Genomic DNA, 65,288 nt, shown 5'->3' on the forward strand with positions numbered 1-65,288 from the left:
TAAGATAATAAGTTGAATGAAGAACCAACTCTTGGTGCATGTTTCTCTTCTCCCAAAGTGGCTCTTAATCTTTATTTTCGTCACTCTTCTTTGACCATAAAATAAAGTGATTATTTTGGGTTTTCTTAGGCTTGTATTAGGCTCAAAGTGGACTGGACTTTATAGACATCATCCCCAATACATTCTTTGTCCTCTTTGCTCCAAATATCTTCAAATATCAATTGATCAACTCCAACAAGCTGTTTGGTCCTTGCCCTTATCATTGGTCCAACGGGCACAAGCATAGCATCCTCAAGAACAAGCTCAGCTTCCATTTGATCATCCTCATTGCTTCCCATTATCGTATCATGCCCTTCCTCTTCAAAAGGATTTATCCTCAAATCTGGACTATCTGCAACAAATGGAACCAAATCAGAAACATTAAAAATAGAACTCACTTTGTACTTACTTTAACAATCAAGCTTGTAAGCATTGTTACTAATTTTTGTCAAGACTTTGAATGGACCATCGACCCTTGGCATTAGTTTAGACTCTCTTTCAACTGGAAAAAGTTTATTTCTCAAGTGTATCCACACTAGATCTCCCACTTCAAACACCAGTTGACGTCCTCGAATCTAGCACCAAGACCAACAGTCAAGGATCTCCCGTGCAACCCACACCATGGCCCGCACATTCTCCGACTAACTATGAGGACTCAATCTGGACAATAACCTGCGTCTCTGATATTCTTCGCTCACAACTCATGCATCTCTCCCGCTCTCAGGTCTCAACCTTTGAGTCTTACCGGCTCGCTATTGGGCCTCCGCGCTCAAGCTACGATATCCAGGAAGTCCAATATTGCTCTCGGGCTATCACTCAACATCGCGTCTTTGGATCGTCATCCGAAGTCAATATACCAATTATGCCCTCAGGCCACAAAGTCCTTCGAGATAATGGTGTACAAGAACCAAACCGTCCCCTCATGAGTTGTTCGAGATCTCATATCTCTAGAGCAATAATTCTGACCTCGACCAAGTAACACACTGACCAGAACTACCTCTATGAGTCTTGCAGGAACATCGCAATGTCCTACAGCCAATACTCGCCACTAAGGCAACAAATACCCTAAAGACGTCACAAAGACCATAGAAACATCCCGCAGGACCACCACCAAGGCCACCAAAATTTCTAAAATGGACCTCCACAAAGACCACAAACGTCACCAGGACTGCTACCATGATCTCCAGCGTCACTAAGACCACTACCAAGGTATCCGAAATCACCAAGACCACTACCCCTGAAAGGCATCACCATGAACTCTGTCACCATGACCACTGCCAGGGTACAAAACATCACTAAGAACACTACCACTAACCAAGATCTATGTCACCAAGACCACTTGTCAAGGCACAAGCATCACCAAGACCACTCAATGCTATGATACAAAACGTCACTAAGACCGCCACTCAGGCACGCATACCGCAGGATCATCAAAAAAATCACTACTGATATATCATGGTTTTGTGGTTTTTATTCATGATATAAGGAGTCTTTTAGAGTCTTTTAATTGTTTTATAGGATGTTTTTGAGTCTTTACAGGTTTTCTAGGATTTTGGCATGAAATGAGCAAAATGGAGCAATTAGAAGGGATTTTGGAGCAATTATGCTAAAGAAGAGAACTTGGAGCCAATCAGAAGTGATGGTGTCGGTCAACACCACCCTTGGTGTGGGTCGACACCCCTTTTAGCGACAAAAGAGCCAAATTTTGGAAGTTTTACAAATCTGCCCCGAAGTTTTCCATAATTGCGTCATTTGTCCCTGGACGTGCTTTAGGAATATAAATAGGATTTCTAGTTCATTATTTAGACCTAAGCTTTATTTTTCCCTGCAACTTTTGAGTGAAAACCCTGAGAGATTTTTGGACAGCTTTTGGAGAGAAGAATCAAGACTCCTTCAGAGAAGATTCAGAACTCATTTTCTTCTTTTTTAATCTCTTAATGCTATCTATTTTATTCATGATTTGTGTTCTTACAGTTATGTCTGAGTAGATCTGCTTGTTAGGTTTAGGGTTTCTCATTAGGGATTTCATGGATTATTAGATTGATTAATTGGTTGGATTCATTATCTTTCTTGTTCTTCACCATAGGTTGTTCTTAATGCTAGATCTTTGATTAGTCATCTGGGTTTAGATCTTAGGATTATTGATTGATATGAGAATATAACTGATTTTCCAGACAAAACCTTTGGTGAGCAAAATTACTTTTTGCAAAGAGATTTGTATTAATGATTTTGTGAACTTATCAAAACTTGATTTTATTGCTAGTTTTTAACTTGAATTTTGCAAAGAGATTTGGATTTTCGGGGTTTAAAACTTAGATAATATTTGCAGTGAGAACTGATTTATTGTACAATTGTGTTTAGAGTTCAATAACGGTGATTAATTGTTGAATCATGCTTGCTTAATTAATTGATCTGATTTTCCATGATTTTCTGAGAATTTCCCTAGACCTAGCGTTTATTCCTTCTGAATTTTACAACTCTTTTATTTTCTGTTTTATTTTGCAATTTAATTACAATATTTCTGTTTAGCATAATTAAAAGATTATTAAATCTATTGTGTGAATCTAGAGTCTCTGTGGATTCGATCCCTACGTACTACATTGATCTCTTAATTTGAGAGAGTAGCTCTAGGGTAAATTTGAGCATATCAAATTTTGGCGCCGTTGCCGAGTACTCTTTGATTTACCATTAGATAAACATCTTTGATTTTGTCTAAATTTTTATTTTAGTAACACGTTTTTGTTTTTCCTCTCTTGGGTGTTTCAGTACATCCCTAATAAGCCTAACACAAGGAGCAACAAGTCTGGTCCTACTGTGAAGCTTTCAAACCAAGAGTTGGGAAAGTTAGAGCATGAAAATCGAAAAGCAGCCAAACCCTTGAAGATGGTTAACATAGTCATTCTGATGCGTGATGAGGATGGTGCTTTTGAGGAATCAAGAGGGCCACTTGCGCAACGATCAGGGCCAAAAGCTTGATGCAGAAGGGAATGTTATTCCTGAAGTTGTTGTTGTTGACGAACAGGCCGATGGTGTCAATCGACACCAACAGGGTGTCGGTCGACACCCCCTTCAAGCGGATGGACGTGGAGCTGCAAACCACGTTAATAACCCGGTTCGAAGACAGGAGAACAACCGAGACTTGATCAGGACCATTGCTGACTACAACCGGGCTGATCTTGTGTATGAGAACCGGTCTGCTATTGTTCCTCCTCCATTCCAAAGGAACGACTTTGAGCTAAGCCTGCTTACTTCCAGCTGGTTGGGCAGAGACCTTTCTCTAACCTGCCCAGTGAGAAGCCTTTGGACCACATTGAGCATTTTGAGGATCTTGTGACCAGTATAAAGGCTAATGGAGTGATTAAGGATTACATCTACTGCAAACTCTTTCCTTACTCACTTGCAGGAGAGGCATCTCAGTGGTTGAAGCAGTTACCAGCTGGATCTTTGACGAATTGGCGTGACATCAAGGTGGCCTTCCTTAACTACTTCTATGATGATGCCATCTCAGATGAGTTGAGAGTAAAGCTGTCCTCCTTCAAGGAAAGACCAGATGAAGCCTTCAAGGCAGCTTGGGTGAGATTCAAGGCCTATCAAAGGGACTGTCCACACCATGGCTTTTCTAGAGTGCAACTGCTAAGCACCATTTTCAGAGGGATTGACTGGGAATATCAGCTAGCTTTGGATGCTGCAAGCCATGGGAACTTCAAGACAAGATTTCCAGAAGATGCTGAAGCTTTGATTGAGAATTTGGCTTCTAGCAATAACACTAAGAGAGCAGATACTAAAAGGAAGAGATTGCATGGAGGATTTGATTCAAATCAGCTAGCTTCTGTTAATGCTAAGCTGGATTCGGTGCACAATCTTTTAGTTGGTAAGAAGTCAGTCCAATTTGCTGCTGAGGTTGAGACATTTGAGCCAAAGCCATAGAATACAGAGGAGAATGTCAACTATGTGTATGGAGCTGGGTATCAAGGTCAGAGATTCAGTAATCAGCAAAGCAATAAGCCTTACAGTGGGAACTCTTCAAGCTACACTCCTAAGCCTGAGTTTCAGAAGCAGCAACAAGGGAGCAACTTCACAAGAACCTATGGGAACTCATCCTATCAGTCTCCTCCTCCTAAGACTTCTTCTGAGAGTAGAATGGAGGCCATGCTTGATCAGATTCTTCAGGGATAGGAGAATATGACAGTGACATTCAATGGAAAAATAGATAATGTCTACAAAGAGCTTTCTGGAAGGAATGATGCATTGAATATTCATGTTAAGAAGCTGGAGAGTCAAGTTGCACAGACTGTTGGGTCTGTCAAACGACAAGAGGGTTTTCTACATGGAAGAACTGAGTCAAACCCCAATCATGCTTGCAATGCCATATCAGTGAGAGATGAAGAAGTTGATGAAACTGTTTCTGCAGAACAGGAAGAGAAATTGACGGAGATGTCAACACCAATTGATGGTGTCGATCGACACCAACTGGGTGTCAGTCGACACTCATCTCAGACAGAACCTGAAAACATGAAATCTCAGGATCCAATAGCAGTTGAGAGGGTGTACCAACCTAAGATTCCTTTTCCTACGCCAAGAAGGTCCAAGCAGGAGATTGAAGAAGCTCGATGTAAGGCTATGATGAACAAGGTGATGATTGAGATGCCATTGATTGATGCAGCAAAGCTTTTACCACCACTTAAGCAGTATGTGAAGAGAATGGTATCAAATGGTTTGAGCCCTGAGGAAGGAGCATTGCTTACCAAGGATGTCAGTGCAATTCTTTTGAACCAGCCTCCACAGAAAAAGAAAGAGAGGAAGCAAGAGGTGGTTTTCTCCAAGAAAGTGAGTGCTATGATTCAGTGCAGGATTGCAGCGAAATTACCAGATCCTGGAAGTTTTGTGCTTGATTGCTCTATCTCTGCAGAACGGTTTGCTCATTCACTTTGTGATCTAGGCTCTAGTATTAACTTGATGCCACATTCTGTTGCTGTGAAACTTGGGATGATAGAATTCAAGCCAACTCAGATTGCTCTTATCTTAGCTGATAGATCCAAAAGAATTTCTGAAGGTGTTTTAGAGGATATTACAATTAAGGTTGGAAACTTCATGATTTCCACTGACTTTGTGGTGCTGGAATATGACAAAGAGCCTAAAAGACCCTCTCATCTTAGGAAGATCTTTCTTGGCTACAGCTGGTGCCATCATAGATGTGCAGAGGGGACACATAACACTGAATGTGGGAGGTTTGAGTATGAACTTTAAGATGAATAAGCTGAGGAGGGCTCCAACTATTGATGGACAGACTTTTTCTGTTGAGAAAGTTACTGCTACTCGAGATGCAAAATTAGAGTCGATCGATGCTCCATTAGCATCGATCGACACTCCTCCACATCCGAGACGGAACTTGTCCAAAACAGTTGCTCCAAGTCAGAAACCTGTTTCCAAACAGAAGACTCACCCCTCCACACCCAGAGTACTCAGGTAAGGCAAAGGTATGCATCTTCTTCACCCAAACCCCCTCCTATCATCAACAAGGCTTTCAACGGTACAAAAACTGTTTTGTAGTTAATCAAGCCACGAGATTATTGTAGAGCGCTTGTTTCTTCTGTTGATGATTTTGCAGGACATAAAAGAAGCAAACCCATCCCAAAATCCCGCCCTAGTCATGTTCCTCATGTCCTTGGTAGACCTCACTCTTCTACTGCTTATACACCACCTTAGATGAAGAGGTCATGCTATGGGAGGCATTCACTGCCACGTTCTGATCCACGTGATGCTTGAGCTTCACCACAGTCAAACTAATGACTGAAAACAAGCGCTTAGTGGGAGGCAACCCACTTCTAGGTTTTTCTTTTCCTTTTGAGTCATTTTTATTTTTGCATTGAGTCAGTTTTTGTTTGATTTTTGTTTGAAATTATGGATTGTCTATCTATCATGTTGCTTTTAACTTGTGTTTGAGTGCTTCTTAACAGAATAATCATCCAAGGATTAATCCATCAACACAACTATCTGCAACTAACAAGGAGTTACGGCCAAAAACACCATTCGTGATGAGTGTCGATCGACACTGAAATGGTGTCGGTCGATACCGCTGGTAACCCGAGAACAGTTCATCTTTTCATTACAATTTTTAATATGTTTTTGTTTCTTTTTGCTTTCCTCTTACTTGAAAACACTGGGGACAGTGTCGTTTAAGTTTGGGGGAGGTTAGTACTAACTACTAACATAGTTTTTGTTTTTAGTGTGACAAAACCGATTTTTGTTTTTATTGTTGAGTCTCAAAAATTGTGTTGGGGACTATGATTTTTTTTTTAGTGTACTGCCTTGGTTGATTAATTCTACAGATTGAATCTACTAATCCGAATAATGAAAAATCCAATGGCTGACCAGTAAACCAGAAACATCTAAATTTCCAACTGATTCCATAAAAGCCTGAGGTAATTTATGTACTTTTCATTTTACCTCATCAAGGAGATTGATATTCATAAAGCTTGACTCCTTGTTCATGCCTGAAAAGTAAGATTTTCAAAATAAAATGGTACTCATCTCCCTTATCTAAGTTGAAAAGATTACTCCTGAGAGCTTTGTTAGAAAAAAAAAAGAGAATAAAAGATGAGATGATTTTGATCAGTTTAGAGAGGGAGGTAAATTACCAGTGACCTCATTATTCTACTCTTGAGTCAAATGATCACACAAATCTTGGAAGCGAGGGGTAGGTAAATTACCGATGACCCCATTATTCTCCAACACTTTTGATTACTAAAAAAAAACAGCAAAGCTCAAAGGAGGATAAGAATATAATAAGTCTGGGGAGAGAAAGAGTACCACATGTTGTAAAAGTTATATCTTGCTTGTTATGGTATAGTACGGGAATGAGTCTAGAAGGTTCTTGATATTGATCAAATTGATGAGACCCACCGATGAAGGCTTAATGAAGGAAATAGTGGAATTTGGTTTGAATTTGGGATGCTATGAATGTCAACGGAGAAGTACATGGTGGTTCGATTTGGATTTATTTGCTACGCATATGGATTATGGTTTGAATGATCATGGCATTACCTTAGAAAGAAAGTGAGTTTCTATGTTTTCAAACCTCTTTCACAGGTCTAAGTTTCTATTTTGCTTGAGGGCAAGCAAAGGCTAAGTCTGGGGGAGTTGATATATCATGGTTTTTGTGGTTTTTAATCATGATATAAGGAGTCTTTTAGAGTCTTTTGATTTGTTTTCTAGGATGTTTTTGAGTCTTTACAGGTTTTCTAGGATTTTTGTATGAAAGGAGTAAAATGGAGCAATTAGAAGAGATTTTGGGACAATTCAGCTAAGGAAGAGAACTTGGAGCCGATCAGAAGTGATGGTGTCAGTCGACATCACCCTTGGTGTCGGTCGACACCCCTTTTAGCGTCAAAAGAGCCAAGTTTTGGAAGATTTACAAATCTGCCCCGAAGTTTTCCATAATTGCATCATTAGTCCCTGGACGTGCTTGAGGAATATAAATAGGATTTCTAGGTCATTGTTTAGACCTAAGCTTTATTTTTCCCTGCAACTTTTGAGAGATTTTTGGAAAGCTTTTGGAGAGATGAATCAAGACTTCTTCAGAGAAGATTCAGAACTCCTTTTTGTAAAAATAAAGATGTAGCCAATATTGAAAAGACCTTGTTATCTTATTAAGAATCACTTAAACAATCTTACAAGATATGTTTAATCAGATTTACACACAGCCAACACGACTTGTCACTGACAAATTCTTAACCTAACCAAAATCCCTAAGAATCCTAAAAGCTTATTCGCTTAGTTATCTAAAATTCTTCTTAAAAAGCCAAAACAACATGTTTGCCCAATAACACAATATATAGGATACCTCCTCTGACCTACTTTCCAAAACAAGGATAAGTCCAAATCTTCTTAATAGATATGCTAATAACTTGTTGATGTTCATATATTTTACCATGTTTTCCCTTAGTTTATTCACATCTTTTGCATCTTTTGCTAGCCATTTTCATCATTATTGTGTAGCTTTAGGACTAATCATGCATTAGAGTTTAGTTGCATTGCATTTGCATCTTTTCATGCATAAACAGGTGATTTTGGAGCTTAAGGAGCATGGAAACAATCCTGAGGAGAAGTGAAGCAATCTTGAAGGGAAAGCAAGAGAGTTAAGGCTGAAGAACCAAGGTCCAGAGTCCAACTCGACGAAGGACTCGACCGAGTGGGTAGATGGACTCGACCGAGTGGAGTGTGCACGAGAGAAGCCAGCTCGACCATGGACTCGACCGAGCACTGGTCGAGTTGACCGAGCCGTTGACTACTTTGACTTTTTCTATTTTTAGGGCTTCCACCTCCTCACCTATATAAGGCCTTGTACCTGCAGCCACCAAAGTGTGCAACTTTTTAGATATTCCCTAAACCTAGTTTTTACCTTTTTTAGTTTTATTCCTTTTGCATTTTTATTTTTAAGATCTTGTACTTCCTTAAAAAAGAAGACTAGATTCTTATATTTTGTTGGTTCTATAACTTTCAAGATATTGAGAATTTGAGTTTCATCCTTTCATCAATATTGAAGATCTTTGTTTAATCTTTCTAATAATGCAAGTTTCAATATTTTCTGGGTTTTTGACTTTGATCACCATGTATTGTTGTGAGTAGTTTCCTTAGGATCTTGAGGATGGGTTAGGATGGATTGATCTTGTGGTTTGTGTGACTTGGTCAAGCTTGATTGTTGTAGATCTCTTCTAGGGTAGATGATCTTAATGCTGATTCTATATCTGAGAGGGTAGAGTCTGATTTCAAGCTTCTTAGCATCACACCAATGTTTAGGAAGCATAGATAAGGCTAGATCTAGAGCTTACCATTAGGCTTGCTAAGAGATTAGAGGTCTTGTTTGGTTTGAGATGTATTGCTTAATGCCTGCTTGTGTAGATTCTTTACTGTGTGAGAACAAGTCTAGAATTGCATAGGTTTGATTGTTTCTTGACCATGAGAGTGGGAGAAACTTGTCTTAGATTAATATGTCTAGAGGTTAGCTCAAAGTTTGCTTGAGATTTGTTGACCAAGTTAGATAACCACAATGATTAGTCCATCCCATGAATCCATCCTCAGGACCTTCTTTGTTTATTGAAATCTTAGTCTTAATCCTGTTGCTTGCTTGTTGTTTGATTGGATTTAGCATTACTCTGTTTTTATTGCATTGCTCTGTTTCTGCGTCTAGTCTAGCTCGACCACCCACTCGACCTACACTCGGTCGAGTGCTGCTCGAGTTCATCCCCAGAACTCTGTGTCTATGATTTGTGTTTGTCTTGTTTCATTCCTGTTTCATTCCAGTTGCATACATTTAGTTTTCAGTTCATTAATTATCTTGCATTAGTTCATTAGTAGTAGTCTCTGTTTCTGTTCTTGCTTTATCACTGTTTCAATCATTCAGTTTCATTTGCATCTAGTTGTTAGTTCTTGTAGTTTATTTTCTGCATTTTACATTTTCTTCCTAGGATTGTTAGTGACAAACAATCTTTACATTTGTCTTAACTTAGATTCATATGCATATCTTAATTGTTCACAAACACTCATTTAGGATTGATACCTCTTGTACTGCAATAGCATAAGGGGAATTGAAACACCCATCCATCATTCCATTCATATCTCACCATTGCATACATCATCATTCACACCACAAAAAAAAACTTGTTTCACTTGTTCTCTAATGAAAGAGTCTCTAAAAGAACAGCCACATCACTCAATATCCGTTACGGGTTCTACGTGTGAACCTCTTTTCCAGAGTCCTACAGACCAGCCTTGTAGCAACCAAAGTCTTCATGCTTTCATTCTCCCCCTTTTTATCTGAATGTGACAACTCAAGCTCCATATGTGAATAGTACTAGAATCTTCCAAAAACATAAGCCTCAGCCACATATTCAGCTACAACATCACCATCATCACCAATATCATCATCTCATCATACTCCCCCAGCGTGAGTGCACATTCATATAAAGAAAAAGATGGAGACATATATGCAGGGGGACACAACAAGCTTCCTATCATGCCTTGTACCAAAAATAATCCTCAAGAGCTTTTATAATGTTCTTAGGTTCAACCTGTGAAACAAAACAATGTCAGCTGAACATGACGAACGGTTTGCTCAACAAATGCAACTGCAGCAGACTAATTCTTATGACCTTGCAACTGTTTAGATGTATCTAAGACTCTTGATGATTCATCATTCCAATCATTGCTATTTGATCTAGTTGATTCAGTTGTGACTTTTTCTTGTACAGGTGGTTCTGCAACATGCTTCTGTAGAACCTGAGGTTCAACCCAACATCATCTTCAGTGACTATCTTTGAGAGATTGCAACATAGGTTGATTTCCTCAGTTTCCTGGATTACTTGATCATATTGTCTTTCATTATGTTCAGAAACCTTAGAGTAAAGATCCTTTTTTAGCAACCCAGACTTTGCAAAAGTGAGTTGGATCGATAAAGCACTTCCTAGCCATCCAAAGCTCCTTGATCTTGTTCTTAAACTTGTAACACAAAGATCTGACATGACCAAGTTTACCACAATGAAAACATTCATAAATCCTACGTCCTCACTGGGATTTAGTCCAACCTTTTTGCTCAGGAGCCGATATAGATTGAACTTGTGTGTTCCTGGTTAGTGCTACAGGGGCTTCCTGTTGAACCACTTTTCCCAAAATACTTGACTCAGCTTCATGATTTACATTGCTTCTAACGAAGCTTACTGATTTATCACGAGACAACAGCTCAACAGTCTCCTCTATGTGATAACCCAGACCTTGATGTTGAGATCCTACAATTCCCATAGATAGTATCTCATCAAGCTTCTTGCCACCATTATTCAACATCCTAATCTTCTTGTGATTCTCATTCAGCTCTTTTTCTAGACTTGTTGCTCTTTTTTTTCCAAACCATACTTTTCTTGAAGTGCCTTCAGTTTATTTTCTAATACTTCTTTCTCAGAAGAAAGAAGTTCCTCACCAGTCAATCCTTCAGAATTATTTTCGTCAAGCATATTGACTTTGGCTTCCAAACGCACCTTTTCCTTTATAAGAACCAATTTTTCATTGCACAATTGGACCCAGTTGTCGTACAAAACACAATAGCTCTCTTTTGAAATCGACTCTTCACCATCATCATCTGAGCTTTCATCAGCCATATCATCACTCTTAGCACTGTATGCAAAAAGGTTCAGCATTCCTCCTTCTTTTTCATCCCCATCCCTCTCTGATTCTGAATCACTAAAGCTAACATATGCCTTATTATTTCCTTTCACCATGTTTGGACATTCAGATTTTAAATGTCCAATTCTTTTACATTCAAAGCACTTCATCTCCTTGCGCTTAACCATTGGATACTCAGGTTTGTAATGACCAAAACCACCAGATTCAAGACACTAAATCTCTTTTCTCCGATCAGCTTTTTCTTTCTCAGATTTATTTGGCCTAGAACAAGACCTCTCTGTATCATTTCGATTCCAGCGAGATAAATCTCGTCCCTGTCCTTTTTTCAACACGCTTGAGAGCTTTTCCAAAGTTTCTTGCCATCAAGGACATGTTATCTTTTATCTCTTGCAACTGATCACTCATGTCATCTGCCTTGAATGCACTTCCTTTACCATAAATTCTCAGTTCTTCAGCAAATTCCATCTCCTCTGATTTTAGCATACCAACAAGATCCTCAAACTTCAAGGTGTATGTGTTGCCAGATACCCTCATAACTGCTTTATGGGCTGCATACTTAGAAGTTAAACATCCAATTAATTTCTTAACCAGCTTGGTATTTTTATAGATCTTACCAAGATTTTTTGCTTCATTAGCAATAACACTCAAGTTTGCACTGAACTGTGAAATTGACTCTTCTGGATCCATCCTTAAGACTTAAATTGAGATGCAAGTTGGTCTAATCTTGTTCTTTTGACACTTGAGTTTCCTTCATGAGTCTTCTGCAGAATGTCCCAAGCATCTTTTGCTGATTCACAACCTTGAACAAGCTTAAACTCATCATCATCAATAGCTCCAAAGATAGCATTAAGAACCCTAGCATTGTATTTAGACAAGTTCTTTTCTTCCACTGTCCAGCGTGCCTTAGGTTTAGTGATCTTGTCACCAGCTTAGGTTCTCTCATATGGAGGCTCCCAGCCTTCTTCAACAGCCGCCCAAGCATCCTCACCTATATTATGGATCAACTGAACCATGTGGACCTTCCAACAACCATAACTTTGTTCATCCAAGATCACAGCCCTTTGAAGCATCATCAACTCATTACCCGACTGCATCATTATCCCAAGATCTCAACCTGTAGCGAGTATAGAGCTCTCGTCGGTTCACTGCTCTGATAACAATTGTAAAAACGAAGATGCAACCAATATTGAAAAGACCTTCTTATCTTATTAAGAATCACTTAAACAATCTTACAAGATATATTTAATCAGATCTACACACAGTCAACATGACTTGTCACTGACCAATTTTTAATCTAACCAAAATCCCTAAGAACCCTAAAAGCTTATTCGCTTAGTTCTCTAAAATTCTTCTTAAAAAGCCAAAACAACATGTTTGCCCAATAACACAATATATAGGATACCTCCTATGACCTACTTTCCAAAACAAGGATAAGTCCAATCTTCTTAATCGATATGATAATAACTTGTTCTGTAATCAAAGAGTCTCTAAAATAACAGCCACGTCACTCGATATCCGTTACGGGTTCTACGTGTGAACCTCTTTTCCAGAGTCCTACAGACCAGCCTTGTAGCAACCAAAGTCTTCATGCTTTCACTTTTCTTCTTCTTTAATCTCTTAATGCTATCTATTTTATTCATGATTTGTGTTCTTACAATTATGTCTGAGTAGATCTGCTTGTTAGGTTTAGGGTTTCTCATTAGGGATTTCATGGATTATTAGACTGATTTATTTTATAATCGTGTATAGAGTTCAAGAACGGTGCTTATTTGTTGAATCCTGCTTGCTTAATTAATTGATTTGATTTTCCATGATTTCCTGAGAATTTCCCTAAGCCTAAGCGTTTAATCCTACTGAATTTTACAACTCTTTTATTTTTCTGTTTTATTTTGCAATTTAATTACAATATTTCTGTTTAGCATAAGTAAAAGATTATTAAATCTATTGTGTGAATCTAGAGTCTATGTGGATTCGATCCCTACGTACTACATTGATCTATTAATTTGAGAGAGTAACTCTAGGGTATATTTCAGCATATCAACTACAAATCTTTCCATAAAACTTTCTATTATGAAAACTTTCTATTTATAGAAACTTGCCATTTATAAAAACCCTGAGCTATTTCCTTTTTCCATGACACCCATCAAAAAATGAATACTCATCTTAATAATCATAAAATTTCATAACTGTTTTAACCTCAACGAAAATACATAATGAAAAATAAGATACAACGATACTAAACCAACATCCCACATCCCGAGCACCACCTCATCTTGGTTCTTAGTCGCACAACTAACCACCCCTAAGCGACCAAATATCAAGAGAGATGGGCTGGAATACTCTGTTCGCTCCAGCCACAGTCTTCTAACCATCACGACACTGGGACCAAGGTTAGGCAAGCTCAAGCCTTGACCTGCTTCTCAAACCAATTCTTGAACCTTGCCTTCATCCTCGGCTCTAACACACCGTCACAGTCCCATAGGAATCTCATCAAATGAATCTTGTTCCACCGAAGTTCCTTGTGTAACATCCGCGAACCGAAATCCCGGTTTAGGGGATTGCATCGGTCGATGCAGGTTCAGTGTTCTGCGGATTGACTTAAGTTAAACACTGCGTTTTGGGTTAGGAAAACCCTTAAGTCGTGTTTTGTCTCATTAGGCGAGTTTGGCCGCTTTTGAGAGAAAGGAAAAGGAGAAAAAGTGTTCTTGAGTGTTCTTGAGGTTTTCGGGAGATTTGAGGCTGTTCCTGTAGAGATCTGTAGTTAGGATCGTTGTATGAGCTTCCTAGGAACGTTCTCTTCATGTGTTTGGGTCGAATTTCTTCTATGGCAAAGGTAAGTGCATGACCATGGCTTATCTATGCTGGAGATTACTCTGATCTGTTTGTTTTTGTGTTGTTAGGCTTGTTAGAATGTTATTTGAGGCGTTAGGAAGCTTTCTTGTTGATTGGGATCGATTCTTGTGGTTGCAGGAACGAAGATCCGGCGAGAAGCTTCGGGGGAAAAAAATGATGCTTGGCATGTGCATCAGTCGATGGACTATGTGCGTCGGTCGATGCTAGTGCGAGGACAGTGCAGATTGACATAGGAGCATCGGTCGATGCCATGTGGAGGCGTCGGTCGATGCGATTAGGGTTTTCGCGTGATGTCGAGCATGCGTCGGTCGATGCAATGGAAGCATCGGTCGATGAAAGTTTTATGTGCATCGGTCGATGCATATCATGCGTCGGTTGATGCAGTCCCCAGGCGGTGTCGGTTGATGCAAGCCTTGTGACGGCCGTTGCAGAGTCTGGTTTGTTCGTTGTTTGTTGTTTGTGGTTAGAGTATCTCTACTGCTTGTGTGTATAGCCCAGTAGATGGGAGGATTGCCTTACTGAGTGTTTATAAAATACTCATACATTGCAATTTGTGTTTGTGATGCAGGTAAAGGCAAAGTGTGATGGTGGAATCAAGACAATGAAGAGGAGGATTTTCTAGGGACTCGATTGGATGGTGTCTGGCATTGCTAGGTTGCTAGAGTTGGGTCATTATAAACATTGCTAGAATTGCCGGTTTGGTGTTTCTTGTTATTTGGTATTTGGATATTGTTATGATTATGATATTGGTTTAATATTGGTTATTTATTGATATCGGTTATTCCGCTATTGGCTGTGATTGTGGTTAGGTGGCTAAGGGGTATGGGACCACTAGTTGTAGTTTATTATATTATTATTATTATTATTATTATTATTATTATTATTATTATTATTATTATTATTATTATTATTATTATTATTATTATTATTATTATTATTATTATTTATTATTAAAAAAAAACGGGTCAGGTCGTTTCACCTTGATCTGCCTCTCGCGAATCCTCACCGGTCTCGCATCAAGATTCTTGTTGGGCTGAAGATCTGTAGGAATCTTAGCCAACACCTCGTCATCATTGTAAAGACACTTCCTCAGCATCAACACATGGAAGACCTTGTGGAACGCATGCATAACCTCATACAACTCCAACCTGTATGCAACCAGTCCCACCCACTCCACAATCCTCAAAGGACCCATGTACCTCGGACTCAACTTAGTCTCTGAGATAGACCTGTTCGGACCCCGCAACACGGCCATCTTGAGGTACACTCTATCATTCACCTGAAACTAAATGTCCTTCCTTCCCTGATCAGCATAACTCTTCTGCCGATCTTGAGCCTTTCTTATGTTCAGCTTGAGCACTCGGATCTTCTCTGTGGTCTCTTGAACAAAACTCGCATCCAATATGCTCATCTCCCCCACAACGCCTCATAAAGAGCCATACCAATACTCGCTTGATAGTTGTTGTTGTAAGCAAACTTTACTAGGTTCAGGTGATCGGCCCAATGACCACCATAGCCTAGCACACACATCCTCAGCAAGTCCTCTAGAGCCCAAATCGTCTTCTCTGACTGTCCATTTGTCTGGGGATGGTAAGTTGTACTCATGTGCACCTTATAGTCCAACTCTGCCTGAAATGCCCTCCAGAACGCTGAAGTGAACTTGGAGTCCCTGTCTGACACTATGCTCACAGGCACACCATGCAACCTCACAATCTCCCTCACATATTTCTTAGCCAAAACAACTGTTCCATCAGTCTTCTTAATGGCCAGAAAATGTGCAGACTTGGTCAGATGATCCACAATCACCCATATAGCATCCATAGTCCACGACACAGGCAAACCAACCATGAAGTCCATCGTTATCATATCCTAATTCCACTCTGAAACGGGTAAACTCTGCAACAGGCCACCCAGCACTTGATGCTCAGCCTTCACTAGCTGGCGTGTATCACACCTCGAGAGCCAGATAGCGACATCCTTCTTCATCCCAATCCAACGATAATACCGTTTGAGTTCACGATACATTTTGGTCGCTCCAAGATGAACAGAGAACTTGTTCCAATGAGCCTCTCTCATAATTTTTCTTCCTCAAACCCTCATCCTTGGGCACAAAAACCCAACCATGCACTAGGATAGTCCCATTAGCAAATATCTGATACTCAGAACCCACAGCCTTAGAGGCATTCACCAGCCTCACATCACTCTCTTGAGCCAACCTCACTCTACTTAGAAGGTCCGCTTTATAAGTTGCGTCTAGTCCCAGTGGCTCTTGTGAAATAGCATATAACCTTAAAGTACTAATCTCACTCACCAGAGACACCATATCCTGCTCCTGAGCAGAAGCCTTCCGCTTCCTCCTCAGAGCATCCACCACCAAATTAGCTTTACCGGGATGGTATGCTATATCCCGATCATAATCTGCCACTAACTCCATCCACCGCCTCTGCCTCAAATTCAGATCAGACTGAGTGAAGATATATTTCAGGCTCTTATGATCTATGAACACTTGTACCTCTACGCCATAAAGATAATATCTCCAAAACTTCAAAGCGAAAACCACAGCTGACATATCCAAGTCATGGGTAGGATAGTTGCCATCATTCTTCCGCAACTGTCGAGAAGCATAGGCAATGACCTTCCCCTCCTACATCAGCACACACCCCAACCCAACTTAGGAAGCATCTGTATACACCACATACAACTTATCGTGCTCCGGCAAGGCCAATAATGGTGTACTCATCAGCATTTGCTTCAGGTTTGCGAAAGCCATCTCGCACTCTGGTGACCACACAAAGGAAATGTTCTTCCCTGTCATCTTAATCATTGGTTGTGCCATACTCGCAAAACCCCTCACAAACTTCTTGTAGTAATCTGCCAACCCAAGGAAACTCAGGATCTCTGTGGTGTTCCGCGGTCTAGGTCAATCCCTGATGGCCTGAATCTTCTCTAGAAACCCATCTCCCTCTGCCAGAAACTTCACTTTCTCAGCTTAGCAAAAGCTTCTGCTCCTGCAGCTTCTCTAGAACTGCTCTCAGATGGATCCCATGCTCCTCAGCACTCTTGGAATACACCAGGATGTCGTCGATGAAGATGACGACAAACTCATCCAGAAACTCTGCAATACGCTGTTCATCAACCTCATAAACGCAGCTGGATCATTGGTCAAACCAAAGGAAATCTTCACAAATTCATAGTGCGCATACCTCATCCTGATATCCAGCTCATCTATCGGTATCTGATGGTAATCAGACGCCAAGTTAATCTTGGAGATTCAAGTAGCACCCCTCAGCTGATCCAACAAATTATCAATCAGCGGGAGAGGGTACGTGTTTTTCATAGTGACTTGATTCAGACCCTGATAATCTATACACAAGCGGAGACTCATGTCCTTCTTCTTAACAAATAACACCGGTGCTCTCCACGGTGAAGTACTAAGACGAATGAATCCCTTGCCCAACAAGTCCTCCAACTTATTCTTCAGCTCCGCCATATCTGTTGGACCCATCCTGTAGGGGGCCTCGGACAATGGCGTAGCCCATGGTTCCAACTCAATCGTGAAGGGATCAGATTGAGATGGTGGTAACCCCTGTAATGACTAAAAAAACATCCTCAAACTCTCAAACCACAGGGATCCCACCCATAATAACCTGCCCTACAGACTCCAGCATCGAAATCGTAGCCAAATACGCCTCCCGACCCTTCCTGATCATCTTTTCTGCCTGCACAACTGAGATAACCAGACTCCCCGAGGTCGGCCTCACTTCCTCATAAAACCAACTCCTTGCTTTGGGCCTCTCAAATACAACTCAACCCCGATGACAATCTAGATGGACTTTATACCATTGTAACCAATTCATGCCCAATATCACATCATACAGCTCCACTGGGCTGATAACTATACCTGCCGAAATCGACTATCCAACCACCTGAATATCCACACCTCTCGCCCGTCCATGAATATAGATCATCCCGCCTCCAGCATCCTTAACGGTCATGCACCGCTCTCTTGGATCTCCACGAATTTTGTCCTTCTCGATACACTCCGGGATAACAAAGCAATGAGTAGCTCATGATTCGAGCAACACATAGGACGAAAGTCGTCCCACCAATAAGGTCCCTACACAAACCTTATGCACTAAGAACCCTAATATTCATCACAAACACCCATAATATCCAAAATGATAGTAAACCACAAAATCGTGTTTAGACATTATACATGTGATCACGTTAGCACTGGTTCCTCTTGTTTCCACTGTTGTGTACAGACGCGGTGCCTTTGGCAATGACAACGCCGTATGTCCCACATGCTGCACTCCTGGCTGCACCGTCGCCACATCCATCAGATGCAGCTTGAGACACGCCAATCTGAGATGCCTTGCCTCCCTGCAGTGGTAACACACTCAAGTCATCGGCAGCTCTTGCTGGTTGCCCCTTTATGGACAACTCATCACCTTGTGCTCCAAGCTCCCACACCTGACACATCCCGCACCACTAGACCCTGACCTCTGCATGGTATCGAACTTCTACTTCTGCCCCTGCGCAGGCTTACCGCCCTTTCTAGGAATAGAATGCGGCTGAGTCCGTTTTGGCTGCACCAAAGGACTGACCACCACCACGTGCGACCTAAAGTCATCCTTTATCCTGGCTATAGTCTCCACCAGCTCCACTCTCGTAGCGTTGTTCCTCACCCTGCTCTGAGTCCTAAGTTCATCACGAAGAGCCAACAAAAATCTCCGCACCTGAGCCGACTCTGGCTCCAAAGCCCAGCCTGCATACACCACAAGCCGACTGAACTTCTAGTCTAGTTCACGCACAGTATGTTTCCCCTGGGTCAAACCCAGGAACCACAACTCCATGAAATTTAGTGCCTCCTGTGGAAAATACTTGGTGTTGAACTCCACCACAAAGTCCATCCAAGTCATCTCCCGTTGAACTCTCCGGGCCGTCACCAACCTCCACCAAACCCGCGCATCTCCCGAAAGGTAGTGCGCTGCCAAGTCCACCCAATACTGGTCAGGACACCGGAGCGACGGGAAGATATCCTCCATCCGCTCCCTCCACTCATCCAATGCACTAGGGTCCGTGCCTCCCAGGAAAAATCCTGCACCCACATGTCGTAGCTGCACCAGCATCTGAATATAATGTGCATCTGAATATACTGTGCATCCACTATCTTGGAACCCGGCTGCATGCTTTCCCGTCAACTCAGCCACAGGCTGCACCATTGGACCCTGCCCACTAATGACTGGCGGCACCACCAAAACCTGCCGACCAACCGTTGGCGGCACCACATGAGCCTGCACACCAGCCGCTAGCGACACCACTGCTGGAAGCCGTACAAACACCAGAGCCAGCAAGCCTGCAAAGACATCCTCCCTACCTAGAGCACCATTCGCTGAAACCCCCACACCCGGGGCAACACTGGTACCAACACCGAGCCCACTAGCCCCTCTGATACCATCACCAATGATACTAAGATTTTTGTGTCTCCTAGAAGGTTCAATTAACCTTATGTAGTTGTAATACTTAAGGTGTCAATTCTGTTGGGAAACTTCACTAACAGTCAAGATGCAATCTAGAAATCACAAGTCAAGCCAATTTAAAGAGAGTGTTTGTCTAACATTCCTAGAATTATAAGAATGCAAAACGGAAATGTGTTCTAGGATTAGAAATGAAAATGCATGACAAGAAGCAAAAATGAATAAAAACAAAAACGAGTCTAAGCATGAACTAAAAGGCAATAAACGAAACAGTCTCAGGAATGTAATTAAAATCAGAAAGAAAGAGGTCCTAAGGATGGGAGTAATTGATGTAGGTGGAGTCTCCTAGTCTACAGAGTGTTTAACATGCCACAAGCGATCCATCCCTAAACAATGAACATCACAACTTAGCTAATCCAATCTCTTGGCAAAAGCTACTCAGACTCAACCACTTCCATACCCAGCTCTCGCTAGAGAAACATGGTTGAGCAGGCATGACAAACAAGTTCGTTCATGTCAACAAACATCCTAGACAACTAATCTCTTAGGCTAGGAACGTAAGTCTCTGGCACTAGTTGGTCAGACATTTCATCAAACACCTTTTGGGTGTGGAAATGTCTCGAACCTAGTTCCAATTGATCAGAGAGAAACTAGCATTTCTAACACTAGTCCAGAAGGGAATCAATAAAATCAAAGCTTAAACACTCTACATCCTAAGATCCTCCACCTAATCTATCCCATCCTCAAGGACTACTACACTACTCAGATCCGAAAATCATTATCAAGGACGCAAACACAAAAAAAACATTGAAACAAGCATTATTAGGTAGATAAAAAATAAGATGAACAACTTTGTATAAGGAATCAAATGAAAATACTGAATAAACTCAAAGGTGTCGGAATACAAAGTCTGAGAACGTTTTTTGGTGGCTACGGTAAAAACCTTCTCGGAAAGAAAACAATACAAGAATAAATGATAAGATGTTCCCCAGCCAAGACTTAACAAAACGTATTTATAGTAAAAACATGTCAATCCCTAAAACTTAAAACGACAAGGTGAAGAGTCGGTTTGGGAATCTCCTAAAACGTGTAAGACGGAACGTCTTCCTGACATGTTCGAACGAGTCGGTGTGCGTCCAGTCCTCGATTGGTATATGAAAGTGGCTCGAATGGTGTGAGTGAAATTGGCTCGAGCGTGGTCGGTGAAAGTGGCTCGAGCTGGGTGATAACTCTTTAACAACACCTTCGATTGGTTTGAAATAAACGGCATTGGAAAGATGACTCAATTCTACAACTTTGGTGAAGACGTCGAAAGCTAAATCCCATTCGAGTGGAACGGCTCGAACGGAGTGGCTCGATCGAGCGGATGAGACTTGCTCGAGAGACGGTGCAACTCAACTGGTGACTTGAGAGTGGCTCGGTCGGACGCTGGGGAGCATGGCTCGGACGGACGCTGGGGAGCATGGCTCGGACAGACGCTGGGGAGCATGGCTCGGACGGACANCGCTGGGGAGCATGGCTCAGACGGATGCGCTGGGGAGCATGGCTCAGTTGGATGTGCTTCCAATTGTCTCCTCAATACCTGAAATACTCCGAAATGCACAATATATGCAATGATGATGCAAAAACTACCTAGACATGCAAAGAGTATAGAAAAGACTAGAAAATGATGCAAAACAATCAGTTATCCTAGCTAAATGCATGATAAATATATGCTAAGGAGAGGCAAAATATAGACATGTCAACCAGCCACGTCTCTAGGCACTCTAAGATGAACCGGCAACTCTGCCACCTCCTCACTGGCCATGCTCTAGGTCACACTCACACTGGCCTTGGGAACTCTTCCCCGGACCACGCCCACGCCCACAACCATGACGACGCCCGCGTCCACGACCAGTAGTTCCCTCACCTCTAACCATCTTTACCACCAAGAACATAAGGCTAAGCAAACAAAATGACTCCTACTACACAAAGAACACAACTCACCGTGGAATTACAAAGCATGCTCGAAGAGGATGTTCTAGGACCCCATGCCACACACAAGAATTCAGTCCAACATCCACAGCACAAAGCACACAGCTAAACCCAAACCTAGAACCGTATTGGCTCTGATACCAAACTGAAACAACCCGACCCGTTTTTTTTTTTATATATCCTACTAACTAGTGATCTCATACTCACTAGAAACCTAACCCCAATCAATAACAACAGCGGAAAACACATGAACCATTCCAATAAACCAATAACAAATAATGAATAACATGAAACCAATTCCAGCAACAATCCAAAACATAACAAAGTCATAGAACTAGCAATCCTAACAACCGTTCTAGACAACTAAGTTACGCTCTAACATCCTATCTAATACACAGAGAAAAAAACCGAACCTCTAGAACATCCTCCTCTTCATAGCCTTGATTCCACGAGCACACTCTGCCCTTACATGCATCACAACACAAAAGAGAGGCGTAAGTATTACCAGAAAAACTTAGTGAGGCAATCCTTCCATCTACTAGGCTATACACAGAAGCAATAAGATCTCTCATGCTACAGTCAACAAACAATTAAAACAATCCAGACAATAAACAAGACATCATCATTCGCTGCCAACTGGCGAAGGTTGTGTCGACCGAGACACGACATTCGACACCGAACACCTTGCGTCGACCAACACACGCCTTGTGTCGATTGATGCATGCTCGACATTTCATGAAATCCCTAATTACATCGACCAACACCTCCACATGGCATCGATCGATGCTCGTAGGTCAATCGCGCCATCCTCGCATTAATGTCAACCGAGACAAGCCTTGTGTCGATCGACACTCATGCAGAGCATCGCTTCTTCACGACCAGAAACTCCAAATCTCGTCTCGAAGCTTCTCCCTTTCGTCCTACACGATCTCAAGACCAGATCTAAGCCTCAAGAGTCACGAAAAACGCATAGAACTCACAAGAAAACAATTACACATCACACAAAATCAAAGAAACAAAGATCTTAGCTTAGATAAGCTATGGTCATGCAATCACCTTATCTAAACAACGAGATCTAGCACCACAGAAACCTTCTCACACGTCTCTAGCCTTAAAACCTCATTCTCTAGGAAGAAAACCACTAACAAGGACAAGAATCTCCAAAAAATCAAGAACACTCTTTGGAAAAACTCCCCCTTCTCCTTTTTCTCTCTGTAAGTGTGTCGACTTTCCCTTTTAAACTAGGTTCTAGGGCTCTCCTAAACCAACCATTCAAACTGGAGAAATTATAATCGAACCAAACACCCGATCAAACTCTGTGTCGATCGACACCACTAACTGTGTCGATCGACAAACCGCCCAAAATTCCACTTTTTGGTTCACGGGTGTTACAAGGGTAGTAGGGTTAGGAAAACAGAATGTATTCTAGGAAAGGGTACCCAGCTCACTGAGTAATACTAGATTACTCATGATAATATTTGTTTTACAGGAAGCCTAGGTTAAGTCTAGAGCTTGGAGCAAACAATAGGGTGTCGGATAGGAAGTTTTATGTGTTTTTGTACAAGTATATTTTTCCTAATATGTATTCCTTGGAAAGGATCCGACTTAGTATGGCTTTGATAACTTATTTGATTGTAATAATTTACTATAAATAATATAAATGATTTCTGGGAAACATGACAAGTGAATTTAATATTTGGCCTCGTTCGGGTTAACACAACACACCAGACTGCAAGGGTTGCAAAGCCTAAGCATTCTTTGTCGTGGGTGGAATTGTGTCAAAGGAAAACCAGATGGGAAACGGCAGCTTCTATTCCTCGACTAAACCACCTCGGTGCAGTTTTTATCGTAGCGTCTCGTAGCTGTCTGTTTGCTTGTCCGGTCATAGAACGGTTCAGGGACGTTATATGTGGGAGAGAAGAATTCTTCATGCTTGTTTTGTTAATAAATACTGATTAAACCCCTTTAAGCTTTCAAACTTAATTCTCCTTTATCATTCGTTATATGTAATTTATTCCAACTTAACCAACAAATCTTCTTTTAGTGTTCAAAAGAGTTCCGCCAAAGGTTAGACACGACATTAATTACTTTTGAACAAGCGGTTTTTAGCAGTTTGAATTAAGTCATGGCATATACTTGAGCCATTGCTACTGCTTTAAGGAAGACATCCTTTCCACTGAAAGAAGAACTCCTTTCCACCCAAAGATAAGGTGCGATCAAAACAACCATGTAACATAAACTTTTAGTCTATCAAAGTTATAATCTAGAATTTTTAAACTAATCAATCTAATCATGAATAAATGCTGACACATTTCAGAAGCGTAAAAAAATTATAAGCCTTCAAGTTCAAGAGATGTGATGAAAAGACTTAAAGAAGTTAAGGAATATAAATTAAAAGCGTGCATCCGCATTTAATGCTTAAGTTTTCCAAGCTAGACAGCTCGCGATAATTTGGGGCCAAAGGTTGGACCCGGATCCTTTATTAAAGCCTTTTACCAAAAGGAGAGTAACATGTGTCACCTGAGGTGTCAAAAAGACAACTCGAAAAGGGGATGGTGGAGCTTATAAGGGCCGAGGTGCTTGGGAGATTAGCGAACTCTTAGAAAGCTGGGAGAAACCGAAGTCAATGAGATAAAGTGCTCGAAAATGGGTCTTGAAGGAGATGATCTGGAGGAAATCAAGTCGATTTAAATCCGAGCATTACAAAGTAATTGTGGAATCAAAACAAGCGCATTTATGGAGATCTAATTACATTTCATGTCTAAATTAATTGCTTGTTATAGTATAAATACCATGCATTATATTCCCAAAAAGGATATTCGATCACACTCGGAAAAGCTTAATACAACATAATTTGTTTATCAAATTCATGTTCTCTTTATAGGTTGTCCTTTATTTATAGTATTTTAATTATTTGTTACTTTTAAACAGTGTTCAAGAAAGCGCTAGGCGGTATCTGGGCGGTGACCCAACGCCTAGCGCCTAGAACACTTAGTCGGAGTCTAAACGATTTTTAGGCGGTTTAGGCGTTTACAACATAAAACATTATATATAATTATATTAAAATATATGTTATAAAAATAAAAAATTTATAAATTATAAACAACGGTAAGAAAAATATATTTATTTAAGTTATATTAACAACATATAAATGTTTATAATTACATATATAGATATAAAACATAATAATTTAATTATATGTAATTTAAAAATCAAAAATAAATATTAAAATAAAATGTATGTAAGTTTAAGCGGGTTAGGCGGTCATCTAGGCGTCTGCTGAGCGCCTAGCGCCTAGACGGCGCCTAGGCGGCCGCCTAGACCGCTTTCTTGAACACTGCTTTTAAATATCTAATCTTTTCTCAACCAATGAGAGCATCAAGTGTGGGATCCGATATCCACACATACCAATCAGTATGTGGCATCATGGTACCGACCAGTTACAGCAAAACACCGTTTCTTCTCCAAAACACTATCTTTTCACCAATCGTGTGTAGCAATCTCTAAAGACTCAAAAGTATCAAATACACAAATTCTCAATAAAAAGACTCATGATTTAAATATAAATAGACTTTAAAAACCATTAGAAATATGACTTAACAATATCAACTAATAAATTTAAAACTATTTAATAATAATAAAAATTTTCAGTTTAATACTATTATTTATTATATATAATAAGAGAAGGTTTCTTCTAAACTTTGTTTAGACGATGACATCTGGCGCTTTATATAGCTGACACGTGTCCTCATATTAAGTTCAATTTATAATTTATTATACACAAATGTTTAAGATCCATTGCTAATTAAATATGGCCACAATTGTCAACTTAATCCCTTGGTAATTAAAAAAATTGCCTAACAAACAAACAAATGGAATCTGAACTTGATGCCCCTATGTTTCTCTTCGTCCCATACGGTATTTAAATTGAAGCTCAAATTTAGTTTTAGTTTTGCATTCTGCTTTTGAAAACGTAACGTCTTGCCATCAAAGTAAAATAAGTAATTTGATAATTGCTTTCTTATTTATTTCTAATTAAATATTAGTAATCTGTTTTCCATAAAATTATACAATATAATTCAATATCTGATTACTTTTATTATTATTATAATCTCTTTCCCTCACTACTGGGAATCAACACCCCCACACACTAACTACAATTTTAAAAATGGTACAACCTTAAAATATTGCTCTCTACTCTACTCTAGAGTCACTCTCTAACGATGACCACCGGTAGAAATAGGATTGTTTTAGGGAAGCTCCATACTTTAGAAGAAACAATCTTTTACTCAGCTTTAAAGGTCTTTTTCCAGACAAAAATGTAAATCAACTACCTAATCCACACCACACCTATCTCACCTACTATATATTAAAAATTTCCACTCTAACTAATTTTTTACTTGCTTTCAGGCATGCAACTCGCCTATCTAAGTTCGCAGATCTGTTGATTCGGGGAAAGCAGTGTCTCTCTTTGGGAAAAACTTGCCATTGAAACACATGCCAAACTTCTTACATTCTGGGCAGACTATTTATATTTGAATGCAACATCGTCAACCCACATGTATTTTTAACTTCAACAATTCTGGTAAAGGTATTATATTTCATATACATCTGGTTAATTCTGTATTTGTTTTTTCCCCATTCTCCCACATGNATCTGATTACTTTTATTATTATTATAATCTCTTTCCCTCACTACTGGGAATCAACACCCCCACACACTAACTACAATTTTAAAAATGGTACAACCTTAAAATATTGCTCTCTACTCTACTCTAGAGTCACTCTCTAACGATGACCACCGGTAGAAATAGGATTGTTTTAGGGAAGCTCCATACTTTAGAAGAAACAATCTTTTACTCAGCTTTAAAGGTCTTTTTCCAGACAAAAATGTAAATCAACTACCTAATCCACACCACACCTATCTCACCTACTATATATTAAAAATTTCCACTCTAACTAATTTTTTACTTGCTTTCAGGCATGCAACTCGCCTATCTAAGTTCGCAGATCTGTTGATTCGGGGAAAGCAGTGTCTCTCTTTGGGAAAAACTTGCCATTGAAACACATGCCAAACTTCTTACATTCTGGGCAGACTATTTATATTTGAATGCAACATCGTCAACCCACATGTATTTTTAACTTCAACAATTCTGGTAAAGGTATTATATTTCATATACATCTGGTTAATTCTGTATTTGTTTTTTCCCCATTCTCCCACATGTAATATATATTGCTTCCAATTAAATCAATTTTTGTCTTACTTTTCACATCAGTTTTTCCTAATATTCTTACAATAATCTTCTAAAATGAACAACAATCTTATAGTCTTTAATATTTTCCCTAGTAACTATTTCAAGGCAAGTAATGTCCCGTCAATTTTAGTTGACAACATTTATTTAGACCCAAAAGATTTGTACGTGATTGACCAAATAGAGACTTACGTTAGACAACAACGATGGAGGCCAGGTAATATGACCAATTTTTATTTTATTTTTACTACTATTACTTAAAACATTGTCTTGATGTTTTTAAGGAACATTTTGTTTTTGGTGTAAAGCAAAAGTGGTTGAAGTTGTGTATTGTGCAATGGGTGGCATTACATTTCATGCACAAACTGTAATTTGAAGATGAAAAAATCTGGTTGAACCATCACATGTCACATTTTCCTCCATCCGNTAGACAACAACGATGGAGGCCAGGTAATATGACCAATTTTTATTTTATTTTTACTACTATTACTTAAAACATTGTCTTGATGTTTTTAAGGAACATTTTGTTTTTGGTGTAAAGCAAAAGTGGTTGAAGTTGTGTATTGTGCAATGGGTGGCATTACATTTCATGCACAAACTGTAATTTGAAGATGAAAAAATCTGGTTGAACCATCACATGTCACATTTTCCTCCATCCGAAGCTGTGGGAATACTCCGGTGTGTTGTTTTCAATGAGTCTGGAGTGTATCAATCCATTGTTTCATAGTTCTTTTCATATTTTTTTTATTTTATTTTGTGTACGTACTAACTATTTGAAGGTACTATTCAAACTAAAGAAACAACGTTCTGCCAGATATTAAAATAAAAAAATTTCCGTTGTGTTGTTGTTCAAAAAAAAAAGAAAATGTAATTCATATTTAATTTTAAATTTTAGTTATGCCTTCACTCACTCAACAGGAAAAACAAAGATGAAGGTGATTTTGCCCTTATCAATGTCGAAGAAAGAACTCCCCAAAAGGTGATTATCTCTAAGACAATATTTCTTCTAAATTAGGAACTTCCCGATAATGGATGATCCGAACAACGATACTATTATTACCGGTATTTTGTTGTTCGTTGGAGATGAATCGAGGATAGAATAGAAAGTAAATATTTTAGTTTTCACAATAGTCTGAAAGAGGATGTGTTTGTATGGTAATATGTTGTTTTTAGAAAACTAAACTTTATAGAATGTTTGAGCCTTTAAGAAGGAGAAGGGATTGAAATCAAATATTAATGATCATAAATTCGCAAGTATTTCAAAATAATAAGTTTTAAAATGAGAAGTAATATAAACAAAAATGAAAATTGAGGAAAATAGTGGGTATAAGGCAATGCACAAAATGATGGTATTATTTCAAAACATAACTGATTAAGTTCATAATTTATTCTGAAATTCCTAATATGAAACTTCTAAATTTTATGTAATTCAAAAATACCAAAACGTTTGAAATAATTAGTGAGAATCGAACTAAAAATTATAGATAGATCAAAACCATATCATAATCTTACTTAATTTTCCAGAAAATAAGCTCAAAATTTTAATTTTATATAAAAAAAAATTTAAAAAAATTAAACTAATTTACTTAAATAATACCTACCTACCATATTACTTATTGATTCCGTTTGTGCCTGTGAAAATTATAGAAGATTCAAACACAGAAATTAAACCCAAGAATTCAAATCTATAAATTTAATTAAATGTTGGTAAATCATCTAGAGGGGATGTGTTAGAGACCTAATCAAATTTAAGTTCCAAGATGAAACCACCCACAGACTGATATAAGAATGAAGGATATGTAGATGAGTTTTTTTTGGGGGTTGCATATGTTTCTAATTAAAGAATGAAGGATATGTAGATGAGTTTTTTTTTTTTTTTTTGGATTTATGGGCCTGTAGTTAATTAGGTTTAAACTATAGTTAATTAGGTCCAAACAAAAAATACAGGTGTCAGAAATATAGTAAGCCAAATGTCATCTCCTTAGTACAGTAGTTAGAAAAACCTTCTCATATTTTTTTTAATTAGTTAGAGAGGAAGTTTTTAATATACAGTAGGTGAGATAGGTGTGGTGTGGATTAAAACCACCACCCCACACACTAACTACGCTTTTAAAAATGTTACAACCTAAAAAAATTGCTCTTTACTCTACTCTTGAGTTACTTTCTTATTCATTTCCAATTAAATATTAGTAATCTGTTTTCCATAAAATTATAATCCAATAGAATTCAATTTCTGATTACTTTTATTATTATTATAATCTCTCTTCCTCAATCTACTGGGAAGCAACATCCCCACCCCACACACTAACTACGCTTTTGAAAATGTTACAACCTAAAAAATTGCTCTCTACTCTACTATAGAGTTCCTCTCTAACGATGACCACCGGTAAAAATATGATTGTTTTTGGGAAGCTCCATACTTTAGTAGAAACAATCTCTTACTCAGTTTTAAATGTCTCTTTCTAGACGAAAATGTAAATCAAGTACCTAATCCACACCACACCTATCTCACCTACTGTATATTAAAAACTTCCTCTCTATCAAAATATTTATTCACTAAGTAAATAAAAGCCACTAAATGGGGTTTGATTGGGTTTTAACATTACTGGTCTAATGTTGATAGGAAATACAACAACAAAAGTAAAACAACTTCTGATGTTGGGAGAAACCAGCAGGCAAAGGGAAGAAAATCACTTGTCGTTTCATGTGCAAAGGAAAGACTTATACAAGCCATATAAAAAGAAGACAATACAAATTTCAAATTTCACCGTATATGTATTACAAATTGGTAGCATCCCAAAACAACACATTCTAATTGTAGAATAGGGAGATATTTTAATCTTTTCTACATTTCGTTATTTAATAAATTAAACAAGAGTAATTAAACATCAAGGTTTGCTTTTAGTAATGATGTGACACTCCAGTTTCAAAGACTTGCGGAGAGGTTTAAAAGACTTGATTTGGTCACCTATGTCACCAAAGTGCACTTATTTTTTTTGGTCAAGGGTCCTGAGAGAACTCCACAGTTAAGCGTGCTTATGCTGGAGTAGTCTCAGGATGGGTGACTTTCCGGAAAGTGATTGTAGGGATGGTAACAAGTCTTTAAAGCCTCTCAGATGTAGCAAACCAGTCGTCGGATATGTATGGGCTCACATGCCTAATGAGAGCATGTGAGGCCCATTAAGGAAGGTGGGCCCATGGACTGGGATTGGACGTGGGACCCACTAAGAGGTGGCGGTCGGGGCGTTACAAGTTGTATCAGAGCCGAACCCAGATAAGTGTGGAGTCGAGTTGGCTCACACTATCGGGGGTGACGGTTTTGATGAGCAACGAGGACGTTGCGATCTGTTAGTGGGGGTGAATTGTGACACCCCGATTTCAACGACTTGCGGAGAGGTTTAAAAGAATTGATTTGACCACCTATGTCACTAAAGTGAGCTTATCTTTTCGGTCAAGGATCCTGAGAGAACTCCACAATTAAGCGTGCTTATGCTGGAGTAGTCTCAGGATGGGTGACTTTCCGGGAAGTGATTGTCGGAACTGTGCGAGTGAGGACAAAACACAGAAAAAGATCATGTGGTGATTTGTAGGGACGGTAACAAGTCTTTAAAGCCGACGAATATGGATGGGCTCACGGACCTAATGAGAAGAGATAAGGCCCATTAAAAAAAATGGGCCCATAGACTGGATTGGACATGGGGTCCACTAAACGGTGGCGGTCGGGGTGTTACAACTAGAGTGTCGGTTGGAGTTTTTTTTCAATAATTCAATATATGAGGTTTAATTGTAAAACAAAAGTAAAAATTAACCCGCGCGTAGCACGGGGTAACCTCTAATACTAAAAGAATATTATTTTCAGTCTAATAATTGGTGGTGTAGTTGGAGAAGAAAACTGTTCTAGCGTTAAAATTTAAAACTACACCAAATATAATGTTATTTCAACATTAAAATCGTGTTACGGTTGGAGATGCTTTAGAATGACATATACAAATGTCCAAATATAATTTCAAGTTTTCTTTATCCCGAGGAAAGAGGCTATAGGATTCCCACGACAAGGATTGGATTTCAAGTAATAACTTTTCAATGTCATAATATCATGGGGTATGAGAACACATCCTCGTCAGTCGTCATTAATAGAACCGGTCCTATGTTCCACCTATATTTGTGAGGCCCACTGCGTTATGAGAACCCATTAAATCGATCGGTGACTTTTTCATTTTTCATAGTTTTTGACTTTTTGTATATATACATTAATGGTGAGGTGAGTTTTTATTGGATAACAAGGTACAAGTACAACTACTAGCAGGCACCAGCATTATCACCCCCTCCATCAATGATCAATGCACCTCAACAAACTTTACACATTATTCTCTTACCTTTATCACGTACAGATTTTTATTTTCTAGTAAACTGAAATGTTCATCTTTTGTTTTCTTTATATATAAGATGTGTTTCTAAATTTCTCATAGACACACTCAGACCAATATACACAGTCTCTTTTAGTTTTGTCTAACTTTTTCTAAATAAAAATGGGTATCGTCCAAGAGAACCGGGTCGAAGTCAAGTCAATGCTAACTGCGGTATCCAGCAAGCCATCTAGATCTGGTCGGGTACACCCGTTTACCACTTTAGACAACGCCATGAGTCGACACACTCTCCACGTCATCGTTTACTACCCTCGTAGTCCATTCGGGTCCTTTGACCTCGACTCCGTCCGGATCTCGTTGTCTGAGCTCCTCTCTATGTACCCGCCTGTTGTTGGTCGGGTCGCTAAAACCCCGGACGGGATCTTGGAGGTGAAGTGTAACGACGCCGGACTGCGAACCTTGAAAGCCAAAGTCTGTGTTGGTATTGATGAATGGCTAAGATCAGCCGATGGACATGATGAAAGTGATTTAACGGCTTGGGAAGATATGCCAGAAGATCCGAGTACTTGGGCACCGTTTCGTCTACAGGTTCATTTACACATAATATAGTATAAGTTTGTTTGTCTAAGTTCATCAGTTTGTTTCGGTTTGGAACTTCTAAAAATTGGATTGAGAAAGTTCTGTCAGTTTTCACCAAACATAATCTAGGTTCTGTCTGGTTTCATTTTGGTTTAGGGTGATAAAAGAATAGTAATTATTATAAAACTATAAATTTGTTTTGGTTTTTAGGTAAAATTTCAGTTTTTAAGTATTTTAGGTATATTTTGGTAAATTGACTAAATTCAAAGTAATTTTTGGATCTTGGGAGCCAAAGTTTTTGTTGGTAAATTGTACTTCTATATCATGAATTTGGTAAGTTTAAATCTTAGAAGTTATTTGTGCTGATAAAATGCTTAGATGTTATAAGTATGGCCTGGTTTATCAACCGAGATTTATGTACAATCAAAGATATGTATATAAGTTACGGCTTATTTTGCACAATAACTTCGTAATCTCTATATCGAACCAAAAACCGAATACTATTGATTTCCCAGCCTTTGATATTTTTAAATTTTTTGTAACGATTTTGGCAGATAAACGAATTTGAAGGGGGAGGAGTAGCAATAGGCCTAAGCTGCCCACACAGGCAAGCAGACGCAACAACACTTACTGTTCTCTTAAAATCATGGACAGAAGCCCAACGCCGTCGATGTCTCGTCCATCCTCCGTCCTTCTCACCACTACCCTCCATCTTAACTGATGATACTGACGCCGTTAAACCCAACAGTGCGTCCATTTCTGAGCCCATTTCAACAAAAACAGCCACCGCAACGTTTCGTTTCTCTAGCTCCGCCTTCAAGAAATATGTCGAAGAAGAGGGTATATTCCCCAAAGCCTCACCGTTAGATGTGTTTGCCGCTCTTTTCTGGACACGTGTCGCTCTAGTAAAGCGCAAGAGCCATGATCGAGTGTGTATGTGTGTGGACTTCAGGAGGCTTTTGCCTAATCCACTTCCTTATGGCTTCTTCGGAAACGCTTTAAACTTTTCGTCTCTAGAGATGACTAACGTGGCTGATCAGGGGATTGTACATGTTGCACGTTTGATAAACGACCACGTGACGAACCTAACCGTGGAGAAAATCAGGTCTGATCTAAACCGGGTTGGGGAACAAGAGCTGATGTACGGTAGAGATTTGACGATTGTGAATATGGAGCATATGATCGTTGAAGGAGACCCGATGATGTACGACGCTGTGTTTGAGGACGGTGTTAGGCCTGTGCATGTAAGTTACCGGATCGGAAACGTTGGTGGAGAAGGGGTGATTATGGTGATGCCGTCCCCGGAGAAAGGGTTTGGGAGGGTTGTATCGGTTACTTTACCGGAGGAGGAGATGTCGAAGTTACTTGTGGATCAAGAAATCCTTCGATTTGAGCCCAAGATTATTCTAAGTGGTGTGAAGTAATTTATAAGAAGGCTCTTTGAGAAAAAGAAATATATTATGAATATCAGAATATTGTTCTTATCAAAGGCGCTTGTGATATAACAAAGAAGGAATAAAAGAGTGTTTTTTATAAGGATTTTTTTTTTAAAAAAACGAAAGCTAACATTTTGAAAAAAAACAAATTTTTTATATCTCTATTATATATTTCCTCTATTCCTAAAAACTTGATTTTGAAAGTTTTTACATATATAAAATTAAGAAAAAAAATGAAATCATTTTTCATACACATTTTTCATAACTATATGAAATTAATATTTCAAATATTATCATTTAATATTTTCATAAATTATAAGCATTAATTAATTAAAAATGAATTTAAAACATAATAAATAGTTATACAAAAAGCATAAATCTTCTGCAAACAATATATTTTAACCGGCCGAATGGCCAATTGTCAACTCTCGAACTTCTTTACACATTTTGCGGCAATCAGAGAAATTAGGGTTTTTTCTTAGACAATTGAAGGTATCTTAGGTTCTATGTGTTAATACTGGAGATCTCTTTCGTTTCTAGAGTGGATTGGCGAAGGTTTTTCGGAGGTTTTATTTGGCAAGTCTTGATTCCGAGTGATGGGGATTTGATATGGCGAATCTTCCGATCTGGATTACTTGGGATTTCGCGGACAGATCCGGAGGATTATGGTTTTATTGTCTCTAATCTGGAATCGGATTCCTCTGGAATGTTTCGGATTTGTGGGTTTCTATTTCCATTTTTGTGCGAATGTGGTTTGGCAAGGTGGATCTGGTGTGGTGGGGCCCGAATCCTGTTTCTGTTGTTTTGGGATCGGAAACTCAGTGGGAGGTGAGCGTATCTCTGATGAAGGGGTGTTTAATGGTTAGGCTTTTATGCTATTTGCTTTCCCTTTTTGGATCTGGGATGGAGATGTCTCAGCGATTGGAGCATCTTAGGTTGCGATCTGATTTGAGCATGAGATTTGAAATGGGATTCCTAGCATTTACTCCGAGGTGGAGGAGACGAGATATAGGATTTGGGATTCTGGCTATGGTATGGTTCCAGGTTCAGGGTGTGGATTTTGTATCTTTATTGAATGGCATGTATCCTTTTTCCTTTCTTGGAAATTCTACTGGCTTTTTTGGAACTACACAGGTGGATCTTTCTCATTTAATTCCCCTGCTAGGAATGATTCTAAGGTGTTGCTCGCTATATAAAGGTTTCGTGGGAGCCTTTGAGATGAGGCAATTCTCTCTTGTTTGCTTTCCTTTCTCTCTTATTTTGGCTATGTTTTCTATCTATTCTGCTTTTTCGGGTGGGTGTTCTGGGGTAGCAATGTCACAGTCTGGTTTATTGGGGAAGGGGTTAGCTGGACAAATAGTGGGTGAGTCTCAGCCGAGACGCAAGATCAAAATCTCCTATTTTGATAACTCTGCACTGATTGCGGGATATTCCAAGACTGTTGTGGGGAGGTGTTTTAACCCACAGATGCAAGATATGAAGTCATTGCTGTTGATGTTGCCGCATATTTGGCAAGTGGAGGGGAGGGTTGCAGGTGCTGATCTGGGGTCAGGTAAATTTCAGTTTTACTTTGATGAGGAGGCTGATATTGTTGAGGTTTTGTCAATGGAACCCTTCCATTTTGACTCTTGGATGGTGTCTATGGTGAGGTGGACGCCAGTGGTGGATCTAGCGTATCCATCTTCTCTCAAGTTCTGTATTCGAATTTCTGATGTTCCCATTCAGTTTTGGGCAGAACCGACGTTTCGAGACATTGGTTCGGCGTTGGGGGTGGTCAAAGCTGTCGATATTGATATAGGTAAGATCCAAGTCACCATTGATGGGCTTAAGCCACTTTGTTTTGACATGGATATTGAATTTTTCAATGGGGAGGTCACGGTGGTCAAGCTGTTCTATGAGAAGCTTTATGGTTGGTGCAAGCGCTGTTTCAGTCTTTGTCATGATGAGGAGGTTTGCCCTTTAACCAAACGTGTGTCTCAAGAGGGGTGGTCAGTATGGAGGTGTGATAGACAGGTTTTCACCCAGGGTATCAATCCCCTATGCAATTGTAGTACAAAGGGTTATCAATCCAAATGGTTGTGTATTGCTAGCAGGAAGGATATGATCTGAACAATGCAAGTCAAGCCAAGCAATTAGGGTTTTGGCTCTAACGATTCCTAAAATAAATAAAGTAAAAGAATATAAACAAATAAACCACACGACCTAAGCACTCGATGCAAGCAATCGAGTACAAGATCGAGTGGGGTGATCGAGTATGCAAGTGAGATATGAACAACTTGAGGTATTACTCGATACAGGTTATCGTGTGCCTGATCGGGTAAGTAGTCGAGTAAGTGAAAGAAATGCAAATAAATAAAATACGAAAGTTCCTAAGGATGGGGGTAATCGAATCATAAGTGTTCTATACCAGTACGGATGCCTTACATGCCTCAAACAATTATTTCCTAGACAATGAACCTCTAAGACCTTGTCACCACACTTTCGCACTAGCAACAATCAACCTTGAACACATTACCACACTGTCGCACTAGCAATATGAACAAGCAGGCATTAAGAACGATTCATTATTGTCAGTAGACTTAAACTCATCTAATTTTGTTACTCAGAGTTAAGTAAACCTCTAGCATTGGCTAAATCAAGCATTTTATCTACTCCTTTCGGCCTATAGCATTTTTAAACGCCCTAGATCTAATCTCAACCTTTCGGTCTGTTGACAGCATTAAGAGCACCAATCTAGAAGGAAATCTATCAATCATTTACAATCAACTAAAGCATCCTAACCGATCAAGAACACAAAATCATCTATCCCATCCCTAGAAACTTTACTACACTACTCGGACATAGAAGCGAATAACAAAGCAATCAAAATGAATGAAAATGACATTGTATTAAAAGATAGAGTAGAGTAGAGAAAGTAAAGGATAGAAATCTAAGAAAACTACAAAATAAAAATGCAAAACAATAAGAAAAATGTTGAGTCGCCCAGTTCTCTCACAGGAGCTCTCGCTCTCTGGTTTGAGGGTCTGCGGCGTGCTCCTTTGCAAGCTAGGGGAAGAGGGGGTTTATATATGGAAACCCATTTGACCTAGCTTCCCAGACCTGCCCGATGATCTACTCGATGGGGTACACGAGGGTGAAGTCGGGTTACTCCTCGGGTGGATCTTCGGGTTGCTCTTCATGCTCTTGGATCCTCCTCGATCGTGTTGGGGTTCGGACTTGTTCTTGCAGCTCGATGGCTCCTTCGGGTACATGCTCGAGTTATCCTTGTTTTTCCCCATTTTTGGCTCTTTAGCACCTGTTTTCATCCAAAATATGCAAATGCAGAAATGCAACACCCTAAATGCTCTAAAAGTGAATTCCTACAGTAAATGACCTAAAAATGCTAAGTTAGAGGTATGAACAATGCAAAATATGGACAAAAAAGGATGCTAAAAACATGTAAATTAGAGAGTTATCAAGGTGCTCGTTCAAGGTCAGACTACGGCTCGGGGGTCCCGTCTTGGCAGAAAGGCTATTCAAAGGGTTCTTCCAGTCTAGGAGGTGCTCATGATCAACGGGGAAATCTGGTGCTGCAAGGGGACCGCCACGTCAGCGTCCTGAACATGTTTTGCCATTGGCTGCTGTTGAGGTAAGAGCACCGGTGAAAGAGGAAAGGAAGCAAAAGTCTGCGAAAAAGGCTTTGTTTTAGGAACACTTGGGTAATGATGGTCCCGGTTCTGATCTGGTAGAAGAAGGTCAAATAATGGAGGAAAAAGAGGAGGTTGTGGAGGAAGCGGATGTACCAATTGATTCCGGATCAACGGATGGGCAAGTGGTGGCAAACTCGGAGATTCTGGTGGAGGAGATTGGCGTGCAGAAATTGGATCCAACACTAGTCATTGTTGTGGGTGAAGTGGAGGCGAACAGGGAGGGTGATGTGGTCTTGAAGGCAGGAGAGGGTTTCGAGCAGAGTGGCTTGTCTCAGGAGTTGTTGCTATCGAATTCAAATGGCGGGGGCAAGGTTGACACCGCTGCTACTATTGGTCATGCCATGGGGAGCATTTCGGTGGGTGAAGCAGTCGATGCAGAGGTGTCTACGGGAATAGATGGGGAGGAAGCGGATATGGAGGTGGAGGACTCTTGTTTGGAGGAAATGCTAGTTGATCCATTACTAGGTGGGCAAGCGGCTACCGGAGATCAAGGTGGTGATGTGGTTATTGTGAGTGCAGATGTTTCTCAAGGAGGGTCTAGCAAGGTGGTGATGGGAGGCAAAGGGAGGAAGGGGAAAGGTGCCTTGGTGCTAAGAGGGATCTCTACTAAAAAGCGGAATGCTAACATGCTCTTGTCACCACGGCGGAGACCTCCTTCCAGTGTTCAGGATCCTGGTGTAAGCGGAACTACCCTGAAGGCTCAGGAAGGCGCTGTGGGTGGTCACGGTGGGGCAAAACCACCTAAACCAAACATTTTAAAATGAATATTCTAAGTTGGAATTGTCAGGGGTTCGGAAATAAGGCTACTATCGGACATCTTATGAAAACAAAACAATCTTATATTTTTATGGAACAATTTGTTTGTCATTTTGGTTATAAAATTTTGAAAACGGTGGAACCTATTGGTTGTAGTGGAGGCTTGGCCTTATTTATAATAAGGATGATTTTAATATTTCAATTTTATTGGTCACAAACAGACTAATTGATATTGAGGCAGTTCATAATGGACGGGTTTTTCACATAACTTTTGTGTATGGGGATCCTGTTCCCAAAAATCGTGAGGTGGTTTGGGAAAAACTATTGTTGATTAGTTCTTCAAGGTCCACACCTTGGTTGGTGGTGGGTGATTTTAATGAATTGTCAGGGATTCATCAAAAACGAGGGGGTAAGTTGCGCCATGCTTCCTCGTTTCAGTCTTTTAACGGGATGATTCAAGATTGTGGTTTCTTGGAATTTCCTTATCTCGGTGACTTTTTGTCTTGGCGGGGCTGGCGGGATAAGAAACCAATTCGGTGCCACCTGGACAGTGCTTTAGGAACGGAGGACTGGCATGATCTGCTTCCAGATACGGTTACAGAATACTTGCCAATGATTGCTTCTTATCATAAACCTCTGGAGGTCAGTATTGGTGCCAAGCGATTGCAGGGGCGACAGTGCTTCATGTTTGATCGACGGTGGATACACAATCTCGAATGGGTGGCGTGGAGATAATGATCAGGAATACCCTAATCTTCTGACCAAAATTGGGAATTGTAGACGCGCCATTTCTCAGTGGCGTAAATCAAAGGTTCCGGTCGTTAGGGACACGATTGAGGATCTTAAACAGAAATTGGAGATTGCTCAGGCAGATGTTGCGAGTCCTCCGAGTGTAATTTATGATCTGAGCTCTCGGTTGCGGGAGGCCTATCGTGATGAGGAGATTTACTGGTATCAAAAGAGTCGGAATAAGTGGATGCGCGTGGGGGATAAGAACACACAATATTTTCATGCTCAAACCAAGCAAAGGCGGGCGCGTAATCAGATTAGTGGTTTGTATGATAAGAATCATGTCTGGTCGACGAAGGATGAGGATATTTGCACTACTGCTGTATCATATTTTGAGGATTTGTTTACTTCAATTAATCCAGCTACTTTCGAGGAGGCTTTACGTGAGGTATAATTGGTAATTACAGAGGAGTTAAATGAGCGGTTAACGGCCCCGACAACGGAGGCAGGTACAAACGGCCCTGTTCATGATACACCCGGATAAGGCTCCGGGGCGGATGGAATGACTGCTTTGTTTTTATAGAAGGCATGACATGTTGTTAAGACGGATTTGGTTTCTATGGTTAATCAGTTTTTTGAGGAGGGAGTTTTCGATAAGAATCTTAATCGCACGGACATTTGCCTCATCCCAAAGGTCGCAAGGCCGACCCAAATGGCGGAGTTACGCCCAATTAGTCTGTGTAATGTGGGGTATAAGATTATTTCAAAGATCTTGTGTCAACGGTTGAAAACAGTTTTACCAAGCCTTATTTCAGAGACGCAATAAGCCTTTGTTCTCGGGCGCTTGATCTCAGACAATATTTTGATTGCCCAAGAGATGTTTCATGGTCTCCGAACAAATCCGTCCTGTAAAGGAAAGTTTATGGCCATTAAAACGGACATGAGTAAGGCCTATGATAGGGTCGAGTGAGGATTTGTTGAGGCTCTACTACGGAAAATGGGTTTTGCGGAAAAAAGGATCTCATGGATTTTGTTTTGTATTACTTCGGTTGAGTACAAAGTCCTTATTTCCCTAATAAAAAATGGACAACCTAATGGGTTGATAGTCCCGAAAAGAGGTTTGCGGGAGGGAGATCCTCTTTCTCCCTATTTGTTTATCCTGTGTACGGAAGTGCTAATTGCTCAAATTAACAAGGCAGAAATGGACAAGCAGATCACGGGTATTAAGGTCGCTTATCGGTGTTCGCCAGTAACACATTTACTATTTGCGGATGATAGTCTTTTTCTGTAAGGTGGATAGAGATCAATGTGGGGTTATTTTGGATATTTTAGAAAAGTATGAGGCGGTCTCGGGACACAGATTAATTTCGATAAATCTTCGGTTCAATTTGGGCATCTGTTGATGAGGATACAAGAAGGGAGATGCATGGGGTACTTGGAATTTCGAATCTGGGTGGTATGGGTTCTTACTTAGGGATTCCTAAGAGCTTGGGAGGGTCCAAAATGAAGATTTTCTCTTTTGTCCGGGATAGACTTCAGAGTTGGACGACGGGATGGACGACAAAACAGTTATCCAGAGGGGGTAAAGAGGTAATGATAAAGTCTGTGGCTACTGCGGTTCCGACATTTGTTATGTCTTGCTTCCGGTTACCAAAAACAGTTACGTCTAAGCTTACTAGTGCAGTGGCGAATTTTTGGTTGAGTTCGGGCCAGTATGGGGGACTACACTAGTTAGCCTGGGAGAAGCTTTGTGGGAGTACGCAGTTGGGGGATGGGGTTTTAAGAATGTTGATGATTTTAACTATGCATTGTTGGCAAAACAATTGTGGCGGTTGATCGAGGCGCCGAAATCCCTTTTTGCTAGGGTTTTGAGGGACCGGTATTATCAGAATTCGGATCCTATGGACCTGATCCGATCATACTCTCCATCGTATGGGTGGCGGAGTATAGTCTCAGCTAGATCTTTGATAAACAAAGGGCTTATTAAACGGGTTGGTTCTGGAGAGTCCATTTCTATATGGACTGATCCATGGGTACCGACTCAATCCCCAAGACCAGCTTTGAGCAAGGGACCTCTTAAGGACCCTTCGTTAAAAATTTCTCATTTAATTGATTATGGAACAAATTCATGGCGTATGGATATGCTTCTAGCGCATTTTGATTTGGAAGACGTGGCACTGATTAGGGTTATACCTTTGGGTAGCACTCAGATGGCAGACTCTCTTGGTTGGCACTTTACGAAATTGTGGAAATATACTGTCAAATCAGGGTATGAAACGGAGCGTGCTGTCAAACAGCGAATCATCCAGGTTATTCGATATGGCCCAGATATTACTCCCCTCCTGGCGGCTGTTTGGAGGGTGTCCTGTCCACCAAAACTGTAGCATTTTATGTGGCAAGTTTTGTGAGGTTGTATATCGGTATCGGCAAATTTGAGGAAGCGGGGAATATATTGGGATTCGGGATGTGCTAGATGTGGGGCGGAAGAGGAAACCATTCATCATGCTCTTTTTGGTGCCCACCTGCCCGTCAGGCTTGGGCCTTAACTCAGGTACCGGTTGGCCAAGTTTTGTTCCCAACGGACTCGGTGTACACTAATATGGACCACTTTTTGGGTAAATCTAATCTGGGGTCTCAGGTGGAGGCTTTCCCATGACTCATGTGGTATCTCTGGAAGGCGAGGAATGCTCGTCTTTACGAGAACCAGGTAGAAAAACCGGAGGATGTTTTAGAGTTGCGGTTGGGGAGGCGGGTACATGGTTGCAGGCAAAAGTGTCAGATGTGGAGGAGGATTCTTCCATTATCCCCATTGACTCTAGGGCTCGGGTAAGGGGGCCCATGAGTCACCTTCCTATTTTGTTTACAGGTTATCGGAGTTTCGTCGATGGATCTTGGAAGGCTGGCGATGCCTTTGTAGGTGCAGGATGGGTGTGTTCATCCTTTCAAAATCCGATACCAATGAGGGGAGCCACCAATTTCCGACGAAGTCTTTCTCGATTACACGCTGAAGTCGAAGCTTTTGTTTCGGCTATGCGGTGCATGATTGGACATGATTATCGGGATGTGGCTTTTTATACAGATTGCTCAAATTTGGTGAAGATGGTGTCTTCTCCACATGACTGGTCGGCTTTCAAGACGTAACTTGACGATATAAAGATTGATAGGGAGGAGTTCTCTTCTTTCTCTTTATCTTTCATTTCAAGAAATGCAAATGTAAGTGCGGATTCTTTGGCACGTCAGGCGCGTACCTCTCCGCAACCTATTTTGTTTATAAACGATTTTTCTATTAATTGGTTTATACGAGCTAATCTTTTGTTGTCAAAAATATATATATATATATATATATATATATATATATATATATATATATATATATATATATTTTTTAACTGTTAAATCATTCACTAAAAGTTTAATACTGTTTAAACTGTAATCGCATGCTTCTGTGTAAACTCTTATAGTCGTAACTGCTGCGTTTAAACCTGTGAAATCTATAATAGCATCTCGGATTTTATTTTTTATTTATTGAATTACAGCTAAACAAATATATTTTTTTAAGTTATACGTACGATGTGTACCAATCAAAATGTTTTTATTAGATGTCAAGTTTGAGGAGGTGTGGCATTTGGAAGTGCTGAAAAAACCTGATTTACGTGTCTCGTGAAGAGAAAAACATTTATTGTACTGATGATAAATTTATTTCTGTCATTTTATTGCTACTTTTTTCAATAATTTAATCCACGTAAGTGTATTACAGCTCCAAATTTATCAAATTAATTATAAGATAATTATTTTAATAGAAGTAAAATTAGGATAGGGGTTACGAAACCTAAGCCCCATTTTTGACTTTCGATAACACTACATAATTTCAGTAATATCTATAACAAACTCAGAAACCAATCCCTATTCCCTAGTAATCAGCTTGAACATAGTTACATACACACTGTGTGATGATTGACTTTTTCCTTTTACTTCTTCTCTCTGCAACAAATCTATAAACACCATCAAAAGTATTTTTCATTTCTTCTCAAAACCTAAGAACAAAAAAATGGACATTGAATCTTCTTCATCTCCATCATCACGTGCTCTTATTAAGAAGGAGAAAGGAGGATGGAGAGCTATCAAGTACATTATTGGTTCGTTTTTTACCTTCTTCATTATTTGATATTCTTTTTCTTTGGGTTTTATACTTAAGTAAAATATTTTTATTTGGGGTTTATGAAGCAAATGAGTCGTTTGAGAAGCTGGCGTCAATGAGCTTAATAGGGAATCTACAAGTGTATCTCACAACAAAATACAATCTCGGTGGTGTCTTCTTCGTGAATGTCATCAACATTTGCTTTGGTTCTTGCAACGTTCTTAGTCTCGCCGGTGCTTTTGTCTCTGATGCTTACCTCGGAAGATTTTGGACTCTTCTCATTGGTTCCATAGCCTCCTTCATCGTAATTTTCCCTTCCTCTCTCTTCATTTTCAACACCGTAAAAAGCAGGGACCAAAAGTGTGTGGTTAAGTGTTTGCTCTAGTGGGTAGAGCACTTTTGTTCTATGTTAAGACTAAGGAACTTTTAGGATAAGCTTTGTGGTTTTATTGAACATTTTTTCTATGATAGGGAATGGGAATAATTGCTCTAACTGCGGCTCTCCCACGATTAAGACCGGAGGCTTGCAACGATCCATCGAATTGTTCAAACCAGCCCACGAAATGGCAGCTTGGGGTTCTTTTCTCCGGTCTAGGTTTACTAGCCATTGGAGCAGGAGGAATCAGACCGTGCAACATCGCATTTGGAACAGATCAATTCGATACAAGCACTAAAAAAGGCAAAGCTCAGCTTGAAACGTTCTTTAACTGGTGGTACTTCTCCTTCACTGTAGCTCTAGTTATTGCACTGACAGGTGTCGTTTATATACAGACTAATATCAGTTGGGGCATTGGTTTTGTGATCCCCACGGCTTGTTTGGCACTCTCTATCACCACCTTCCTCATCGGTCAGCACTCTTACATTTGTGCAAAACCTGAGGGCAGTGTGTTCGCAGACATTGTTAAGGTTGTTGTTGCGGCTTGTAAGAAACGTAAGGTGAAACCTGGAGCAGAAATAACGTTCTACGTAGGCCCTTCTGATGATGGATCATCCACCACTTTGGTCCGAGACAAACATAGGTTAGTTCGTTACATTAATTAGATTATTTATTTGCTTCTAGAATAAATTAAAATTATACTTTTAATATATAAAATTTTATAAGTAGTAATTTTTATCTTCTGAAATATTTTTTTTCTTTCTAAATCAATTATTTTAGACCAAAAAAAAATTATTAATGTAAATTTGCAGAATTATTGGTATTTCCAAACGAAGAAAGTTTCTTCAAGAAACACTTGGCGATATTATATGGCTAAGACGAAAACATAATTAGGAACTTTGGTTTATCTTTGATATTTGCGGTTACAGTTTAAACAAATTTTTTATCAGAAACCTTTTTGTTGTCAAAAAAAAGAAACCTTGTTTTATGCTCGATATTTTGCCATTACAATTCTAAAATTTTCTTTTTCTTTTTGTCAATAAAATATTACTATATAAGAAGCGAAATTATTATATTTGAAAAATAAGAATTGTGTCTCACTTTATAGTGCTTGGAATTTGAAGGTTTAAACAATTACATTAATATCTACATTAACATTTTTTAAGTACATTTTGTGTTTTACCTTTTTAGTTATGGTTATTTAAATTTTTATTTACAATTTTAGTCCCTACAAAATTGGACTAAAAGCAATAAGTGAAATATGATAAATTGACAAAATCAAATTTTTTTTATAGAAACTAATTAATTCTACCTAAATTCCTTATTAATAGCAAATTTGTTTCCTATATATGTGTCCAAAAATAAAAATAAAAGAAAAAACCAATTGTTAAATTGTATACCTTAGATATTATATGTCTTAGTTAAAAATTAACAATCAATTAAACTAAATAGTTATACATTATACAAAAAATAATAGTATTCTCTTAAATAAATACAAAATATTATTCTTATTAATTATACATTATACAAATAGTAATTATTCATAGTGTTTTATCCTGATAAAAATTATAATATTTTAAGAATAATGGTGCCACAGGTTAAAATATAAAAAGACTAAAACTTAAAAATTGGTCATTTTATTACTAAATTAAATATCTAAAAATCTAACATTATTATATATAAAATTAAATAATTGACCCGTGGTTAAATTTTAGTATAAGTGTAATATGTAAAATCTCTAATCTTTGTTAGATGTTTCGGTGTGACAGGTTAAGGTTTGTTGACAAAGCATCGGTGGTAACTAATCCGAACGAGTTAAATGAAGATGGTAAGGCGAAGTATAAATGGAGATTATGTACTATGCAGCAAGTGAAAAACATCAAATGTGTGACCGCAATTTTACCTGTATGGGTCACGGGGATCGCATGTTTCATGCTGACTGACCAACAAAACATTTACGGAATCCTTCAAGCTATGCAAATGGATAAAACATTCGGACCACATAAATTCCAAGTCCCTGCAGGATGGATGAACCTCGTCTCCATGATCACTCTTGCCATTTGGATTTCACTTTACGAGTGTGTTATCATACCAATAGTGAAACGTATCACGGGGCGGAAAAAGCGGTTAACAATGAAACAAAGAATCGAGATAGGTATTAATTGCCTCTCTTTTTTTTGTTAAAATATTTACAAAATTATAGGTTTAGATATAGTAGATAGGAGTGATACAATGTCTTTCTTTTCGTTTCTGTTTTAGTTTCTCACATTTGTTGGTTGTATTAGGTATCATAATGGGAATCACTTGTATGATTGTCGCGGCATTCCAAGAAAAGAAGCGAAGAGCTTCCGCTCTAAAGAATGGCTCATTCGTGTCGCCGGTTTCTATTTTAATGCTCCTTCCTCAGTTTGCTCTCGCGGGTTTAACGGAAGCGTTTTCAGCAGTGGCTCTGATGGAGTTTCTAACTGTTAGAATGCCCGAGCGTATGAGAGCAGTTGCGGGAGCGATCTTCTTCTTGAGTTCATCGATTGCAAGTTACATATGCACGCTTCTTATAAATGTGATTGATGCCGTGACACGCAAGGAAGGGAAATCGTGGTTAGGAGACAAAGACTTGAACAAGAACAGGCTTGAGAACTATTTTTTCATAATAGCCGGCATTCAATTCGCGAATCTGCTCTATTTTAGGTTTTTTGCTTCAAGGTTTGCTACGGAGAATAAAAAAGGACACAAAAGGTTTTTTCTTTAACCTTTCTTGCGTATTTGGACTTATTTTTCTTTTAAAAAAATTATATTCAAAAGGGTTATTGGTATCTCTAAAATGTTATATTATTTTGAGATGCTATATTACTTTATGTTTTATGTAATTTTTTGTGTTACCCCATTTTAAGATCTGGTGCTAGTCAAAATGTTATGTAATCCTGTTAAATTCTAGTATATATTACTGAATACTGAATATAATGTTTGACATTTTGATTCATAAAAACATAACTTTGAAATATTATGATATTCATCAAAATTTTGGAATGTTTCAAATAAACAAACGTCGGTTATAAACTGACTCTAAGAACTTTGCATTAGTTACTAAACCGACTTAACATTGGGTGACATAAAATATATTTGCTTCACTTAAACAAACGACGTTATATTTTTTTTCTTCTGGAAGTGTTAGAGTGGTTCACAAACTTAATAAATATTGGTATAATAAAATATAAAGTCGGTTAACCAGACGACGCTAAAACCGTCCCATTTTAACGTTTTGCGTCAATTAAAGAAATGATTTAGAAATACCGACGTCTCCTAAGCATGTTTTTTGTAGTGATATATGTATATGTTAATGTTTTTTTTTAATTTGTGTGAAATATGTTAAAATAACAGAGTATTCGATAAAGTTTTTTATATATTTTTTTGACTTTTTAAATCAGCTAGCTCGCTCAAATAACAGTACCTATAAATCCATACGTTCATTTCAAACTAGGTATGTGCGGGTTGTTGTATTAGTTATGTTACTTTATTTTAGTTTATATAATAATCATAAAATTATGAGAATTTTCTGAGAAGATTTTTTAATCAAGTTTTTTAAAATGGTATTTCTGAAAAATAGTATTGAAAAATATGTATTTTTGAAATTCTCCTTAAAAATACATATCTAACAAACAAATTTCCTAAATATCAATAATTAACATTACTTATTCAAATCATAAAAATATACCAGTTATGTAAAAAAATATTGTTAATGATAAAAATAAAATTTACTATGATATTCAAAATTTACCTAAAACATTTAATAATTAAATTGCAAAAATATTTTTGAAGTATCAATTAAATAGATTTCCTACAAAATCATATGAAATGCAATTAAAATCCCAAAAATTGCAGTATAATGATGAGTATACAAATTCTCAAAAAAAAAATTGGAGGTAAGAGAGAGTTAAAAATTATGATTTAATAATCCTATTATAATAGTTAATTTTGTTAAAACATTGCATACTTTAAAAATAAAATAAATATACATGAATGAAGATGATTTCTTTATCTTGATTCCCTCGTTGGGTTTTGATTGAAATTAGTGTTATTGAATCTGCATCGATAATTGTTTGTTACAGTCACCAAAATTTTATTATACATTTGTAATTGAAAATTGAAAATAATAAGAAGAGAAAGAAGGAAGGAAAAAAATACATAAAAACAAAAAAAAAAAACTTGAACAAAATATAAGATAAATCTAACAAAATATATAATCACACTCTTACCATGAGTTTTGAACCCATGCAAGAACATAAACAAAACAAAGAAAATATTTAGAATTTGAGATATGGTGGATGATGATGTGAGAATAGTTATTTATAGGATTTCAAGGGATGCAAGTTACATTTCTAAAATATTTTATATACATAAGCAATTGAAAATTAATAATAATAAGAAGACAAAGAAGGAAAAAAGAAATACATAAAAACAAAGAAATAAAATTGAACAAAGTATAAGAAAAATCTAACAAAATATATAATCACAGAATTTGAGATATGGTGGATGATGATGTGAGAATGTTTATTTATAGGATTTCAATGGATGGAAGTTACATTTCTAAAATAATTTAGTTAGAGGAGTTACAATTATAATTTATAGTGTATTTGAATGAAAATGAATGAAAAAAATAGTCAATTCATAATTTATGTAATTTCAGTTACAATTTAGTAGTAAAGTGTGGACTTAAAATATAAATTAATGTATATTATTACATTTTTGTTTAATTAAAAATAAATATTATTTTTTAGAAATTAAATGCTAAATGGACCAATAAGGATAGAGTAAAACCTTATTTTTTTTTTTATGTATATGATTTTCAAAAATTTATTCTCATTGGATCTGTAATGGACCTGCTAATAAATTAATTATAAACTAGATAACAAAAAAGGGGCATGTATATTAAAAGACTGTTGAGCTTTGTCACAATAGTTCTTTTTAATCTCGAGAGTGACTAAAGAATATGTTTCATTCTCTATTAAGGAATCCTCAGAAGAAGAAAACACTAATCTAATCGTTGTAATTTAATCGCACAAATTTTATAAGACTTAGAGTTTAATGCCTCAGGAATCTTAAATCTTTCTGGGATTTTCATGTATATATCATTATCTAATGATCTATATAAATATGCTGTCACTACATCCATAAGGTACATTTCTAAATTCATAGAAGCCGTTAAACTCATTAAGTACATGAATGTAATTGCATCCATGACTGAAGAATATGTTTCTTCATAATCAACTACAGGTCTTTGAGAAAAACCTTGTGCAAAAAGTCGGGCTTTATATCGTGTGATTTCATCTTTCTCATTTCTTTTTTGCACAAATACCCACTTGCAACAAACAGGTTTTACATCTTTAGATGCAGTGACAAGAAATCCAAAGAAATTTCTTCTATTGAAGGAGAGCAACTCAAGTTGCATAGTATTTTTTAGAGACTGAAAAAGAGAATATTCCATTATCATTATCGGTTTCATCTCTGTACCATAATATTCCAATTTGGGCATAGTTAATAGAAATCTCATATTTTTCTGTATCGTCCTGAGAACTTTTCTCTGTATTTAGTTCTTCTTGAACCTTTTCATCTCCCATTTTCTTTTTCTTTCGAGGTTTTTATCTTTAGAGCCCATTGGCCTCCCCCGTTTCAATTGAACCTTAAGTTCATTAGCTTTGCTTCCATCGAATTCCTCTCAACGAAATTTAACTCTTGTTGGTGTATTTGCAGCGGGGATATATGACGTTGTCACACTTTTTGTATCTATGAACACATCTGATAATTGATTTGCCAAATTTTGTAAATGTACAATTTTCTGAACTTCTAGTTCACGTTGATTTGTAGGGGGATCAAAATATATTAAAGATGGTGTATACTGGAAATTCATCTTCATTAAAATGACAGTCGGCAAAACGTGCCGTAAACATATCACCAGTTTGCGGTTCAAGATATCGAATTATACTCGGTGATGCATAACCGACATATATATCCAATCTCCTTTGTGGCCCACTGAAACGACCCGACCCTTTTTTAAAAAAAAAATACTATATATATAATTAAGCATCCCATATTACTTAATTAAATCAACTCAAACCACAAAACATCATTTAAACCAGCCATAACCATCTTACACAGCGGAAACGTACAAACAATACCAAACCAACATAACCTTAATATAATAACATTCCTAACCATTCTATCCAACAACCTATCATAACTCTAACCAAGGTTCCAACACATAACCATAAATAACCAACAACACACAAATGAGACCCTAGATCATCCTCCTCCTCATCGCCTTGATTCCACGTTCACACTTGCTTTTACTTGCACCGCAGACACAAATTGAGATGCATGAGTATTTAATAAACACTCAGTGAGGTCATCCTCCCATCTACTGGGCTATACACACAAGCAACTGAGATTCTATTATTAAAGCCAACAACCAAAACACAAACAACACAACAAATCAGGAAAACAAGACTCAGTCAAGTCTGGTGTCGACCAACGCTAACGTGTCACTGGTGTCGACCGACACTAGATCGGTGTCGACCAACACTCAACCAACATGGTGTCGACCGACACCACCTTTGCAGAATCGATCTGCACGAAGCCGAACGACGAACCTCCGTTCCAAACCGCTTCCAAACCCTCCCAAACTCTTCCAAACTTCTCAGGAACCTATGGGAAGATGAAAACAACCAACCCACACAAGCAAAACACCACAAACACAAAGAAACAGTCAAAACAACAGAGATCTAAGGCTTAGATCAGCCATGGTCAAGCACTCACCTCTTTTGCAGGAAGATTCTCACTCAACAACGACGAATCCAACACTTAGAAACCTTCTCCTTCGTTCCTAACACAAGATCTTCACTCCACAGTAATAGATCTCTCAATAATAACAAAGGATCTCACAAATCTCTCTCAAAAACGTTTTCTCCTTTTTCTCTCTGCTTCTCTGTCCAAAAACGGCTAAAAGGACGAAATAAGTCGAATTCCTCTTTTAAACTCGAGTTTAGGGCTTCTCGTAAACTAAACTATGCAAACCGGACGATTAAAATCGAACCAATTGAACTGTCAGCAAACGGACAGAATTTACTCGATCCCAAACCATCATCGCATGGAACCAATAAAAAAAAGGGTCCATTCGATCTTATTGTTCGCCGCGCCGGACAGAATTTACTCGATCCCACGTGCGAATACGGGACCACTATTTTTAAGTAAAGCCGATGAACACGTGGCAAACATCGAGTGCTCTCCTCTAATTCTCCGTTCAATCTAAAACCGTTCATTGTGTGTTAGTTTGAGAACATCGTACCAACCTGTCTGCTGTTTGGAAAGTCCTATTTGTGGCCATCGAAGAGCCTTTTTTTTTTAATTATCTACTGTGACTCTGTGAGTTATGTGAATTCTAATTTTTGTATAGTTAGATTTAATTTTAATTCTTTATTGAATATTTATCTATATATATACGTCTAAATATAGATTCATTTTAGGTTGAGATTTTTGACTAATTATACCACATTCTCTAAGCATAATTTTTTTAGTATGGATTTGATTATTCATCACATACAATTGTCTAACTTATTATGTTCCGCAACATGTGGTTCCTCAATCACTAAATGTTCATCTAACCAAATTTTATGTGTGTTTGCTGTCATCAAAGAAATTTTACAAAAGTATCATTTGTTCATGTCTTTGTTCATCAGGTCACATACCCAACTTTAATTTTTATAACAACATGTCAACATTGATTGTCATAAAACAAGAACTTTAACTCTCATATTGAACAGTTTGGTTCAAAGACAAAAGTGGTAAATATATGTAAAGAGTTTACTGGATACCATGTTCTATATAGTGCTATTTTCACCTTTACAGCTCTCTTTTTTTTTTTACATATAATTAACCACTTTTGAACATATTAGAACGTTGCATATTTGGAAAAAGAAAAATTCTGATCAATTCAAAAATTATACATTTTTGAGTGATATTTTTTCAGAAAGTTAATGGTAAAAGTTGATTTTATATTTAATGTGTTTCTGTTGTAAAATTATCGTTTAATTTAGCCATGACTCATGAATATTGATATACTAGATAAAATGTAGAATCCGTAACATATACAAGATTAAAGTGAAAGCTACGTTTGCATAGTTCTGGACTCATAAGCCACAACTCTAGATTTAGACGAAATTGTAAGTCATGGTTTTTATTTCTAATTTGCTAATACTAAAATCAATAATCAATTGAAAAGAACAAGTAGAGTCAATCATTTATAAGGTGGCTCCTATGCTAAAGCGTCATCGAAAGTCAAAACAGTGAATTCATATTCATGGACTTAGCAAAACAATAATAAGCATTTAATAACAAATTGATGTCAGATGACTTCGCTCATCTAATCTTGCGACTACAACACCTATCAGCAGCGACCAATCTTACTCTATTCTCAAATCTGAAACTGATTAAAAAGAGTATACAAAAAATGTTTCTCAACAATTTGTATTGTCAACATCAGGGTTGTGTTTTCTTATTATTTAAAAGTTTATTAGTATATATCACAAAGCCTTACCATAAAGTAATCATACGATTAGACCCAACATACTTATACATATATACATCTACGTATCTGCTCTTTAATATAATTACTCATATAAAAATCACTGAAATATACGAAGATATCGAAGTGTTTCCTAAAGTCTCAACCATCATCGCATGGAACGAAATGACTAACATATATGATCAAAATTATAGCAGAGTTAAATCAATTGATCATCATTAAACAAACCCACATGATACACACGAACCCTAACTGTATCAATGAATCAAACATCGTATAATATCTGAAATTAAATATGCAATAAAACACGAAGAACATTTATAATCAGTCAAACACTTAAGCATAAATAAACATAGTTTAATCTTATTCATAAACAACTAGTACAGAAACAAAAGCATTGATCAGTGGATAACGTAAAAGAAGGCTTTACATTAAGCACATAATAGAGAAAGGAAATAGGAGACAATACATATAGAAAGGGGAAAATTATATAATATAATCATACAGTTGCACCCGAGTAATTAGCCATCAAAGACTGACCTTGTTGTGGCTGCTGCTGTTGCTGTTGCTGAAGCGGTATAGGCGGCTGCGTTTGCGGTTTCTGCCTATTGACTCTCTTCCTCTTCTTCTCGTAGCTAACACCGCGAGCTTTGGCCTGGAAGTCTCTAACTTCACGGAGGTATAACCTGACGGCGCGTGAGCCGAATGGGTTAGCTTCCGGAGGGCCACCGTTCTCCTCGTAGGCGGCTCGGAGGCGGCCGATAAGGGCGTCGAGGGAGCCCCAGGCTTGCCGAAGAGGGCAAGGACAAGGAGCGGGAGGGTTAGGGAGGCCAAAGAAGGCACAGTTCTGGTGGTGGACCTTTGTTTTCCCGAACTGGTCGAGGTAGCGGAGGAACTCAAGCACGTGTGCGCCGCTGCACGACGGGAGAGAGAGCGGAGGACGGTGGTTCCGGAGGTACTGGCAGAAGGTGTTCCAGTCACGGCGTTTCTGGTTCTCGTACCGGCTTGAGGAAGGAGGTGTTAATTGTGTTGAGGGATTAGGGTTCTTGTTCGGTTGGTTAGAGATCAACTCCATGGCTTCTTTTTTTATTGATCTTGATTTTGGAAAAGTTGAAGAAGATGGAATCTTGATTTAGGGTTTGTTTCTTTTATATGGATCGGAAGAAAGATTAGGGTTCTTTTTTTTTTTTTGTAGATCGAGAGCTAAGATCAATAATTGAGCAAATAGAGAAAAAGTGAGAAAGAGCGGAGACTTAGCTGGTTGTGATGATGAGATTGATACTATAAAAGGTATAGATTCATCTTTTGTAGATCAAATCGAACAAACACTAGTGAGCAGAAATGGTGAGGCAAAGAGAGAGAGAAGTGAAGTTTATTTTGCTGCTTATTATAGAAGAAGATGAGAAAAGGGGATATATAAGTGGAAGAGATCCTTTTTTTTCCTTTTTATTATTTTCTAGCTTTTCTACTTTGGGAGATGATGGAGAGACAATACACAAAATCACACTTGTCAAGACTCAAAAGTGTAGTGTAGCTTCAAGACTCAAGACGAGCATTAGGAGGTCATTTAAGGAGAGAGAGACTGAGCAGATGAGTACAATAGAGGAGAGAGAGAAGAAGAGGACTAAGTGTTACACAGCGTAGAAAAGGGTAATTTCATAGCTGAAGAGAGAGAGTGTGTGTATGACCAATGGGTCAAGTGGGGAACTTGAAGTTGAACATTGACATGACATGAGGAGGGAAGAGTCTGTGTTCTTTGCCTGCAATTTGCAGCGACATTTTCATTTTATCATATTATTATTTATTTTTGTTACTTTATGCGTTGCGACGTTGCGTTTATTTACTTTCTTTTCGCATTATTCTTGTTTCCTTACTTCACTTTAATTTTTTACTTTGATAACGACCTGATTAACATATAAATATCTTCTTCTTTTTTTTTTTTCCGGAAATCATGGGTTATGAACATAGAATACACTACTTTTAAACACAAACGTTTCTTGTGATAAACGGTGGATTAGTACAATACCTCTTTGTTGACTATAAAACCGCACATAGGCTTTCGAAGCAACAACATGTGTTCAGTATTTAGCATATATATATTGATGCGTTAGTGTCCGTACCCCAGAAATTAAATTCGTTCTCAGAAACGTTTTTATTTCCTACAAGTCGATCGAGAGAAGTTTAATGTATACGGCTTTTGTCTCAATGGTAAAGGCTGCCAATTGAGCATCATGTAGACATCGTGTTAACTTTGGCAATAACTCCGACTGTATTTTTAGAACCAAAGTATTTAGACCAAACTTAACAAGTTTCTGTTGATGGATCATTAAAAAAGAATATATACTTCATAAAGAATAAATATCAAAGAACATTATTTTCTTGGTCAAAAACATGTATCCTATACTTTTAATTTAATTTAGTGGTAAGAAAACAACAACATTTTCAAAAAATCACATATAAACATTCTATGATCTTGCATTGGATTTAATAATTAAATATTTAACATCTTTAAAAACTTAGTTAAAAAAATCAATGTCAAAACCTTTCACCATTGGGTTTTGGCAGTGTGGAATCGACAATCTATAGCTCTTATCTATCGCAAGCGTAACCTATATTCTATATATATAAAAAAAATCAACTACAATACCAAATGTCACACTACCAAAGTATTCTATTTTTATTTTTTATATCATTCAATAGTTTTAGTTAATACCTACTAGTATATAATTACATTATATATTTTTCTAAGAAATACATCATAATGTCCATTACTTCAAAACATAATAATATTAAAATAGTACAATTAAATAAATTATTTTCTACATATAATATTTGAACAAATCTATTCTTTTTATCATTTATTATCTTATTTAATGTATATTTATTTTATTTTTGTTTTATTAATAAAATAAGTAAATAATATTAGGCTGTGAATAAAATCATATTAAATTGGTGTGATACTTAACATCAAACATATGTAAGAGTAACTCTAACCACAACACTAAATTTAGTGTGCCTTGGTGTATATCCTAGAGTACTTCGAGAACACCAAATAGGCCTATTAATGTATTCTTGGAGCATGTTGGGAGATTAGTTGCCAATTCAAAGAGCTCTTCTAAAGCTTGACGAAGATGTTTCTAGTATCCCAAATCTTGTTTTCATCTCCAACCACAACGCTAAATTTTAAGCTCAAAAAGAAATTTACGTTATTATAATATTAAATTCTCTTTATTTTTATTGTTTTGATAAATAGTTAATATTCTTATGATTAGTTATACCTTAAATTTATCAGTTAACTACTACACAAACGTGCTGGAAGTACACATCGAAACTATTGTAGTATTTGAGATCTTTCCTACAGAAAATTGTCTACTAAACCACAAATTTTAAAGAACATTAATTAAGCTCAGATGAAGTATAAGTATAAAGATCTGTTTTTTATATAATTGTATATTTTCACTTTAGAGAGAAAACTAAATTGACCCAAATTAAGAGTTTAATTACTAAAATAACTCATAAAATGTGAGGGTTATATGAGTTGTTTTTTTGCCTAAAATATCCTTTTTTGCTTTGTTAGTAAAAAATAAAGTCAAATTTACCCTCTTAGAAAAAAATTTAAGAAAATTAAAATATTTTCAAAAGTCTCTCGGACTAGTTGTGACAGATTTAATTGTCTATAACAGATTTATTTTTGTATGACAAATTTTTTATGACAGACTTATTTTAGAAAACAGATTTTTTAACTACAGTTATGACAGATTTATAATTGATGACAGAATTATTTTTCACGACATACTTATTTATAAAGACACCACAGACTTTACAATATATGACAGATTTGATATAATGTCTGACAGATTTATTTTACACAGTTATTTCAGATTTATTTTATTGATTAAAAATCTGTCATGTTACGACAGATTTTTCTACAGAAAAATAATTACTAGGTTGACATCTATTGATAACAGATGTGTTTTAAGTTACGACAGATTTTTTAATTTAACTAAAAATCTATCGTTTGATAACAGATTTATAACGTTTTTTAAAAATTGCTAAAATGACCTATGTGAATATCATATGTTATGACAGATTTATTTATGTTATGACAGTTTTTTTGTTTCCCTCCAAAATTCTGGTGTTTGATAACAGATTTATTAGATGTAAAATGTAAATAAAGTGACAACAAATTTATTTTAAGTTATATTTTTTCAGTAATATTGTTATTAATTATATTTTTTTATAAATCATATTATGAATCATATTTTTAAACTCATATATTTAAAGCATATTTTATACATTTTCATTTTCCTAAATCATATTAAAAAATTAACATCATATTCAAAATCATATTTTTATATATTATATTATATTTTCATAAATCTTATTTTAACATTTTTTATATACATTATTTTTTAGTTATAATTTCATACATTATACTTTTTATAAAACTTATTTAAACTATATAATCTTAAACTTCATATCTCTATACATAATATTTTTATAAACATTTTTTGAATATTGTTTTTATACATTATATTTTAAATCATATTATATTTTTATTATTATATTAAAAAATAAACATCATCTTTTTTAATCATTTTATATTTTTAATTAATCTTATTTTGAACCTTACACAAGCAAGAATACGCTCCTAGGAAGCTCCTACAACGATCCCAACTACAAAAATTTACAGGAAAAGCCTCACACTCCAAGAACTTCTCAAGAACACTCTCAAAACTCTTTCTCTCTTTCTTTCTCTACAGAAACGACCAAACCTCGGCCACAACACGACAAATCCCTTTTATACACGATTTAAGGGTTTTCTTCACCCAAGAAACAGCATAGAGCTGTCAAAATGGGCTGTCCACGTCCATTTTGATCCGTCCAACATTTTCCAATTTGATTTTGGCCAAATATTTGACCGTGTCCATTAACGTCCGATCCATTAGCGACCATCCCCACTAATGACCATATTTTTATGGGCTGTCCATGGGTGTCAATTGGACAACATATAACATATTTTGTAAAATGAGAAAAAAACACACAAATATTCAAAAACATATTTAACTTAAACTCGTCCGCACAAAACCGACTTTGCATCGACCGATGCATCCCCTAAACCGGGATTCTGGTTCGCGGATGTCACAACACGTGTTAGTTTTAACGATCAGAGATCAAAGTTAAAAACTCACCAGATCGTGACATGTGTCAATTTTAATGATTAAATATCCAAGTTAGCAACTCATCAGATAGTGACACGTGTCAGTTTTAATGATCAGAAATCATAGTTTCCAAGCTTGGTAAAACGATGCATAAGATCATTGTGATCTTATTATACTAAATTTTTTTTTGTTAATCCTAAAAGAAAAAAGATCGTAAAGATACCCTTCTATATAAGCATAGAGATGATGACATATTTTTCACCCAACAAAATAATACACTTAGCTTTGTTTTTTTTGGTAAAATTGTCTTCTTTGTTTTTATTAACCTTTTATTTGACACATCATTGTTCTTGAACAAGTCTCGAAAGCAATTTGTTTGTTGTCTAATCGAAACAACTATATAAAATTTCTAAATATTACCACGTGTTTTTGTCATCGTTTCTTTGAATTTTGTTTCGTTTCTCAATTTCATAATGCTTAATACGCAATCTTTAACTTTGAAGTGTTAACAAAGTTTCTTATGCATAATAACTAAGGTTTTTGGGATTAACAAATTTCTCATGGTGTTATTATTTTTTTGAATAAAATATAAAATTTATTCGAAAAAATCGTTTTACATCAGCGTTTGTTTAAAGGGTGTTAATTGTTTAAACTATGACTTAGAATAGAAAATAAAACAGAGTAAAAACAGAGTGAAACACAGTGTTATCTTGAAGCTAGCCACATTCCCATTGCAGCCGCATATTTGCCGTTGTTATGGGTGTAGATGGATAGCAATCTGTCTCTGATGTTCCAGTCCAGTTGTTTGAGAAGAAGAGGAGCTGGGTTTGGAGTTTCCCCTTGTCTTCTGCCATTTTGTTCCTTCCAAAGAGTGTGGATTGTGGCCTGAAAAGCGTAACGCAAGAGATACAATGTGACTGAGTCTAGTGCTGCATCTCTGAGGATAGATAGGAGGTGTCCCCATTTTGTCGAGAATCTATTGGTAACGATCTTTGCAGTGAGCCCTGTCCATATCTCCGTAGAGAAGGGACAGGGAAAAAATAGATGGTCTCTTGTTTCAAGTGAACACGGGCAAAGGGCGCAAGACGTTTGGAAATTACCGCCCCAAGATTGCATACGGTCTCCCGTCGAGAGTTTGTTCAAAGTGGCTAGCTGATAACTCTCTAATTTACATGTTTTTAGCATCCTTTTTTGTCCATATTTTGCATTGTTCATACCTCTAACTTAGCATTTTTAGGTCATTTACTGTAGGAATTCACTTTTAGAGCATTTAGGGTGTTGCATTTCTGCATTTGCATATTTTGGATGAAAATAGGTGCTAAAGAGCCAAAAATGGGGAAAAACAAGGACAACTCGAGCATGTACCCGAAGGAGCCATCGAGCTGCAAGAACAAGTCCGAACCCCAACGCGATCGAGGAGGATCCAAGAGCATGAAGAGCAAACCGAAGATCCACCCGAGGAGTAACCCGACTTCACCCTTGTGTACCCCATCGAGTAGATCATCGGGCAGGTCTGGGAAGCTAGGTCAAATGGGTTTCCATATATAAACCCCCTCTTCCCCTAGCTTGCAAATGAGCACGCCGCAGACCCTCAAACCAGAGAGCGAGAGCTTCTGTGAGAGAACTGAGCGACTCAACATTTTTCTTCTTGTTTTGCATTTTTATTTTGTAGTTTTCTTAGATTTCTATCCTTTACTTTCTCTACTCTACTCTATCTTTTAATACAATGTCATTTTCATTCATTTTGATTGCTTTGTTATTCGCTTCTATGTCCGAGTAGTGTAGTAAAGTTTCTAGGGATGGGATAGATGATTTTGTGTTCTTGATCGGTTAGGATGCTTTAGTTGATTGTAAATGATTGATAGATTTCCTTCTAGATTGGTGCTCTTAATGCTGTCAACAGACCGAAAGGTTGAGATTAGATCTAGGGCGTTTACAAATGCTACAGGCCGAAAGGAGTAGATAAAACGTATAAGTTATGAATTATTTTGACGAAAGGAAAAAAAAAAACAATTTGTTTAGCCAATGCTAGAGGTTTACTTAACTCTGAGTAACAAAATTAGATGAGTTTAAGTCTACTGACAATAATGAATCGTTCTTAATGCCTGCTTGTTCATATTGCTAGTGCGACAATGTGGTAATGTGTTCAAGGTTGATTGTTGCTAGTGCGAAAGTGTGGTGACAAGGTCTTAGAGGTTCATTGTCTAGGAAATAATTGCTTGAGGCATGTAAGGCATCCGTACTGGTCTAGAGCACTTAGGATTCGATTACCCTCATCCTTAGGAACTTTCGTATTTTATTTATTTGCATTTCTTTTACTTACTCGACTACTTACCCGATCAGATACACGATAACCTGTATCGAGTAATACCTCGAGCTGTTCATATCTCACTTGCATACTCGATCACCCCACTCGATCCTGTACTCGATTGCTTGCATCGAGTGCTTAGGTCGTGTGGTTTACTTGTTTATATTTGTTTACTTTGTTTATTTTAGGAATCATTAGAACCAAAACCTTAATTGCTTGGCTTGACTTGCATTGTTCTGATCATATCCTTCCTGCTAGCAATAAACAACCATTTGGATTGATAACCCTTTGTACTACAACTGCATAGGGGATTGATACCCTGGGTGAAAACCTGTCTATCACTAGCCAAGCAATGAAATAGTACTTGGGGGTTGCCAGAGAAAACCAAATACCCTTGACTTCTTTAGTACCCTGAGATTCCTGAAGCTGCGACCATGTCTCTTTGCTTATAAATTTCTGAGTAAAACGCCCTCCTTTCCCTTTCCATAAGATGATATCAACTTCATCAGTGACCCCCTGTATACGTATCTCTTCCAGAGCGGACTCTATTTGGTTGAGATAGTCTACAAGGTGTCTTCTTCTTCGATGGTCTAAAGCCTCCGCCACTGTGGCATATAAAGGTATCCCCATATCAATGCAACCTCGCAGACATGTAATATCCATTAAACAATCCAGGCTCGACCACTTATCATACCAAAAAGAGATACCTCTCCCACTCCTGATCTCATATTCGATATAATCTGAGGCAATGTGCCTATATTTCAAAAGTTTTCTCCACATCCAAGAGCCCGCGGCAGTGTTATCTTTGATCGACCAAAATGATCCCTTTCTCATCAAGTAGATCCATAACCACTGTGACCACAGTGAAGTCGTTGATAAGAGACGCCATATGAGTTTCAAGCAGCTAACTATATTAGCTTCTTTTAGCGAACGTAAATCGAGTCCCCCCTCCTCCTTCGAGAGACACACATCTTTTCAAGCAACCTTTGCTTTCTTTGTGTTCAGGGTTGGGCCTGACCAAAGAAATGCAGAGCAGAGGCTATCAATCTCGTTGATACAGAAATTGGGGAGGCAAAAAGCAGACATCCAGAAGTTGATGAGACCATGGAGGACTGAACTAATCAGTTGCAGACGTCCTGCATAAGATAGGTGGTGAGCTGTCCAACTGCTTACTCGATCACCCCAACAATAACCTGTATCGAGTAATACCTCGAGCTGTTCATATCTCACTTGCATACTCGATCACCCCACTCGATCCTGTACTCGATTGCTTGCATCGAGTGCTTAGGTCGTGTGGTTTACTTGTTTATATTCTTTTACTTTGTTTACTTTAGGAATCGTTAGAACTAAAACCTTAATTGCTTGGCTTGACTTGCATTATTCTGATCATATCCTTCCTGTTAGCAATACACAACCATTTGGATTGATAACCCTTTGTACTACAACTGCATAGGGGATTGATACCCTGGGTGAAAACCTGTCTATCAATTTGGCGCCGTTGCCATTTGGTTGTTTTACTTTTGCTACGTTTCGGATTTCAGCGCTTGCTAGATCAAGTTTGTTTGTTTATATTTGGTTTGGATACTGACTTGTTTGCTTTCGCATTGTTTGTTTTGAATCTCATGTACAACCCGAGCACCCACCCGACCCTTCACTCGATCACCTAGATCGAGTTGATCCTCGTGTACACACTTGGACACATACTTGTGCATGCAAACACGATCCAGAGGTAGCCATAACCTGAGTCCTTTCATCGACAACATCGACAGACCTCGGCTACTCAGACAACAACAAGTTCAACATGAACCATCAATCATTGAGGAGACGATGAATAATCAGAACGGTCCACCAGCTCCTCAAGCACAGACCAATATAGGAGCAGGAGATGCTCCATCTACTCACACTCAAAGGAATGGCATTGTGCCACCAGCTGTGCAGAACAATAATTTTGAGATCAAGAGTAGTCTTATCCAGATGATACAGAGCAATAAGTTTCATGGATTGCCAATGGAGGACCCATTGGATCATCTGGATGAATTTGATAGGCTCTGTAGACTCACTAAAATCAATGGAGTCAGTGAAGATGGATTCAAGCTCTGGCTTTTCCCATTCTCTTTGGGAGACAAAGCACGAATCTGTGAGAAATCGCTCCCTAAGGAGTCCATCACCACTTGGGAAGCGTGCAAGAAGGCGTTCCTGGACAAATTCTTCTCCAACTCCAGAACCGCAAGGCTGCGAAATGACATTTCCGGCTTTGTTCAGAGGAACAACGAAACGTTCAGTGAAGCTTGGGAACGTTTCAAGGGATACACTACTCGATGTCCACATCACGGCTTCAGTAATGCTTCATTGCTGAGCACACTTTACCGAGGCGTGATCCCCAAGATACGGATGTTGCTGGACACCGCAAGCCATGGTAACTTCCTCAACACAGATGTTGATGAAGGTTGGGACCTAGTTGAGAACTTGGCTCAATCTGATGGCAACTACAATGAGGAATATGATCGCTCTGTGCGATCTACAGGAGAGGAAGATGCCAAGTACAAGAGGGACATGAAAGCCCTCAATGACAAGCTCGATCAGCTCCTCAACCAGCAGAAGCATGTTCATGCTATATCAGAGGAAGAGCAGTTTCACCAACAAAATGGGGAGACTATGTGATGTTCATATAATTTACCTTGTTTTCCCTTAGTTTAATCACAACTTTTGCATCTTTTGCTATCCATTTAGGCCATTATTGTGTAGCTTTAGGACTAATCATGCATTAGAGTATAGTTGCATTGCATTTGCATCTTTTCATGCATAAACAGGTGATTTTGGAGCTTAAGGAGCATGGAAGCAATGCTGAGGAGAAGTGAAGCAATCCTGAGGAGAAAACAAGAGAGTTAAGGCTGTAGAATCAAGGTCCGGAGTCCAACTCGACCGCACCACTCGACCACCACTCGACCGTGTGCTGAGGAGGACTCGACCGAGTGGAGAATGCACGAGAGAAGCCAGCTCGACCAGCCACTCGACCGAGCACTGGTCGAGTTGACCGAGCCGTTGACTACTTTGACTTTTTGTATTTTTTAGGGCTTCCACCTCATCTCCTATATAAAGCCCTTGTACCTGCAGCCACCAAAGAGTCCAGCTTTTTAGAGAGTCTAAAACCTAGTTTTTACCTTTTTTAGATTTTATTCCTTTTGCACTTTCTTTTATTTTTAGATTTTGTACTTGTTTGAGAGAGAAAGACTAGATTCTTATATTTTGTTTGTTTCATAACTTTCAAAGTATTAAGATTTCGAGTTTTATTCCTTCATCAATATTGTAGATCTCTGTTTCATCTTTCTAATGATGCAAGTTTCATTATTTTCTGGGTTTTTGACATATTTCACCATGTGTTCTTGTGAGTAGTTTGTTTAGGACCTTGAGGATGGGTTAGGCTGGGTTGATCTTGTGGTTTGTTTGATTTGGTCAAGCTTGATTGTTGTAGATCTCTTCTAGGCTAGATGATCTTAATGCTGATCCTATATCTGAGAAGGTAGGGTTTGATTTCAAGCATCTTAGCATCACACCAATGTCTAAGGAGCATAGATAAGGCTAGATCTAGAGCTTACCATTAGGCTTGCTAAGAGATTAGAAGTCTTGTTTGGTTTGAGATGTATTGCTTAATGCCTGCTTGTGTAGATTCTTTTCTTTGTGAGAACAAGTCTAGAAATGCATAGGTTTGATTGTTTCTTGCCATGAGAGTGGATTAAACATGTCTTAGAATAGTATGTCTAGAGATCAGCTCAAAGTTTGCTTGAGATTTGTTGACCAAGTTAGATAACCACAATGATTAGCTCAGCCCATGAATCCCTCCTCAAGGCCTTCTTTGTTTATTGAAATCTTAGTCTAAATATCATTGCTTGCTTGTTGTTTGATTAGTTTTAGCATTGCTCTGTTTTTCTTGTGTTGCTCTGTTTTCACGTTTAAGTCTAGCTCGACCACGTACTCGACCTACACTCGGTCGAGTGCTGCTCGAGTTCATCCCCAGAACTTGTGTTTTTGATTTGTGATTGTCTTGTTTCATTCCTGTTTCATTTCCATTGCATTCACGTAGTTTCCTGTTCATTACTTGTCTTGCATTAGTTCATTAGCATAGTGTCTATCTCTGTTCTAGTTTCATTATAGCTTTAATTTGTCTGTTCTGTTTGCATTTAGTATCTTGTTCTAGTTGTTTTTACTTTCTGCATTTCATATCTCATTTTAGGATTGTTAGTGACAAACAATCTTTACAATTGGCTTGACTTAGACTCATATGCACATCTTAATTGTTCACAATCACTCAGATAGGATTGACACCTCTTATACTGCAACTGCATAAGGGGAATTGAAACACCCTGACTTCTATTCATTCCATACATCATCATTCCATACATCATTCATTCATACACCACAAAGAAAGTCAGTTTCAATTTGGCGCCGTTGCCCATTTGAGTGTGTTTTGTGACATTTAGGATCATTATTAGTCTAAGATTAAGTTCGTTTTAAACACTTGTGAAGTTACTGAACTGGAATCTTCCTTTGCTTGGCTGTTTTGTGTTTCAGGTACCCACTCGACCACCTACTCGACCACCACTCGACCGCTGTGATCGAGCACTTGATCGAGCCAGAAGCCGGATCTAAATAGCCATTACTTCCCAGTCGACTCGACCACCCACTCGAACGTGTGCTCGACCGTGTACCTGTTCGAGTCTGTAGTAGAGTTTGTTGCTGCACACAAGGTCAAAAGGCAAAGACAGTCTTCAACAGCCTATTGACAACATCCACAGGCTACAAAAGGGTTTGAGACATAAGCAAGGAAGAGTAGTTCAACAACAACAAGGTCAAGACATCATGGAGCAACAAGCTATCCATGAGCAAAGACCAAGGCACATTGGTGCAGGAGATGCACCCAATACCCACAACCAAAGGGCTGGAATTGTGCCACCTTCAGTAGCAAACAATAACTTTGAGATCAAGAGTGGATTGATCTCAATGATACAAGCAAACAAGTTTCATGGGTTGCCAATGGAGGATCCACTAGATCACCTTGATGAGTTTGACAGAATATGTGGACTCACTAAGATCAATGGAGTGAGTGAAGATGGATTCAAATTAAGGCTCTTCCCATTTTCTCTTGGAGACAAAGCTCACCTTTGGGAGAAGACTCTACCTACTGGAGCTATCACCACATGGGATGCATGCAAGAAAGCTTTTCTGGCCAAGTTCTTCTCCAATGCAAGGACTGCTAGGCTGAGGAATAAGATTTCTGGGTTTGCTCAAAGGAATAATGAGAGCTTTTGTGAAGCTTGGGAGAGGTTTAAAGGATTCCAAACTCAGTGTCCTCACCATGGCTTCAGCAATGAGTCACTTCTAAGCACCTTGTATAGAGGAGTGCTTCCTAAGATAAGAATGCTTCTTGACACAGCCTCTAATGGCAACTTCCTCAACAAGAATGTGGAAGAAGGATGGGAATTAGTTGAGAATCTTGCTCAATCTGATGGCAATTATAATGAGGACTATGATAGGACCATAAGGAGCTCCTCAACTGATCAAGAGGACAAGTATAAGAAGGATTTGAAGATGGTCAATGAGAAGCTTGACAAGATCCTCCTCAGCCAATCCAAGTCCATTCACTTCATTGGTGAAGAGGAAGCTCCAGTTCAAGAGGGGGAGCCTGAATTTGCTGAGTTGTGCTACATGCAAAACCAGGGAGGATTCAAAGGCTACAACCAAGGAGGTTTCAAGAACAACAATCTCTCTTATAGGAGCACCAATGTGGCCAACCCTCAAGACCAGGTCTATCCACCTCCTCAACCTCAACAGCAACAAAACTACATCCCCAAGCAACAACACCAAGTGTTCCAGCCCCAATTGTGTCCCCCACCAGGGTTTCAGACTAACCAAGGCCAGGAACAAGACTTAAGAGCAATGATGCAACAGTTGTTGATTGGGCAAACACAAGGCAAGATTGAGGAAGCCAAGCAGTTTGCTGAGTTGAATCAAAGGCTCACATCACAGTACAATGATCTGAACATGAAGTTTGAAGGTCTCAACTCCAGAATGAAGTATATGGAGAGCAACATTGCCTCTACTTCAGCTCCTAAACCCAACCAACTCCCTGGAAAAGCTGTTCAAAATCCAAGGGAGTTCACTGCAAAAGCCATTCATATCTCTGATGAGGAAGTCACTGAGGACAGTGAAGTCCAAGTTTGGGGGAATTCATTAGTTACTGAAGCCCCAAGTGACGTTTGTGCAAAGCAACTCGAGTCCGTTATTGCACTCGACCAGGTACTCGAACAGCCACTCGACAGAGTGCATGCTCGAGTAGTCGATCGAGTTGCAGACTCAGAAGCTGTCAAGCCTGCTAAGTACATTCCTCCTGCTTACAAGCCACC

General features: G+C 38.2%; 4 protein-coding genes and 1 pseudogene across 4 annotated transcripts; 3 read left to right on the forward strand and 2 right to left on the reverse strand.

Moving 5' to 3' along the window:
- On the forward strand, positions 31,091 to 33,257 carry LOC104736815 (protein ECERIFERUM 26-like). The gene is made up of 2 exons (XM_010456870.2): positions 31,091 to 31,727; positions 32,273 to 33,257. Exons 1-2 carry the CDS (start codon positions 31,302 to 31,304, stop codon positions 33,140 to 33,142), a joined length of 1,296 nt encoding a protein of 431 aa, XP_010455172.1. The 5' UTR covers positions 31,091 to 31,301; the 3' UTR covers positions 33,143 to 33,257.
- On the forward strand, positions 39,751 to 40,712 carry LOC104738262. Its single transcript, XM_010458464.1, has 2 exons — positions 39,751 to 39,918; positions 40,008 to 40,712. Exons 1-2 carry the CDS (start codon positions 39,751 to 39,753, stop codon positions 40,710 to 40,712), a joined length of 873 nt encoding a protein of 290 aa, XP_010456766.1.
- Positions 42,941 to 45,638, forward strand: LOC104736816 (protein NRT1/ PTR FAMILY 2.8-like). Its single transcript, XM_019234567.1, has 3 exons — positions 42,941 to 43,485; positions 44,612 to 44,997; positions 45,128 to 45,638. The coding sequence occupies exons 1-3, from the start codon at positions 42,941 to 42,943 to the stop codon at positions 45,589 to 45,591; spliced, it is 1,395 nt and encodes a 464-aa protein (XP_019090112.1). The 3' UTR covers positions 45,592 to 45,638.
- Positions 51,761 to 53,000, reverse strand: LOC104736817 (protein LIGHT-DEPENDENT SHORT HYPOCOTYLS 1-like). The gene has a single exon (XM_010456872.2). The coding sequence runs from the start codon at positions 52,490 to 52,492 to the stop codon at positions 51,917 to 51,919; it is 576 nt and encodes a 191-aa protein (XP_010455174.1). The 5' UTR covers positions 52,493 to 53,000; the 3' UTR covers positions 51,761 to 51,916.
- On the reverse strand, positions 52,596 to 53,196 carry LOC109128328 (annotated as a pseudogene).

Source organism: Camelina sativa, chromosome 13, assembly GCF_000633955.1.
Source record: "Camelina sativa cultivar DH55 chromosome 13, Cs, whole genome shotgun sequence".
Lineage (NCBI taxonomy): Eukaryota > Viridiplantae > Streptophyta > Magnoliopsida > Brassicales > Brassicaceae > Camelina > Camelina sativa.

What these genes read in the sequence shown, in the direction of transcription:
- LOC104738262 (XM_010458464.1), top strand. Translation starts at nt 39,751, where the DNA reads ATGCATGGGGTACTTGGAATTTCGAATCTGGGTGGTATGGGTTCTTAC. An exon ending in TATCCAGAGGGGGTAAAGAG is followed by an intron (nt 39,919 to 40,007) that starts GTAATGATAAAG and finishes TAAGCTTACTAG; the next exon opens with TGCAGTGGCGAATTTTTGGT.
- LOC104736816 (XM_019234567.1), top strand. Translation starts at nt 42,941, where the DNA reads ATGGGAATAATTGCTCTAACTGCGGCTCTCCCACGATTAAGACCGGAG. An exon ending in TTGGTCCGAGACAAACATAG is followed by an intron (nt 43,486 to 44,611) that starts GTTAGTTCGTTA and finishes TCGGTGTGACAG; the next exon opens with GTTAAGGTTTGTTGACAAAG. An exon ending in GAAACAAAGAATCGAGATAG is followed by an intron (nt 44,998 to 45,127) that starts GTATTAATTGCC and finishes TGGTTGTATTAG; the next exon opens with GTATCATAATGGGAATCACT.
- LOC104736817 (XM_010456872.2), bottom strand. Translation starts at nt 52,492, where the DNA reads ATGGAGTTGATCTCTAACCAACCGAACAAGAACCCTAATCCCTCAACA.
- LOC104736815 (XM_010456870.2), top strand. Translation starts at nt 31,302, where the DNA reads ATGGGTATCGTCCAAGAGAACCGGGTCGAAGTCAAGTCAATGCTAACT. An exon ending in GGGCACCGTTTCGTCTACAG is followed by an intron (nt 31,728 to 32,272) that starts GTTCATTTACAC and finishes CGATTTTGGCAG; the next exon opens with ATAAACGAATTTGAAGGGGG.